This window comes from Acinonyx jubatus, chromosome B1 (assembly GCF_027475565.1).
Source record: "Acinonyx jubatus isolate Ajub_Pintada_27869175 chromosome B1, VMU_Ajub_asm_v1.0, whole genome shotgun sequence".
NCBI classification, from domain to species: domain Eukaryota; kingdom Metazoa; phylum Chordata; class Mammalia; order Carnivora; family Felidae; genus Acinonyx; species Acinonyx jubatus.
This window is the reverse complement of record NC_069382.1, coordinates 47,269,480-47,338,585: the sequence shown is the minus strand read 5'-3', so window position 1 is coordinate 47,338,585 and position 69,106 is coordinate 47,269,480. Positions and strand designations below refer to the sequence as shown.

At 45.8% G+C, this 69,106-nt stretch overlaps 2 protein-coding genes across 5 annotated transcripts; both read right to left on the bottom strand.

The window, feature by feature from the left end:
* Positions 1-25,271: 25,271 nt before the first annotated feature.
* On the bottom strand, positions 25,272-39,150 carry RNF122 (ring finger protein 122). 3 transcript variants are annotated; one of them, XM_053216631.1, is made up of 8 exons: positions 38,688-39,149; positions 37,793-37,866; positions 34,705-34,884; positions 33,776-33,932; positions 28,517-28,562; positions 27,959-28,000; positions 26,666-26,748; positions 25,272-26,390 (listed from the first exon to the last, which is right to left on the bottom strand). In XM_053216631.1, the coding sequence occupies exons 4-8, from the start codon at positions 33,883-33,885 to the stop codon at positions 26,276-26,278; spliced, it is 396 nt and encodes a 131-aa protein (XP_053072606.1). In that variant the 5' UTR covers positions 33,886-33,932; positions 34,705-34,884; positions 37,793-37,866; positions 38,688-39,149; the 3' UTR covers positions 25,272-26,275. The 3 variants fall into 3 exon arrangements, with proteins under 3 accessions (XP_053072606.1, XP_026926055.1, XP_026926053.1); XM_027070254.2 differs by lacking the exon at positions 34,705-34,884; XM_027070252.2 differs by lacking the exons at positions 34,705-34,884; positions 37,793-37,866 and having other exon boundaries at positions 38,688-39,150.
* A 12,654-nt stretch (positions 39,151-51,804) lies between these two features.
* Positions 51,805-57,479, bottom strand: DUSP26 (dual specificity phosphatase 26). 2 transcript variants are annotated; one of them, XM_027070267.2, is made up of 4 exons: positions 57,173-57,479; positions 54,833-55,130; positions 53,164-53,378; positions 51,805-52,662 (listed from the first exon to the last, which is right to left on the bottom strand). In XM_027070267.2, exons 2-4 carry the CDS (start codon positions 55,051-55,053, stop codon positions 52,463-52,465), a joined length of 636 nt encoding a protein of 211 aa, XP_026926068.1. In that variant the 5' UTR covers positions 55,054-55,130; positions 57,173-57,479; the 3' UTR covers positions 51,805-52,462. The 2 variants fall into 2 exon arrangements, with proteins under 2 accessions (XP_026926068.1, XP_026926079.1); XM_027070278.2 differs by having other exon boundaries at positions 54,833-55,127.
* Positions 57,480-69,106: the final 11,627 nt, after the last annotated feature.

Sequence of the window (69,106 nt, the reverse complement as noted above, 5' to 3'; positions counted from 1 at the left end):
GTGGTTTGCCCAAAGCTAGAGTCTCACGCATTTTCTCTTCCTCTCTTGACCTACCCTGTGTTCTGATTTCATCTAATCCCACGGTTTAAAAACCGTGTTTAGTTGGATGTCTTCTGAATCGTCTATATCGGGTCTTTCTAACTCCCCTGAGCTACAGACTCTAGACGGACACTGTTGCTCTTACTTAGATCTTACTGGACACCGCATCCTAGACGTATCCTCAAACCAGTTCTCAAGGCCGGTGGCCCTTTGCTTTCTTCCTGATTTCTCTGTAGCTCTCACAGAAAGACACAACAATGAGATTAAAGCCCAAGTCTTCATGGAAAGCCTTCCACGCCCTTCTCTGTGTCCTATGATCTGCGTGTGCTCCTGATGCCAGAGGTCCTGAACCAATGCCAGGATATGAAATATTACATATGATATGAAACATTATATAAAATATGAAATATTACAAATCATATAAAATATGACATATGATATTAAATAGTACATATGATATGAAATATTATAGATGATATGAAATATTACAGATGATATGAAATAATATAGATGATATGAAATATTACAGATGATATGAAATAATATAGATGATATAAAATATTACAGATGATATGAAATATTATATAAGATATGAAATATTACACATTATATGAAATATTACACATTATATGAAATATTATATATGAAGACATAACACATAAGTTATTCAGTTATATTTCTGTTGTATACCTATCCTTAGGTATACAAACAACAGCGACCACAAAATACGAGGAGACAATGTAGATGCATGTTTTCACAGACAGAGTGGTTTGCCCAAAGTTAGATTCTCACTCATTTTCTCTTCCTCTCTTTACCTACCCTGTGTTCGGTTTTCATCTAATCCCACCGTATTTAGTTGCATGTCTTCTGAATTTTCTATATCGGGTCCTTCTAACTCCCCTGAGCTACAGACTCTAGACGGACACTGTCACTCTTACTTAGATCTTACTGGACAGTGCATCCTAGACATAGCCTCACACCAATCCCCAAGGCCGGTGGCCCTTTTCTTTCCTCCTGATATCTCTGTAGCTCTCACAGAAAGAGATAACAATGAGATTAAAGCCCAAGTCTTCATGGAAAGCCTTCTACGCCCTTCTCTATATCCTATGACCTGCATGTGCTCCCGATGCCAGAGGTCCTGAACCAATGACAGGAAAGGAAATTGTATATATACTATGAAAAATATTATATATCATATGAAATATTATAGGTGATAGAAAATATTACAGAGGTTATGAAATATTATAGATGATATGAAATATTAGAGATGACATGAAACAATATAGATGATATGAAATATTGCAGATTATATGAAATATTGTAGATGATATGAGATATTACATATCATATGAAATATTACAGATGATATGAAATATTATATATGAAGATGTAACACATAAGTTATTCAGTTATATTTCAGTTGTATACGTCCTTAAGTATACAAACAACAGCGACCACAAAATAAGAGGAGACAATGTAGATGTATGTTTTCTCAGACAGGGTGTTTTACCCAAAGCTAGATTTTCACGCATTTTCCTTCCTCTCTTTACCTACCCTGTGTTCTGTTTTCATCTAATCCCACAGTTTAAAAACCGTATTTAGTTGTATGTCTTCTGAATTTTCTATATCGGGTCCTTCTAACTCCCCTGAGCTACAGACTCTAGACGGACACTGTTACTCTTACTTAGATCTTACTGGACACTGCATCCTAGACGTATCCTCAAACCAGTGCCCAAGGCCGGTGGCTCTTTGCTTTCCTCCTGATTTCTCTGTAGCTCTCACAGAAAGAGACGAGATTAAAGCCCAAAGCTTCATGGAGAGCTTTCAACGCCCTTCTCTGTATCCTATGACCTGATGCCAGAGGTCCTGAACCAATGCCAGGATATGAAATATTATATATCATGAAATATATATATATCATATGAAATATTATATATGAAATATTACATACATACATACATACAATATGACACATTATATATAATATGAAATATTACAGATAACATGATATAGTATGTATAATATGAAATATTACAGACAATATGAAATATTACTTATAATATGAAATATTATAGATACTATTAATATTACATATAGTGAAATATTACAGATGATATGAAATATTATATATGATATGAAATATTATATATGATATGAAATATTATGTGTAATATGAAGTAGTGTTTTTTTCTACCATAAAAAAATATATTACATTGATGGTAGTCCTACAATCTTTGTCATCATGAAATCCTAAGAATTAACCATGCATGAAAATGATAAAGGCAGTAGTCATAATAGGATGTTTTATTTCATGAGGAGCCCTCCTAACCTGAAAAGAATAAAGGACATAATGAGTGTTTAGTCTGGATTAAGGGTATTGAGTAAGGAAGTGGGCAGTCAGAAAAAAGTAGGCTTCCCCAGGAAGAACCTAACAAAGATTTGTCTTGTTGGAGTCAAAAACGGTATGTTTAAAATTTTTTGATATGTATTTATGTTTGAGACAGAGAGAGAGAGTGAGAGCAGGGGAGGGGCAGAAAGAGAGAGGGGGACAGTGGATCTGAAGCAGGCTCTGTGCTGACAGAGATCGTGATGCAGGGCTTGAACTCCTGAACCAAACCAGGAGATCACGACCTGACTCGAAGTCGGGTGCTCAACCAACAGAAACACCCAGGTGCCCCCAAAACAGTATGTTTAGCTTAACATCACAGAGAGCAGAAGAGGATGTAGGAGAGTCAAATGTACCAAGTTCAGTGACATCAAAGCTAAGTATTAAAATTGAAGTCACATAGTTAAGAATTCAGAAACTGAATTATTTAATACCAAGCAAAGCAAAACAAGAGGAACAGAGAGTGGGGTGTTTGAAGCCATGTTTTCAAATGCCAGTTAACATTTAAACTATTCCATGGATGTCCTCAGCAATAAGAAAGGGCTGGGCCAGTCCTAAATGGCTTACCTATGTTAGGGAGTAACCTCACGGGACCCCTCTTCTGACCCTTCCTAGCCCTTGCTGGTCCCCATGAGATATTTCTAAAGCATCCGCTCTGCTCTGTTTGGGAATTATTCTATATCTGTTTCCTGCCCTTTACACTCAAACCTCTCTCTGTTGGCAGCGGGTTTTACAATCTTCATCCTTTTTCTTGGGTAGAGACTAACCCTGCAAATTGACCACCTAGATAGGACTGCTTTCTTTTTTTCCCCTCCAAAAGTGTCTGCATGTGGGGTTAGCTTAGTATTTTTTAATCAAGATTTATTTAGTCAGACACATTGGTCTTATACACAGAGTAAATTCAACCCTTGGTATCAGAGATAAATGTTGAGTTCCAATTATCTCCAATTGTGGGACTTCATAGTAAAACCCTTACTCAAATTCACGTTATGGGTGTTTTTCCATGGCAACAAATGAAATACAAGTCTTATACTACCTAGAAAGTAAAGAAAAGGAAACAGTTTACTCATGAAATTTACTATCAAATAAATTACACTTCTAAAACACTATCTTAAGAATTAGAATTCTATCCAATTTCCATCTGAGTATGATCACTTGACTGTAGCAGCAAAACCAAATGAAAGACAATTCAAAATTACTTTAGAGGAGAAACAAAAAATTGGCAGTGTTTCTGGAACAACAGAAGAGATTTGTGAAGTAGCAATGACACGTCTAGACTCCCTAGAAATCAAATTAAGAGGAGATAATTTAGTAGCAGGATTCACATTTATATAAATGTACATTTATAAAACACTATCCTAAGATTTAGAATTCTTTCAGACTACTATTAGAGCTATTGTAGAGTCACTTTGAAAATAGCAATAAAACCAAAGGGGAAAAAGAAATCAAAATTACTGTACCAAGTCCAAGAAGAAAGACAAAAAAAAATTCTTTGGTCATTCTGGATTATTCAAATGGGTTTGTTAACAATAACAAAAACATTAAAACAAGAGCATACTTACAAATAGAATCAAAAGAAAGCAATTTATAAGATTGACATTTAAATCATCTACAATTAGAAAACATTACCCTAAAAATTATAATCCTACCAAGCTTCCAGTGAGCCAAAAGACAGCCTTCATTTTTGAATATGAATATTATATACAATATGAAATATTGTATATAATGTGAAATATTGTATATAATATGAAATTGGGGAAATTTGAACATAGACTCGTTATTAGGGTGTTCATATAAGTTGTCATATGAACAGGGCGTGTTGAAAATGAAAGGGTCCGAAGGTATAAACTGGGTCTGTCCGGCAGACTTGGTTGCTCTGGTATTACTCATTTGTGTGGAATTGTTGGTAATTTTTAGGCTGACCATGTTATTCTATTTATTTTTTTAAACTCTGTGCTAGAAAAGCAGTTCTTTTTTTTAAACTTGTTTTATTTTTTATTTTTAAAAATTTACATCCAAATTAATTAGCATATAGTGCAACAATGATTTCAGGAGTAGATTCCTTAGTGCCCCTTACCCATTTAGCCCATCCGCCCTGCCACAACCTCTCCAGTAACCCTCAGTTTGGTCTCCATATTTATGAGTCTCTTCTGTTTTGTCCCCATCCCGATTTTTATATATTTTTTGCTTCCCTTCCCTTATGTTCATCTGTTTTAGTCTCTTAAAGTCCTCATATGAGTGAAGTCATATGATTTTTGTCTTTCTCTGACTAATTTCACTTAGCATAATACCCTCCAGTTCCATCCACGTAGTTGCAAATTGTAGTTTCATTCTTTTTTTGACGGCCGAGTAATACTCCATTGTGTGTGTGTGTGTGTGTGTGTGTGTGTGTGTGTGTGTGTATCACATCTTCTTTATCCATTCATCCATCAATGGACATTTGGGCTCTTTCCATACTTTGGCTATTGTGGATAGTGCTGCTATAAACATGGGGGTGCATGTGTCCCTTCGAAACAGCACCCCTGTATCCCTTGGATAAATGCCTAGTAGTGCAATTGCTGGGTTGCAGGGCAGTTCTATTTTTAGTTTTTTGAGGAACCTCCATACAGTTTTCCAGAATGGCTGCACCAGCTTGCATTCCCAGCGAGAAAAGCAATTCTTAAAACTTTCAGTCTCGGGGCACCTGGGTGGCTCAGTCGGTTAAGTGTCTGACTTTGGCTCAGGTCATGATCTCACAGTTTGTGGGTTTGAGCCCCGCGTCGGGCTCTGTGCTGATGGCTTGGAGCCTGGAGCCTTCTTTGGATTCCGTGTCTTGCTCTCCACCCCTGCTTATGCTCTTTCTCTCTCTGTCTCAAAAATAAATAAAAAACATTAAAAAATTAAAAAAAATTTCAGTCTCGGGACTCTTTACACTTCTAAAAATGAGAGTCATACTCACAAAGATGTCTAGAATCAAGAACACTGGAAATAACAAATTTGGGGAAACCTGTGGAGAATTGGAACGCCTATACATTGGTGGTTGAAACGTAAAATGATGCAGCTGCTGTGGAAAGCAGTTTGACAGTTTTTCAGAAAGTTAAGTGTAGAGTTAACACAGAGTTCAACACATGACTCAGCAATCCTGTTCCTGGGTGTAGAGCCCGGAGAACTAACAACAAGGATTCTTACAAGAACTTGGACACAGATGTTCACGGTGGCATTATTATTCCTGATAGCCAGAAGAGGAAACAACCCCAAAGTCCATAAACTGATAAATAAATGAACAAAATGTGGTATATACGTGCAGCGGAATATTATTCAGGTATAAAAAGGAATGAGGTTCTCACCCATGCTACAATATGGATGAACCTTGAAGACATGCTAAGTGAAATTAGCCAGACACAAAAGATTCCATTTATATCAAATGTCTAGAAGAAACAAGTTGGAGTCAGAAAGGGGATGATGGGGAGAGGGGAGAATGGAGGCTCACTGGTAACAGTTGATGGAGTTTCTTTACAGCATGGTAAGAATGTCCTAGAATTAGCTAGTGGTGACCATTGCCTAACCTCATAAATACACCAAAACCTACTGAGTTATATACTTTAAAAAGGTGAATCTTTTGGTATGTGGATTAAATCTCAATTAAAACATTAAAAAAGTATTGAGGACCCCCCCGAGCTTTTCTTTATGTGAAATAGATGTTTCTCTATAGTAGAAATTAAAACTGAAAAGATTTTTAAATCACTTTTTTATGTTTACTTATTTTTGAGAGAGAGAGAGAGAGAGAGAGAGCACATGAGCAGGGAGAGGCAGAGAGAGGTTAGAGGATCCAAAACGGGCTCCGCGCTGACAGCAGAGAGCCCGATGTGGGGCTCAAACTCACGAACCGTGAGATCATGACCTGAGCCAAAATCAGACACTTAACTGACTGAGCCGCCCAGGTGCCCCCAAACTGACAAATTTTTAAAATATCCATTTGATTCTTTTAAGAAAGCAACAACATAAGCATACATGTTTAAATAAATATGTTTCCAAACTTATTTTTATAGAAAAGAAGTATATATTCAAAGACAAAAAAAATAGGGTGGCATTGTCTTATATTTTTATGAGCAGATTCATCAAAATTTGCAACTCTCTTTCATGTGGGTTTAGTTCAAGACAGCTGGCTTGTCAGATCTGCCACTGCGTTCAGTCTGTGTCAGAAAACTCCAATGTACCTTCGTGAGGAAACGAGAATGAAAAGACGAACGGCATATTCATATTATTATAATAATAGTTCTGACCTGGTAAGAAAACCCTCCTGATAAGAAAACCCTCAGGGGTCTCCAGATCACACTTGAAGAACTACTATTGGGAGGATACACAAATATTCGCAGTTGACACGATACGATATCTGGGATTCACTTTAACATTCACTCCCTGGAGGGGGTGGAGAGAATGAGTGATTGAGAGATGGACGGCCAAAGGTTATCATGGCCGTGGTGACAACGTTGAATTTTGGTGGTGGACCACGGGCATTCGTTCTGTGAGTCTTTCTACTTTGGCGTGAGCCCGTAATTCTCCATAGTAACAAATTGTCGTTGCTCTTACTTTTCATCAGTGCCGGTTCAACTGTGCAAAAGGCCTTGTGGTCATTGGTAGGAAGGAAAACCAAGGTAGGGGTTAGATATGTAAAGATGCAAAGGTGAGTCCGATACAATCCCTGCTTCAGGAGGCTTTCATCCGCGGGGGCACACATGGAGAGGGGGCTGCGGGGAAGGCATTTGAGAAACAGTGTCACCTACACCGAGCATCAGGCACTCTGCTCGGGGCCTTCTAGATGTTTCCTCCTCACAGCCACCCTCCGAGGCTGACACCATTATCTCCATTCTGCAGATGAGGGAACTAAAGCTGAGAAGTCGGGTAACTTGCCCAAGATCCCACAGTGGAAAGGGGTAAAGTGGGGACTTGAGGTGAGGTCGGTTTGACCCCCAAGCCTGTACTCTTCATGCTTCTGACCTTCCTTTCTAAACCCCCAGGTGCACAATCATGGAGGATCACTTTGCACACCTTGTGAATAGAGTCCCTCCACAGAGGCCCAGATGGTCACCTGGGGTGCCTCCAGTCTTTAGAAGAAGTAATAATAATATAAACTGAGTTGGTCATTACCCTGTACCTGTGCCCTCATTCAATCCACACAATTTATTTTATTTTATTTTATTTTATTTTATTTTACATCCAAGTTAGTTAGCAGATAGTGCAACAATGATTTCAGGGGTAGATTCCTTAATGCCCCTTCCCCATTTAGCCCATCCCCCCTCCCACAACCCCTCCAGTAACCCTCTGTTTGTTCTCCATATTTAAGAGTCTCCTGTTTTGTCCCCCTCCCTGTTTTTATATTATTTTTGCTCCCCTTCCCTTGTGTTCATCTGTTCTGTGTCTTAAAGTCTTCATGTGAGTGAAGTCATATGATATTTCTCTGTCTCTGACTAATTTCACTTAGCATAATACCCTCTAGTTCCATCCATGTAGTTGTCAATGGCAAGATTTCATTCTTTTTGACTGCCGAGTAATACTCCATTGTGTGTGTATACTACATCTTCTTTATCCATTCGTCCATCGATGGACATTTGGGCTCTTTCCATACTTTGGCTATTGTTGATAGTGCTGCTATAAACATTGGGGTGCATGAGTCCCTTTGAAACAGCACACCTGTATCCCGTGGATAAATGCCTAGTAGTGTAATTGCTGGGTCGTAGGGTAGTTCTATTTTTAATTTTTTGAGGAACCTCCATACTGTTTTCCAGAGTGGCTGTACCAGTTTGCATTCCCAACAGCAGTGCAAAAGAGATCCTCTTTCTCTGCGTCCTCACCAACATCAGTTGTTGCTTGAGTTGTTAATGTTAGCCATTCTGACAGGTGTGACGTGATATCTTATTGTGGTCTTGATTTGTATTTCCCTGATGATGAGTGATGTTGAGCATTTTTTTTTCATGTGTCGGTTGGACATCTGGATGTCTTCTTTGGAGAAGTGTCTATTCATGTCTTTTGCCCATTTCTTCACTGGATTATTTGTTTTTTGGGGTGAGTTTGATAAATTCTTTATAGATTTTGGATACGAGCCCTTTATCTGATATGTCGTTTGCAAATATCTTCTCCCATTCCATCAGTTGCCTTTTAGTTTTGCTGATTGTTTCCTTCACTGTGCACAAGCTTTTTGTTTTGATGAGGTCCCAACAATCCACACAATTTAAATTCACAGGGTAAGCATCTTGTCCACACTTGCTGTCCTCTCCTTGACTCTTCCTTCCTCTTCCAGTTTTCTGGAAAGCAATCTGGCAACACCTCTTAAAAGAATGAATGAGTAGGGGAACCTGGGTATCTCAATTAAGCATCTGACTTTGGCTTAGGTCATGATCTCACGTTTTGTGGGTTCGAGCCCCACGTCGGACTCTGTGCTGACAGCTTGGAGCCTGGAGCCTGCTTCAGATTCTGTGTCCCCCTCTCACTCTGCCCCTCCTTTGCTTATGTTTTCTCTCTCTCTCTCTCAAAAATAAATAAACATTAAAAGAAATTTAAAAAAAGAATGAATGAATTCATTGGTAGCTGGACTCCTGAGACCCTGTCAGGTACAGACATCCATATGTAAGGATATGGGTTCAAGACCACAAGGGTAAACAAGTAGGTTCATTGTGTGACTTCACAGGGCAAAAAGCTGAACCCAAAGTGAAGGCTCATCAGTGGCACCTCCGCACTGGGGAATTCTTCCACCATTTACTAAAAGAATGAAGTGGAGCTCAACCAGACTACTGGGAGGGTTCTCCATTAGGTGTTGTGCAGTGGTGATCACAGGATGCAAGAGAGATGCTATGACCACCGTTTTATAAAACAATGCTTTTAAAAATGCATGCTTCTGCAGGAAAAGACCTCTCTGACCTCAGCCGCAGCAATTTCTTACTTGACGCATCCCCAAAGGCAAGGGAATTAAAAGCAAAAATGAACTATTGGGACCTCATGAAGATAAAAAGCTTCTGCACAGCAAAGGAAACAATCAACAAAACTAAAAGGCAACTGATGTAATGGGAAAAGATATTTGCAAATGACATATCGGACAAAGGGCTAGTATCCAAAATCTATAAAGAGCTCACCAAACTCCACACCCGAAAAACAAATAATCCGGTGAAGAAATGGGCAGAAAACATGAATAGACACTTCTCTAAAGAAGACATCCAGATGGCCAACAGGCACATGAAAAGATGCTCAACGTCTCTCCTCATCAGTGAAATACGAATCAAAACCACACTCAGATATCACTTCACGCCAGTCAGAGTGGCCAAAATGAAAAATCAGGAGAGGATGTGGAGAAATGGGAGCCCTCTTGCACTGTTGGTGGGAATGCAAACTGGTGCAGCCACTCTGGAAAACAGTGTGGAGGTTCCTCAAAAAATTAAAAATAGACCTACCCTATGACCCAGCAGTAGCACTGCTAGGAATTTACCCAAGGGATACAGGAGTACTGATGCACAGGGGCACTTGTACCCCAATGTTTATAGCAGCACTCTCAACAATAGCCAAATTATGGAAAGAGCCTAAATGTCCATCAACTGATGAATGGATAAAGAAATTGTGGTTTATATACACAATGGAGTACTACGTGGCAATGAGAAAGAATGAAATATGGCCCTTTGTAGCAACGTGGATAGAACAGGAGAGTGTGAGGCTAAGTGAAATAAGCCATACAGAGAAAGACAGATACCATATGTTTTCACTTTTATGTGGATCCTGAGAAACTTAACAGAAACCCATGGGGGAGGGGAAGGAAAAAAAAAAGAGGTTAGAGTGGGAGAGAGCCAAAGCATAAGAGACTCTTAAAAAATGAGAACAAACTGAGGGTTGATGGGGGGTGGGAGGGAGGGGAGGGTAGGTGATGGGTATTGAAGAGGGCATCTTTTGGGATGAACACTGGGTGTTGTATGGAAACCAATTTGACAATAAATTTCATATATTAAAAAAAATAAAAAAGAAAAAAATAACACTGAGTATAACCTAAAAAAAAAAATGCATGCTTCTGTAAGTAAGATACATGAATATGTGTCAGGGTCGAAGAATACCCGGGTGAGAAAACACGGAAGGATACATCCCAGGTTCTCGGCACAGATGGCCTTGGATGTTCTGGTAGGGCAAAGGAGGAAGAGAGGAAGCTGCTAGAGCAACAGCAAACCAAAAACATGGAGAGGAAAGACTGGCCACACCGCTTCACAAGGCATATAGGTGACTTCCGGAAAATTACGTATGGATGGGGTTATATGTAAAGGGATTAAATTGTTAAATATTTCCTTTAAGGAGACATGGAAGAATGCAATAAATTCCAGAGATTTGGTGGCTGAACATTTAGCAGTGCCTCTCTGTTTCTCCAAGGCCATATAATTAACGATTTGAGGAGAAGACTTCTTCCTAAGGAGAAACAAATATGAGAGAAAGTCAAACAGACAAGGGTCCGCTCCCCTGCATGCTAGGAAGAGTAAAAGCTGATGTGTTCAGAGCGTGACAGCATTGCAGCTACGCCTCTCAGGGTTCCCGCGGTCTCAGCGTGGTTAATAATAGGGTTTGGAACACACTGAAGGTCATTACTGCTCGTGGCAGAGCCACTTTTCTGATTGCCGGCCAAATGGGAAAAGGAGAGGACGATTTACAGCCCTTGAATGCCTGTGGAGAGCGAGGCGGCCACTATATCGTTTTGCGTATGAGGCTACAAAATTTTTAACCTAATGAAGGCTGGTTTGGGCGAAAAGAGTATACGAATTATTTGGAAGGTTCACAGGTGCATAAGATTTGTAGGGTAAGCACCAAATGGCTTTTAATGAGCCAGAATTCTTTGAAACAGTGTCAAGAGAGCTATAAAACAAAAGAATCCCGTAAACACCGAATATCCACCAGAATAACAAAAGCCATACCTGTGTTGAAAATTTGACTACATGAGCCCGCTTTCGCTGTGCTATAAATCCACTGCCTCTCCACTATGCCTTTCTCCCTCCTAAACGCGAGGTTTGCTTAGCTCCTTTTTCAGATCTGTGCCATCAGCTTAATATTTCTACACGCGTTTCTTATTAAGGTAGCGTAGGCTTTAAGAACACCTTACCCAGGGGCTGCTCCTTCTACGGGGGCTGAGATCCTGCTCACTTGTGTTTCCTTGAGGACTTCATTCCAACGGCATTCCCTTCCTGTGTTCTAATCATTCCCCTTAGTGCCCCAAAGGACTCCCTCCATTCCACCGTTCAAATGTTCTTCCTGATGCCAAGCCCCTCTGCGGCTACCACCCTATTTGTCTGCTCAGCAAAACGTCTCAAAACAGAAAACAAAATAGCAAACCCACTCCCCATCTCTGTCATTCGCTTAGAAAAATTTTTTTTCGAATTTTTATTTATTCTGAGAGAGAGAAACACAGAGGGAGAGATTTAGAGCCAGAGCAGGGGAGGGGCAGAGAGAGAGGGAGAGAGAATCCCAAGCAGGCCCCACATTGTCAGTGCAGAGCCTGATGTGGGGCTTGAACCCACAAACCTGAGCTGAAACGAAGAGTCAGATGACCAACTGACTGAGCTACCCAGGCGCCCCTAGAATTTTTTTTATCATGGAAATTTTCCTCCTGGTTACCTCTCTTGAGTTTTGAAATCTGTATAATAGCTTCCCTATTTTTTAAAAAGTGCCATCGAAGGGGCGCCTGGGTGGCACCGTTGGGTTAGTATCAGACTATTGGTCCTAGCTCAGGTCATGGTGTCGCAGTACATGAGTTCGAGCCCCAAATCGGGCTCTGTGCTGATGGTGTCCAGCCTGCTTGGGATCCTGTCTCTCCTCTCTGCCCTTCTCTCTGAGAGAGTGCTTTCTCTCTCTCTCAAAATAAATAAATTTTTTAAACAATGCCATTGAAGAAGCAAGGCTATTTGTCTTGTGAAAGGACTGAAACTCTGGATTTAGCAGGTTGCTGCTTCTTGGTGTCATTGACTTTTCCCCTTTATCTCCCCCATTTCCTATAGAGTGATTGTTAGATCTAGAGGCACAATTAAATGCAGGGTCAGCCTCAGGGGCAGGGTTGTGTACTTCTGATTGTATCACTGGAGGCACGTGACTTCCCCTTTACATTGATGAGCGATCTATCTGGTATAAAGTTCCCCATCAACCTTTCCCTTGATATTTCAATACAGTTTGTACAGGAAAAGCATGGTAAATGCTTGGTTCTTCTCCTTTACTTACCAAGTTTAAGGATGAGTCCAGCGTCCTACCAGCCTTCAGTGAATACCTGATATTTTGCTGTTGTTAGTTTCATATGATCTTAAGGAATTTCATATATTTGATGAGTTTTATTCCATTGTCATTATTCTTTTCATACTCAAACTATCCTATCTCTTGCTAAAGGGAGTCTTGAAAATATCTTTAAAAATACAGTAATTTTTCGAGCAGTTTTAGATTCACACCAAAACGGAGGGAAATGTACAGATTTCCTGTATACTCCCCCACCCCCACCCCCACTCACACACACACACACACACACACACTTTTAAGGCCAATGGGAGTCTTTTCATGTTGGCTCCTGTGTCTTTTTGACATGACCAGAAATCTTGGATTTCTTCCTTGCTTTCTAGAATAGTAAGATTGAATTAACCATTCAGGAGCCCGGACTCCTTCTAAAAGGAAATGTTATTTAAAGGCTATAATCCAGGGTCTCCTGCATGGCTTAGTCAGTTGAGTGTCTGACTCTTGATTTCAGCTCAGGTCATATCTCCCAGTTTGTGAGATCGAGCCCTGCATCAGGCTCTGCACTGACAGCGCGGAACCTGCTTGGGATTCTTTCTCTCCCCCTCTCTCTCTGCCCCTCTCCCGCTTGCACACTCTCTTTCTACCTCAAAATAAATAAGCTTTAAAATAAATAAAGGCTATAATCCAAACAGTGGGATACCATTCCTCCTGAGTTTTTATTGATTTTAGGTTTCCAGGGGATGCCTGGGTGGCTCAGTCATATAAGTGTCTGACACTTATTTCAACTCAGGTTATGATCTCACGGTTAGTGAGTTCCAGCCCCACATCAGGCTCTGTGCCTACAGTGCAGAGCCTGCTTGGGATTCTCTCTCCCTCTCTCTTTTTCCCTCCCCTGCTCACTCTCTCTTTCTCTTTCTCAAAATAAAGAAGTAAACATTGACTTTAGGTTTCCAGCCTCAGCAGACACATCTAGGAAATATTTCAGCACGTCTGAAATATTTCTTCTCAGAAAAAGAAAATAAATCATGAATTCATACTGATATTCCCAATTCAAATTAAGGTATTAGGTTTATACTTTCGAAGTATAAGACATATTTCTCTTTCACTGAAAATCTTATTTTCTAAAAACATTAACAATTATTTGCTTTATCCTAAATATACACATAAAGATATTTAAAAAGTGTTATCACTAAACATAAGGTTATTGAACATGATTTAAGATTTCTTTGCTGTTCTTTTTTGTGTTTAGGATATGCCAGTGAATAATCACAATCAAATGTGTGTCAAGCCACCTGAAAAATGTTTTTCCTGTCTTTATGGCTCTGGGACCAACCTGATATACATGTACTCAATTCACTTACTTTTGTTTCTTTTCCGTTTTGTAGGAATGGCTTCTTTCTCCTCATTGACTTTTCGACACCCTCAACTCCACCTTCACTACCCATCCACCCCAAATCTAGAAAAACTGCTCTCGGGCCACCGATGGTCCCTTCGTTGCCAAAGCCAGCGGCCGCTTTCATACATCTCTTGCTTGATGGCTAAGGAACATTCGACTCTTGATTTTCTCTCTTTAAAGCCTTCTCTTCTCCAGCTTGTGCAGAGCTCACCTCTCCTGGTTCCCCTTCCCCTTCTGTCACTCCTCCTTTCCTGGATCCTCTGCCTCCTCCTGGTCTTGAAAGGCTGTAGTGCCTCAGGGCTTGTCACAGACCCCTTCCTCATTGCCAGCCTTCTCTCCTGAGGTGAGCCCATGCTTCCTGCAGCCTTCAGTCCCACCTGTAAGTTCAATCCCCACTGTGAACATGAAGCCCACTCTCGCCACTGAGCTTCGGAATTGTGCATTCAGGGGACACCTGGGGGGCTCAGTCAGTTAAGTGTCCGACTGATTTCGGCTCAGGTCATGATCTCACAGTTGTGAGATCAAGTCCCGAGTGGGGCCTGCTCGGGCTTCTCTCTCGTTTTCTCTCTCTCTGTCTCCCTCTCTCAAAATAAATAAATAAGCTTTAAAAAACAAACAAACAGGAGCTCCTCAGTGGTTCAGTCAGTTAAGCTTCCGACTTCAACTCAGGTCATGATTTCACGGTTTGTGAGTTCGAACCCCGTGTCGGGCTCTGTGTTGGGCTCTGTGCTGATAGCTCAGAGCCTGGAGCCTGCTTGAGATTCTGTGTCTCTTTGTCTCTCTGCCCCTGCTCACTCTCTCTCTCCAAAAAATAAACATTAAAAAAGACATAAACAAACAAACAAAATCATGCATTCAGATTCCTATCTAGCATTTCCATTGGTATGTCTCATGAGTAAATTTAATATTTCTAAACCGAAATTAGAATCTTCCCCTCGAAAACTTTTCTTTCTATATTCTCATTCTGATTGAATGACCCTTCCATTCACCAAGTCGTTTAGCCAGAAACCTGTCACCCTTCCTATTCCCTCCCTCCCCACATGCAATCTGTTGGCAATTCTGTTGATTTTATCTCCAAAAATGTACGTTGAATTCATCAATTTTTCTTTGGGGCTGCTAGCCCCATCTCAGTCCAGGTTTACTTCACCTGATCCATTTTGGTAGCCTTCCAGTTGGCCTCTTGCTTCCATTCTTGTCCACCATCCCATCTCCTTTAAAAACTCAACTCAGGGGCGCCTGGGTGGCTCAGTAGGTTGGGCGTCCGACTTCGGCTCAGGTCACGATCTCACGGTCTGTGGGTTCGAGCCCCGCGTCGGGCTCTGGGCTGACAGCTCAGAGCCTGGTGCCTGCTTCCAATTCTGTGTCTCCCTCTCTCTGACCCTCCCCCGTTCATGCTCTGTCTCTCTCTGTCTCAAAAATAAATAAACATTAAAAAAAAAATTTAAAAACTCAACTCAAATAATGTCACTTCTCTTTAAACCCTGTTATCATAACTTAAAACCCCTTCCTGTCGCTGCTTGGACCTACATGATGTGCCCCAGTGTCCCTTCAATCTCATCTCGTACCTCTCTTCTTCTCTTGCTGAGCTCCAACCACACTGGATTCGTTCCCCAATCATCCGGGCTCTGTCTTGCCACCACGTTCTCACGTACGCTCTCCTGTCTGGTCTTTCCTCAGTTTTTGTCATTCTTCCGGTTTCTGCTTAAATACCTCTTGCTCCAAGAGGTCTTTCCTGCCTGCGCTAACACCCACCCCATGTTTAATTTATGTGGGCGATGCATACTTTATCACGTTTGGCACATGTATACATTATATTTAGTATCTGTCTCTCCCATAAGACCATAAACATCTTGGGAGTAGGGGCCATTTGGTTTTTGTTTATCAGTTAATATATGTTGGCCGATGAATAAATTTAAGAGTTTCGAATACATATTCCTCAATATTTGGCTCTAAGTACAAGGACCCATATCAGACTTCTCTACAAACAGCATATTCATCGTCTATCAGCTATGCCCAGGCAAGTAAAGCAAATCCTGGGTGCAGCACCTGTGACATCGTAAACGCTTGATGAAGGACTACTGGACTGTTGGAGGAAATACACAAGCCTTCCTATTTCTTGCAGACTTTTCATTTAGTCCCCTTACTTGGGGGTCTAAATCCCTATTACTTTAGAAACAAAAATAGCTTATATTTGAATCTGACTTTGAGCCTGTGTTATACATTCTTTTATGTATTTTCTTAACCACAGTCTGGAGGCGGTATGATTATCTCCATCTTACAGAGGAGAAAAGTAACACTTAGCTTACTTAGATTAGCCAGGTCTCCCAGCTAATTAGAGACAGAGCTGGGTTTAAAACCCATTTTTTGTTCCACTACACAATGTATGTAGCCTCCTAATGAGAAGCAGCACAGAAGGTGCCCCTGATCTCCTAAAAAGCCACAGTTCATCGCTGTAAACCTTTTGCTTCTCCAATACTGAGCCCTTCCCCCACTGTAAAACTATAATGAACAAAAAGCATTCATTCAAAACTTTGCACTCTTCATTTGTGCTGACTTCATGCATTTCTCTTTGCAAACCAGACTTAAGGAAATTCTGTTGCATTCTATGGGTATCCCTTGCTTTAAGAAAACCTGATTTTACATGAACATTTTAGTGTTTCAAATTTCAGGAATTAAAAAGTGAAAAAGTCCTTAAACATCTTTTTAAAGACTTTTTTTAGTCCTCGGTAGACTCAAAGGTAGAATTCCCTTAAGTAATGAAACAGGCTTGACACATTCAAGGCAAATATTCATTCCCGTGGGCACCCTCACCAGAACATACAAGATGCCTGTCATGCATTGCCTTGTTCTGAGTCTGAATGTAGAAGCTTCTGCTCTTACAGACCTGTAATGAATTTGCTGGGGTTACTGTCTTTACTCTCTCTTCAGCATATAATAAAGGAATAATCTGCTGCTTTGCAGAATAGTTTGAGGACATTATATTCTAATTCTAACCACAAAGAAATGCAGATTTCCCCCTCTTTGGCATTTTTCTTTTCAAAAAGGTTGCTTAAAGTGGTACTTAAAAGATAATTCTAGCTTGCTAAATTTAGGGTGTGGAAAAAGTCCAAAATGAGAATATTCCGGGGGTAATTGTGCAAGAAATGTTAGTATGTGCAGTAAGAGGAGGATGTCCTACACTCTGGATGTATTTCTCCCCTCCCCTGCCCCTTCTTTTTTCCTCGACACCAGCATAACGTTGAGCAGGGTTAAAAGTTACCAGAGGCAGTGAAAAATTCTTTACTCACCCCATTTTAAATATAAAATGACCTGAGTCGTTTCTAAAACCACCCTGAAGTCAGAGCTTCCCTTCAAAATTTATCTGCAAGTTATCAAAAAGTGCATCTCTTCATATTCAAGGCAGATTTCTGGTCATTCTCCATTCAGCTGGAAACAGAGAAGCTAACTGTCAAGTGTAATATAAGAAGGGTACTGGAATCTGAAGTTTGCTTTCAAATGCATTGAAAACAATACATGGATTGTGGATAAATGGATAGATACGGGATAAAAACAAACATAACAAAATGTTGATTGTGGAATACAGGTGGTTCACGCTGTAATTCTTCAACCTGAAAAGGAAAATGGTGGCAGGTCCCAAGGTTAATGGGGGCTGGCACCTTAGCCTGAGATGGTGTCAGTGGAGGAAGTTGTGTGGGTTGGGCCCTTAACGCCTCAGCAGAGGCCTCTCAGACTGCAAACTGGGCACCGGGAATGATAGATATGGAGTCTCAGAGCCCAGAAAACAGACGGATCAGTGGTTTCATAGGGTGTACAGAGGATGGGGTTAGAGGGTTGATCTGCATAAGACTCTAAGACTCCTGAATAATTCGGGGAGGAAGACAAGCATGGTGTGTACGGAAAGATGAGGAGAAAGTTGGTGGCTCAGGGTCGAAGGCAATTTGAAGGGAAGAAAACAATGTATTTCCGGAGTGACTGAGTTTGTCATGGAGATTCATGCTTACAACATAATTTGGAAGACCACCATTAAGTTGCTTGCCCCTATGTCTTTACCCATGCAGATTTAAAATACGCCAGTTTCTTCCTCATGGGACTTTTTATAGCCTCTCTGTTTTTCCGCAGACATAAAAATCTGAATAAAATTATTCAATAGAGATTTGGTCAATACTGAAGAGCATTGAAGAAAGTGGAGAGGATGCTGAGTATAGACATGCTATTGCATTTTGGATTTATTGGGATTTGTACTAACTTATGCCCAACTTGACATCCACTGTGCTTCCAGATCAGTTTCTATCAGCTGAAGTAAACCTGTTGTTTCCTTCTTTTGGTTTTGGGTGTAGTGGCCCCTCTCATATTGCATCATGCCTTTATTTTTTTAATTCATTTTTTAAATTTATCTTTTTTATTTGAGAGAGAGAGAGAGAGAGAGAGAGAGAGAGAGAGAGAGAGGGGGCATGAGCAGGGGAGAGGGAGAGAGAGAATCTTAAGAGAGAGAATCTTAAGCCCCCTGATGTGGGGCTCAATCTCATGACCCTGGGATTATGACCTGAGCCAAAATCAAGAGTCAGATGCTCAACAGACTGAGCCACACACACACCCCTGTATCGTACATTTAAAGTCATCATAGATTCTCTTTGTGTCTTAGAGAATATCAGCCACTCAGCCACCTTCTTCTTCTTCTTCTTTTTTTTTTTTAAAGCAGGGAAAAAACCCTTCATTTCTATCAATTTAAAAAGTAGGAAACATTCTTCAAGCAAGATAATCAAAACAGTCATAACAATTAACAGGAGAGCATGTACAGATTAGACTACAGATTTAGATACTTTGCATTAAGCATGTATAACCAAATCAAGAGGGCTGACAACTTTTGCACTGAGGAAAAGCAGTGATTCATCATGAACACACAACTTCTGGGAAACTGGAGCTGACTTTTCACAGGACAGCAAACCAAAGAGACAAACTGTCACTTGCTTAGAGAACAGCTTTGAACATGAAACGGGTCACAGTGAAACATCATTGTAATGCACCAGTGTCCCCAGAGATCTGTTCATCTCTAAAACAGGGGTATATATGGGGCACCTGGGTAGCTCAGTTGGTTAAGCGTCCGACTTTGGCTCAGGTCGTGGTCTCACACCTTGTGAGTTTGAGCTCCGCATCAGGATCTCTGCTGAGAACCCACTTCAGATCCTCTGTTCCCCTCTCTCCCTGCCCCTCCTCCACTTGTTCTCTCCCTCAAAAATAAATTAATAAACTTAAAAGAAAATTAAAAAAATAATAAAACAGGGATATATGAAAATCAGTACTACAAATTCTCATAAAACTAGAAAAACCCTCTAAGCCCTAACACTTTGGAGATTACATAAAGACTGTTTTTTTTTTCCTTCCCTTTACTCTTCTCTAAATTAAATACAAAACAGGGGCACCTGGGCGGCTAAGTCAGTTAAGTATCCAGCTCTTGATTTCAGCTCAGATCATGATCTCATGGTTTGTGGGTTCGAGCCCGCGTCTGGTTCTCCACTGACAGTGTGGAGCCTGCTTAGGATTCTCTCTTCCTTTTCCTTTCTCTGCCCCTCCCCCACTCACACACTCTTTCTAACAATAAGTAAGCTTATGGGGTGCCTGGGTGGTTCGTTCGGTTAAGTGTCTGACTTCAGCTCAGGTCATGATCTTGCAGTTTGTGAGCTCAAGCCCCGTGTTGGGCTCTGTGCTGACAGCTCAGAGCCTGGAGCCTGTTTTGGATTCTGTGTCTTCCTGTCTCTCGGCCCCTCCCCTGCTCATGCTCTGTCTCTCAGTAATAAATAAATGTTAAAAAAAAATTTTTTTAAATAGGTAAACTTAAAAAAAATCTTCAAAAAAATAAAAAGCAAGGGGCACCTGGGTGGCTCAGGTCATGATCTCGCAGTTCATGAGCTCAAGCCCCACGTCAGGTTCTGTGCTGACAGCTCAGAGCCTGGAGCCTGTTTTGGATTCTGTGTCTCCCTCTCTCTCTGCCCCTCCCCTGTTCACACTCTGTCTCTCTCTCAAAAATAAATAAACATTTAAAAAATTAAAAAAACAAAATGAATAAATTAAATACAAAACTGTTTTTATTTAGTACATTTTTTTTTTAAGAGAGAGAGAGAGAGAGCAGGGGAGGGGGCAGAGGGAGTGAGAGAGAGGATCCCAATCCCAAGCAGGCTTCATGCTCAGCACAGAGCCCAACTTGGGACTCAGTCCCACAACCCCAGGATCATGACCTGAGCCCAAATCAAGGGTCAGATGCTCAACCAACTGAGACACCCAGGCACCCCAGTATATTTCTGACTTACAACCAAAGCTTTGAAATGAAGAAAGGTTTTATGAAATGGAAATAGACCCACATCAACTCTAGGGAGAATCTCAAGGATTGCTCCTTGGAAAAGTTTTAAAACAGGAAATTTTATTTCCATGATGACACTGTATTTCCTTGAATACCTAATTATTACCAGGAAGGAATGCATATCTATGCCATCCAAGGGCTCTCATTCTTTTGGAAATGTTTCACCATCTCTCCATCCCCCACCTACTCCCTCCCTACCTCTACTCCCAACACACAGACACATAGACAAACAGACACACACACACACACACACACACACACACACACTCATCAAATTGGGAGAATTCCCTGAAGCATACAGATAATGGCATTTATTTTGGCAAGAATTCTGCAATTTGTCAAAAGAAAGATAAAGTATGGCATTTATGAGCAATTGTAATTATAGTATTTCTCAACAGATGCAGGAAGTAGATTTTTCTTCATAGTTGAAATATGGCTTCATGGTTTTCTGCATCTGGGTCTTACAACTTTCCATCTAGAAACCAGACTAGATCAGTTATTTGTGGAAAGAGATGATAACTTATGACTGTATTTTTTAAAAAGTCACCATTGCTAGGTTCTTCTTTTGAGACACTAAATAGACAAGGGAGTTACTAAAAATGCAGGGGAATTGAAAAGAGCAATTCCTACTAAGAACATAACTTGGCCTTATGAATTGCCTCTCTGGCAAATTAACTGTGGCAAGAAAAGATACTGTCTTTTAAATGAAAAGTAATTAATGACATTCATCAGGTGGATACAAATGTCTCCAGAGATCCTATAACCCAGTAGAGTGCAGGTGAGATACATGCCTTCTGTATATATAGTGTGCAACTACCACCAGGACCACCTGAGTGCCCATTTCTTGCCTCAGCACCAGAGCACCAAAAGCAAAGAGTCCAGGTACAAGCAAATAACACTGTTTTACCTATTAATTAGAATGGGGAACTCAAAGAAGGAAAAGGTACAAAAAAGGCACTTTTGAATTTCCTGGTTGATCCCTATAGGGACACGAAAACACACGATTAAGTAAACAGGATGATTTCAGGGTTTTTTTTGTTGTTGTTTATTTATTTATTTTGAAAGAGAGAGAGAGAGAGAGAACGGCTGGGGAGGGACAGAAAGAGGGAGAGAGGGAGAGAAAATCTCAAGCAGGCTCCATGCCGTCGGCATGGCGCCCAATGCGGGGCTCAATCGCATGACCCTGGGATCACGACCTGAGCCAAAATCAAGAGTCAGATGCTTAACCGACTGAACTACCCCAGGTGCCTCTGATTTCAGTTTTTATACAAAGATATCAACTACCTTCCTGGGATTTAATGAGCATATATAAATATTAAACATTTAGAAATTCAGAGCTGGTCCCTGGGGGACCTCACACCATCATCTTGGTATAAATCCTTAGTAATTGGTGGTATCTTTTGAACCATTCATGACAATCATGGGCCATCAGGAGGGGTCTGCAGTGGCTTTGGTGTGCTCAGTAATATCAGAGAATAGGCTGGGATGAAGAGAAAAAGGAAGAGGGAGAAAAAAGGAATGAGAGAGGAGAGAAGAAGGATAAGAAAAATGGGCTGATGGATAGCAGTGGTGGAAAGTGACAAAGACTGAGAAGAACACCAGGAGCCACCAAAAACGTCTTCTTGTGCTCCTGGTGCTGGCAGCTTCCCTTTTGTCTACAGAGCACATGCCCTGGATCGTTGTTGAGGCTGTCACATAGAGATAAGAACAGAAGCTACTTCAAAGCACAAAGGTGACATTGGCCATATCCCCCTGTTTACATAGTATTGTCAGTTTATCAAAGGAAGAATTAAATGGGCATAATTTCTTAGAGTAGGACCAGTAGGAATCCAGTGCTGTTGATGGTCTTGGGTCTGGAGGACATTGGCTATATATCAGCCCACACGACTGGTCATCATTTGACCTTCCTGTCTCTAATTTGGTCACATAAGTTGCTCTGGATCTGTCCATATGGCTTTGACAGAAGATTCACCTGTAGTGAGTAAGTGGTGTGGTCAAGGGCATCCATGATGTTATTCTGACACCCAGAGACAGAAGAAGAGGGTAGAATGGAAGATACAGGCTGTTGGGGTGGGGGGGGGATGGTAAAAATGGGGAGGCAGAAAAGGCCCTAATGAGAATGGGCAAAGCCCCAGTGGGTAGAGGGTGACTTTGAGTTGGAATAGAAGACTTGAAGGGAGAGAAACAGGAACAGTAAGCCTCCATTCTTCAAGGCAGCCATTGTCCCAATCTGTCAAAGTCTGGGATGTTCAAATTCTGCTCTGAGTTTCTCTTTCCTATTTCAATTACCCATTTTGTGAATGGTGGATCGACGTATGATTCCTTAAAAGAAGTAATCTACCGTGGAGTTAAAAAAAAAATCCAGTCCTGGATAATGGTAATCACACAAATCACTTGACAGTAATCTGGGGTTTGTGTCTTCCATGAGGGCGTCCGCCCAGGAGCTCATAGCACCTGCTACTTTCAGAATCTTCACGGAGAGCAGTCTGCCTCCAAAGCTGTTGTTGGTCAGCAAATCCAACGTTGAACTTAGCTGTGCACAATCTGTGTAAGTATGAGTAGGCTACTTAGGTGCTTTTCTCAACACTCTTTTCCTAATCCCAAACTCAGAGGGGTATATACAGAAAGGAAAGCAAAATGTATTTTATAAAAGAACACACTGAGGGGTAAGTGCTTGTTATCTTTTGATTGATTGGTGTTTGCTTTGCCACAGATCATTGGAGTTGGGATCCTGGTATATATGATTATCGCTCAGCTTCCTTCAGTTTTTTACTTTGTTTTTTGTTTGTTTGGGTTTAAGTAATCCCTATGCCCAACGTGGGGCTCAAATTTATAACCCCAAAATCAAGAGTTGCATGCTCTATCAACTGAGTCAGCCAGGTTTTTAAAAACCCATGGTTTTTACTTTCTTTCTCTTCCTTCCTTCCTTTCCTTAGAGAGCGCAAGCCTGCTAAAATCAAGAGTCAGATGCTCAACCGACTGAGCCACCCAGGCACCCCTTTTTGCTCTTTGAAACACGTTTAAGATTCAAATTCTTTTTCAGCAGTGGGAGCAGTGCTATCTACACTGTAGTTGCCTGTGAACATTTTGTGCAAGGAAGAAAAGCATTGGCTTAGCTTCCAAATGGTGCTCTGATCTTTTAAAAGCCTGATCCAAGGAACTTTGGGATTCTTACTCTATCAAGTCTCAGGTTCCAGTGCCACCTGGGACTGTCTCTCTCCCAGCCTTTCCCCACCTCAGCTTCACACTGACTCGCGTGCACTCTCTGACCCCCACGAGGCTGGTTAATCCCTGGGGTGCTTTTATCCAGGATACTCCCTCAGGATTCAGCTCAGGTATCCCCTCCCCACGGGTGAGCTTGCTCACCCAAAAGACACTGTTGCTTTCCCAACGCAAGGAATGTCTTGCCTTCCAGCACGTGGCAGTGTCTAGCCCAGGTGATCTGGACACATTGCGCTGAGAAACAAGACCACACTAATGACCATGAATTTGGGGCTGGGACTGTGACTCGTTACTGCCATTCCCATCTGATCAGTGAGAACATAGTGCCTGTTCGCCGCTGCGCACCGTACCACCACCTACCTAGCTCCGAGGCATTTTTACCCCGTCATTTTGACGTCAGGACAATGCCATTCAAGTTTGTAAACACATTTTAGTCCCAACATTCTAATCAGAATATGCCAGCACTGGTAAATTCTCCCTAAGAGGAGGGGAGACGGCAAGGTAGGAGCATGTAGATGGTGAAGCCAACCTGTTAGACCACCTTTCCCCCCTCGTCCCAGACCTGCCTCCACCATAAGGCTGTAGCAGGAGCTAGAGGGACGGTCTGTTTTGCTAAGGAAATACATTTATTCTGCACACTGAAGCTGGCAGGACTCGAACAGGTGCCCGGTGAGGAAAAGACCAGACTTTGTAGGGTTGGCAACAGCAAGGAGGGGGCAGAGGCAGGGAGCAGGGGTTATGCCCAGTGTGGAGGAGGTCCTTGGGCAAAGGAGAGGTGCTGACAACCTCACGAGGACCGCCTCGGGTCTGTCAAGCACGAGCACCCGGTGTGCCGACAGCCTCCATGGCACAACTGCGGGGGAGGGAGGGGGTCACGCCTGCCCTTTAGGCCTGGCTCCTCTGGGTGCACGGGCGGCTCTTGCACATCCATGACCCACGGCTACAGTAGACTTCGCTCAACAAATATTCCTACTGTGCCCAGGGCCTGCTCCCCTGGGACGACCACTGGCCACTGCCGTGTTCCACCGACAAGGGTCAACCGCAGCCCACCAGCTCCATGCTGTGATGATGCCCAAGAACATTGTTCCCGGCCCTCATAATCCATTTCGCATATCCGTTATTGGTTCCACGCTCCCTTGAGACACTGAGAGCAAAGCTGGAGGGTGTGGGTACAAGATCTGAGCGCACAGAGGGGCATACATTCGTTAATGCCAACACTTCTAGATGTGGGTTCAGGGGGTAGCATGTGTCCATGATGGTCAGCAAGTAGGCAAGAGAAAAGCTTAATAAGGGAAAGAGATCAAGCCTCTATGGTAGCAACCTTGACCTTTAGTTGTGCTAAGAGCACAATTGCTTGAATTAAACATGGGACACTATTCATTTCAAGTCTTTGGAATTTCAGTATCCTGTCACACACTTGGGTGACATACATCAACTTTCTTTAAGCCCGCCTTTAGAATATTTTTAGTCTGGTCTTAAAGTACACTGATGTGAGCCCTATGTTATATGGGTAATAACCTGATATCAGTGTTTTTTTTTTTTTTTTTTTTGTTAAGAATTAGGAACCTTTGTGCGCATAGTGTGCCCCGAGTATGGAGAAGCGAGAGGCTGGTAGAGGGCAGAAAAGGGCCAAGAGACACAGGCCACAACCACAGGCAAAAAGAGAAACTTGTTATTAAATTTAATTTTCTTTAAATACATACCTTTCTCCCACCCTCACCTATTCTGCGGGGGGAGGAGGAGAGAGGAAACCCCACCCCCTCCATTCAGGGGATTCCATGTATAAAGCCTGAGATGGTGGGGATGAAGTATAAAAATACTATTTACAAAGGGGAAGAAGGTATCTGTTGCCACCTTAACCTTCAGACACCCCCATCCCCAGGCCCCTTTTGCTCCTTTAGAAAAAGCCCCTGGGAATTCGTTTGAGTGTAAAATAAGCCCTTCCTCTGGAGGGGTACTATAACCCCAAAACGGAATAGGACGCTCTGAGATCAGCTGAGGAAGACAGTGAATGGATAGCACCTCAGATCCTAGCAGAGGGAAGGCATCCGCCCCCCATTACCCTGTGGTCAGCAGGCCTACAGGCCAAGCCTTTATTTCCATAGGCCCCATGTAAACATTGACTTTCCTTTTTCCGTGTCCCTGTTCTTCCTGATTTCCTACAGAGCCTCCCTCGCTTGCACTGGAGGCACTTGGTTCCTTGATGGTTCCTTCCTCCCCTTCTCCCCTTCCTGTGGAAGGAGCGAAGAGGGGAGGCAGGTTACAGGTGGGGCAGGGCCCATCTCCTCCCTTCTTCTAGGTCAGGGCAGCCAGTCCTCCTAAGGGGTGAGCTCCAAGTTCTCGGCCAGATAGGGGTGGATTGCCTTCCCCAGCTTCCCCCACAGGGACAGGCAGGTAGACAGTCCGGTACCAGGATACAGCGTTCTTGATGGGTGACAACGCCAGTGCTGAGTAGCAGGTGCTGAGTAGCTGAAGAAGGCTTCAGGAGGCAGAAAGGTGGGGCGACTCAGGCCTCCCCCTGATGGTGGGAGCCCAGCCCTGCATTACTGCCCCTTCAGGTAAGCACGTCAGTCACCACCCACCAGTCTTGTTCACCCGTAGCTGTGCGGAGGGGCCAGGCACCCATGAGGCAAGCGGTCTTCTCCAGGCCTTGGTGTAGAGGCAGCATTCACACCAGCTCGTCCAATAGGATTCCAATGCTCTGAGTGGCCTCTGAGGGCCCAGCAATGGGCTTGTTACACATAGGGCAGACACAGCGTACTTCTAGCCACTTCACCAGACACCTGTGGGCGGAAGAAGACCAGTTTTCCCCTAAGACACCCAGACCGTTCTACGTGTCTCTCACTCAGAGAGCCCAGCTGCTTCTCCGAACAGCCACACCTCCATCCTTGCCCCGGTCCAACCCCTCTGGCTTGCCTGGTGTCCAGACAGGATGTCAGGCATCGCTGGCAAGGGGCAGATGGGAGGGGGTAGGGATTACAGGTTCTCGAAGACGCTCCCTACTTATTCCTTTCGAAAGGTATCCCCTGGACACACGTCCCCCACGGTGGATACTTACTTCCGGTGAAAGGCATGTTGGCATGGGAGCACACCTAGCTCGTCCTTCCCCTTGAAGTCTTCCAGACAGACTGCACAGGTCTGCTGTGGGAAGAAAGGGAAGATGTGAGAGGAGATTGGGGAAGAACCACATTCACCCATCGGCTCATCCCCATCCAAGAAAACAAAGCTCTAGCCCAGTTTCCTGATTAGCCACGGAAACTTGAGTCATAGGGTAGCCACTAACCACACCAGACTGTTCACAAGACCAAAGGAAGATGAAATTAAAGGTTTAGTTCCTCAGTTGCACTAGGTACATTTCAGCGGCTCGGTAACCACAATGTGGCCATGGTGGCTCCCATACTGGACAGGGCAGATATAGAACATTTCTATCATCACAGAAATTTCCATTGACCGTAAGTGTTCTAGAGGAGTATTTTTTAAACCTTTCTAGCCTAGTACATTTTGCAAGGAGGCATGCATCTATATCTAAAGGTAAAAATGGGGGTATAATGTTTAGTTCATATTCTTGGACTCTAGCTTTCTGTAATTCTGGACTAACTTCTTGATCACAGCTGAATTCTCCCTCTCAAGGAGGGCTCAGGGAACACTGAATTTGCTGAGATGTGATAGCACACATCAAAGAGGGATAAAATGAAGCATTCCTAGGCTGTCTCATGCCTCGCGATCCCCGTGGGTCCGCCCGGTGCCCAACCACCACAAACACCCTGTGCACAAGTGTCTGTGGTTATGGACAGAAGTCTTGAGAAAGTTAGATGATCTCATGGGCACAAGTAGGGAAGGAAGAGGCAACAGCCCACTCCTAAAAAGTCTGTGTTGATGGGACCCAAGGAGTGGCAGTATTGCTTGGGGTAGGGGACTGGAGAGCAAACAGGCGAGAATGGCAGGGCTAGATGCACTGGTCAGGTCCACAGTCTGCCAGGACAGAGTATATGTGTAAGGGTAAAAAGGGCCTTCTTTAGTGAAAAACCAAGACGGGAGACCTAGAAGCAGGGAAGGGTAGCTGGGATCTGGCGTGGAGAGGTAGACCCATCCTCCCCTTAAACATGATGCACAGCAGCCTTTCCGGGGCCACGTGTCCTCGCTCATTCCAACCCTTCCGCGATCCTGTTATGTTTTCTGCCTGCGCCGGTTCCAGACATAATGAATTCCATACACGGATTACCTACTGGAATGAGTCACATTTATTTGGCCCAAGGAGATAAGTTCCTGAAAGGCCCTGGCTGAGAGCTGGAGAGGGTGCTGTCTGCCTTGCCAGCCAGGGCCCTCCTGCACCCTGGCCGAGGACACTTACCCCATATAACTGCAACTTCTTGGCATCACCTTTAAGCACCACCTGAAAAGGAGAGAGGAGGCATGGCGTCAGAAGAAGCCAAGCACAGGGGCCAGGTGCTATCATCCAGCCAAGGGAGTCCCCAGCCCCGCACAGGCGTGTCTTCCTCTTCCTCTGGTGAAGGGGGAGGGCTTGGCCACTGCCTGGGCCGGGCCAGGCCAGACTCGAGGACGGTACAAAGCACTGGCCAGGGGGAGCCAGCAGGGAGGCCGAGGGGGTTCAGCTTGCTTGCTGCCTATCCTCTCTCTAGCAGGGCAGGTAGCAGAGAGGAAGTCTCACAGGAAGATGTAGCACTTGGGGCGCCTGGGTGGCTCAGTCGGTTAAGCGTCTGACTTCATCTCACGTCATAATCTCACGGTCCGTGGGTTCAAGCCCCGCGTTGGGCTCTATGCTGACAGCTGGGAGCCTGGAGCCTGCTTCGGATTGTGTCTCCCTCCCCCACTCACCCTCTGTCTCTGTCTCTCAAAAATAAACATTGAAAAAAATGTTTTTAAAAGAAAGAAAGATGTAGCACTTTACCTCTTTATAGCCGTATCGCTCACTCTGTGCCTGGTTCCGGAGTTTGCTAGGGGAGAGAGAAAGGAGAGGTTACCATGCCTTTGTACAAATTAGAGCCATTCAGAGTGAGAGAGGCAGGCAGGCTGCGTGGGCCCTCTTCTGGGGGCGGAGAGGCTGCTCCTCAGAGGGGCGTCTTGTCCCGGAGAAGCCATGGAGTATGGTGTAGTTGGACCTGTGCAGGTCGCCCAGAGTTGATTAAGGACTCAGACTCTTACTCAGCCACAACAGCCTCAAAACTTACCGTCAGGTCCCACAGATCGGGGAATTCTGGCAGAGCACATTCTGGCAGAATTATTCATTTGTACTCCCTGCTGTTTCCCAGAAAGTCAGTCTCCTCAGGCCCCCCAAGTCGAGAGGTCAACACTCCGCTTCCTGAGTATACAGAAGTTAGATATTCTTACAAGGGATCTTGCCATTAAGCCAGGGTAGCAGTGTAAGTGAGTCTCTGTTGACTCTGGGGGAATTTTCCACCCAGGGGAACACTAATATTCTGAACCAAAGCACACTCTCCCCTTCACGGCACCCAGGCAAACACCGAGGATGCCCTCTTTGTTTTCTTCTCTTCGGTTTCCAGCTGGTGGCCTGCACACAACCTAACTCAATAGCCAAAACCCAGTGTGTTGTTACTAACGGCAATAACGCAGCGGTTGTATCGAGGACTTGCTTGCCCCCATCCCTGTGTTACCATATTCACATACTTTGTGAGAAACCCTCCTTTTTACAGATGAGGAAAATGGAGTCCAAAGAAGTAACTTGCCCAAACCTCCCGGCTAGTCGGCAACAAGAGGCGGATTTGAATCAGTCTATCAGAGCATAGGGCCTGAGCGCTTTAACAGTGTGGCCTGTTTTCGCCTATTAGGTGGGACACACCATCGTCCTGAGAAGGAGACCAGATCCCTTGGGAAACACCCGATCTTCATCAACAAGCCTACAGCGAACGGCTAGGATCACGATTACGCAGTACTGCTGCTTCTTTATTTGCAGGGAGAGAAACTGTCCAAATCAAGCAGGTGGCTCTGTGTCCTCCTATAATTGGGAGCCACATGGGGCCTTCTCTCCACTGAACACTTCTGCCAGATCTGCGTTATTGGAAGGAAACATCAGAAACCCGTCAAGTTAGAATAGATGTGCCGGATGATGGCCTAAGGGCCACTTGTTCAATAGAGCCTATGAGCTAAGACTGATTTTTATTCTTAACTTTTAAAATGTTTATTTTTGAGAGAGAGAGAGAGAGAGAGAGAGTGCATGTGTGCACATGATAATAAATTAAATATTACATATTACCTGTGGCGGCTTTTGCACAGTAGGGTGGGGGTAATTAAGAAAGAGACTGTGTGACTTCCGAAGCCCCAAATGTTTGTCCTTTTGCAGAACAAGAAGGCTGACAGGAGTCAGAGGAAGAGAATCTCAAATCAGGAGCCTCAACGAGAAGGTAAGAAGGTGTCTGCTCCACAGGCACTGTGGAGAAGCTGACTAGAACAGCGGAAGGTGCGGAATGAGGGGCAGAGCAGAGCCATGCCCCAAGCACAGTCGGGGGGCAGATCTGGATCTGGCTCCCAGCTATCTCCACTGTTCCTAGCACAAGTCAGGGCCCTGGGAGGCCGGGTGCCTAGAGACTCTTAAGAACTCCAGTCCAGGGGCACCTGGCTGGCTCAGTGGTGGAGCATGTGACTCTTGATCTCAGGATTGGGAGTTTGAGCCCCATGTTGGATGTAGAGAGGACTTGAAAAAAATCTTAAGGGGCCTCTGGGTGGCTCAGTCCGTTAAGCATCTGACTCTTGGTTTCAGCTCAGGTCATGATCACGGTTTGGTTAGTTTGAGCCCCTCATTGGGCTCTGTGCTGACAGTGTGGAGCCTGCTTGGGATTCTCTCTCTCTCTCTCTCTCTCTCTCTCTCTCTGCCCCTCCCCCGCTCATGCTGTCTCTGTCTTCCTCAAAATAAATAAACTTAAAAAAAAATAATAAAATCTTAAAAAAGAACTCCAGTCCAGGTTGACTCCTGCACCATAGGGCTAAGTCCCAGGGCAGCACATCCACTGGAGGGTCTCTGGTCATTGGAGGGTTGGGCCAAAGACCTAGCCAGGACTCCCACTGTTCCGTCCTTTACTCAGAGAACGCCTCAGTCCGGGAAAGCTTTTCAGATGCATGCATCTCTGTGCCCGCTTCCAAACAAGACGGGCGGGGCAGGGTGCATGCAAGGCTTCAACGAACAACTGTCACCTGGCTGACACCGAATGAAGCTGGGGAAGCAAAAAAGTGTTCTCACAGTCAAAGCGCTCACAGCCGCATTCTCAGGCAATCACCGTCGCTGTCGCGGGGATGCCGAAGAGTAAATAAGGAAGTGGTGAGGGGCCTGCTTTTTAACCCCGAGAATGAGAGGATGCCACACATCCTTGGGGTCTCAACCACCTCACCTGCAACACGGCTCTACGCAGGTAGGGTGTGCCGTGCCTTTCTGCTCGCTGTGTCCTGGGATGCGCAGGGCGCCCCCTGCCCACCCTCACCCCCTGTGTCTGCCTGGTTCCATTTGATGGTTGCAGTCAAGGATCCTCCAGCAGCCTGGGTCTCAGAGCCCAGTACCACCAGAAGAGTGAAAGGCTGCAGACCCACCCCCTTCGCCCTGCATGCAGACTTTCCAGAACAGGAAGGTATACATTGTGATGAGACCCAAAAAGGTCGCAAGGGAAACAAAGCAGAAAAGCAAAGCCCCTGGGACATCCCAGCAGAGGAGGTAGTGCCGGCTACTTTGGACAGGTGGCCCTCTCAGCTGTTGAGTGAGCAAAGCTACTAAAAATACTCCGATTTCAATGAGACCATTTCTAGCCACTGCCAGCGGGCTCTCCCTCACTGCTTTTCCCTTTTGGAGCAAACAATGCCACCAGGTCCTGAAAATAATTGCTCCTTTCCTGCTTATTTGTACTTCACTGGCCCCTCCATCCTGTGTAGGGCAGAGGTCAGCTCCTGGGGAACAGGGAAGAACGGGTGAGGGGAGCAGGGGAGAGGAGGCTGGCGTTGGCCACTGAGCTCACCAGGTGGAGAGTAGGGGTCATGGGCCTATTTTGGCTATGGAGGAAACTGAGAAGCGGGGAGAGGAAGTGGCTTCTGTGCCTGTGTGTCTTTCTATATATAGACACCCACAGGCTGCCACACAGCAGCGAGACTCTGGAACCATGAAAGTCCGGGGTCAGCTGACTCTGGGCAGGCTGCAGGACAGAAGGTGGGGGTGACAGAAGGGGCAGATTACTGCGGAAGGGACAGGTGGCGCCAAGCGGCCCGCAGTCAGGAAAGCTTTTGGTATCATGTGGTTACGGCTCTGTTCTTCCACTCCAGCCAGACAAAAATAAATCAGCCCTATCTAGCTCCCCAGCCTGTCCTTCTGCAGGACCCCCATCTCCGGCCGTATGGGGGTGCTAAGGGATGCTGCAGCTGTTCCTTTTATTTCCATTCAAGGAATGGGAACCCGACAGGGAAGGTGAACATATGGAATCTGAAAGACTCTAGCTAATGACCACTGGGCTAGCCCACCCCTGGATCTTCCTCGATATAGGACCTTGGGCAAATTCTTAACTGCCAGAGCATGAATTTCCTCATTTACAACGTGGGCTAATATAGAAACTGGAGGGGTGTTTCACAAAATGCCAACTATAGTGTGGCAAAAGAAGGCACTTGGTAAAGAAGAACTAAAACCCAAGGTCGCACGTATTAGTGGCAGAGTTAGGAAATGAACCCTGGTCACCCACATCCTGGCCCAGAGTGATTTTCTAGATTTTTCTTCACTTGACTGCCTTTGCAGCTTGTGTGTGTGTGTGTGTGTGTGTGTGTGTGTGTGTGTGTACACCAGAGCTGCTTTTGCAGACCCCTCCCCCAGTATCATATATAAACCTTTGGTATTTGGTGTGTCTCCATCTTTAGTCCCTGGGGAACTGCATGAATTGCTCGGTATGGGGAGATGGGGGTGGCTGGTGGTCAGGAAGGCAGAATGTTTGAGGAAGAAAACGTAGGCTTGGGGAAAGGGGAAGGGGTGGGGAGATGCTAGAAAACTGCCCTCACTCCCACTTATGCAAATGTTAGGCTCGGTTGTACAAGAGGGAAAAAACACCACGATCTTCTCGGCATCAACTTTTAAGTGGAAAACTCCAGTCCCAGGAACTTTTTTAAAGTTCTGAGAAAGAAGAGGCCTAAAGTAGCTGACTGGGAGCACTGAGGGCCCTTCCCCTTTTTTAGAGGAAACTCTTGCTAGCCTTAGGAATAGAGACTGAGTGTCTGCCTCCCCCTTGCCCCTTCTCTGGGCAAAGCATTCAGACCCACCAAGACATCTCAGGAGGAAGCCAGAACTCCTCTGTCCCTCCTTTTAATTTAAACGATTTAAGACTCCAGCTGCTGGCTACCTAGGCATTTCGTAAGGTGTGGTGGGGGTAGGGGGTGGTTATCACAATGGCCCTAAAGACCATTAGCATGTTCAGGGATGCTCAACATTCCCCAGTGTGCAGGACAGTCCCATACAATGAGGAACTGGTGATCCCAACAGAATGCCCTTGCCAGAAACACTACTTTCATTTCCACTCTAAATGCCAGTCATGCCCTAAATTTTTGATAGAAAATGAGCCACCAATTCCCATGTCTTTCAACGGGAGGTGAAGAAACACCTCCCTGGCTAGCCCCGCCATGCTCAAGTCCTCCCCTGGATCTCCACGCAGTAAGAATAAGGGGCGTTTTTAGGGTTTTTCTCACTATCAAAAAAGAAGAGCTTACGAGGCAGACCAGGCAGCTCTCCAGACATCAGCTTGCTAATATTAGCATCTGGATGGCTGACGGCAGGATTTCCCAGGAGGGCAGAGGAACATGCCGTTGGTGTAACCGATGCCCACCTATCCCCGGCCACCCAGAGGTTACGCGTGGGGAGTGGAGACACGGTTAAGGGATGACCAATGATATCACTTGGTCAGATAGTAATTCTAGGCCACCCTAGAATAACTGGCCAAGAGATGCGATGTAGCCCAACCAATGGTGACCTTATATGCTCTGGGACAACTCCAGAGGCTGCTGAAAATAGAAACACCAGGCCTCAGGGGCCCAAGGAAGGACAGGCTGAGCCCTGTCCTCAAAGCAGGGGCCCCAGTGGGAAGTTAGGGACTGCTGTGCGAATCTCACTTGGCCCACCCTACTCCCTGGCCTCCTCCTCCTGGACTCCCTGCCCCAGGTCACCCAGGGTGCCACCCACCTGATAAAATAGCAGCAGAAGATGAGACTGAGCATGAAGACGAAGATGCCTGTGCCAAAGATGACCATGTAGATGTTGAGGGGAAGGTCTTGGAAACTGATGGGTGGCATTGAGCAGGACTTGTTGGTGCTAACCAGTCCCAGGCCACAAAAACACCCTGAAAAGAAAGGGAGAGGGAAAGCATTATAGTTGGAAATTGACCACTGGGGCTGATGGTACTCAGGTCAGGCAGGACGGAGAGAGAAATGGCAGGCTCCGGGGTCCTAAACCTCTCTGATGCCGACACTTAAGTTTATAACCCAGCTCTGATACTGACTAGCTACATTATTTTGGGTCACGCAGCGATCCGTGAAATGGGATACTACACACAGTACTTAAAACTGCATCCCCATCCAGGGGATCAAGGATTCAGCAAATGGGAAACTCGACTCCATCGCGTAGAAGCTCATTTAGTGCAGTAGCAGAATGAAGAGCCGTAGGTGAGAAAATGGGTACTTGGGTTCCAACACTGCCTCTCCCTAGAGAGGTGACCTTTAAAAACTTACTTATCTAAGCTTCACTTTGTCATTTAAAAACAAGCAAAATGCAGAGAGGACCCAAACTGGTGTGAGACATGTACTTTGTAAATTGCCGAGGTGCAGTTGCAAAGGTCATCTGTCATTATTAAGCCACCTGCTCCAGGAGACAGGCTGCACCAGGACCAGAATAGAAACTGTTCACCCTGAGGCTGGGCCAGTGTTCCAGAAAGAGATGGGGGGGGGGGGGTGTGTGCAGCTTACTTTGGGCACCCTTCCCTTTCCTACTCAAAGCAGTGCCATAGTAGTACTGGCAACCCCTGGAGCTTGTTAGAAATGCAAAATCTCCGGCCCACCCTGGACAGAATGAATCAGAATCTACATTTTAACAAGGTCCTCATCAGATTCCCATACCTGCAGCGGGGGAAGCACTGACCAGTCACCAGATGCTTCCCCTTGTCACGTGACTCAGAGGGTAAATCCTGATTGGCTGACCAAGCATCCTCAGAGGGTAAATCCTGATTGGCTTATCAATCATCGTTGTCACCTGCCTCTTGCCAGAGTTTGGTGTTGAGGTAAGTATGTGACAGGGTTCTGGCCAAGGAAACAAAGACAAGTTCTGCCGGAGCAGGAAAGATTGGAATGGTGGCAGCCAAGTTAGAGCTGGAAAGAAAGCAGTTCAATATAAAGCCAATGGCTGAGGGTGGCGGAAGGGAGAGGGAAAGAAATGATTTATGTCCGTGAAATTGCTGGATTAACCAGTCCTGGGGCCACTCTCTATTTTGGGAGTACTTGTTCTGAGAATTAGTACATGTTCTGTACTGTTTAACAGTAAGAAAAAAATATAGGATAGAAACAATAAGCTGGTGGAGTGTTTAGTCCTGCAACCAAGACAAAATATTATCGTGATCCAAAAGGCAAGAATAAAATTCTTAGATTTCAGAAAGTGAGGAGACGAGAAAACTAGAATCTTGCAATACCCCAAGCACATTCTCATGCTACCAATTTAATCTTTGTAATGCCACTGAGAAATTTACTTACCCCTTCTACAGGGAAAAAAAAAAAAAGACTCAATCATTAAATAAATTGTCTAACGTCAAACAGCTAAGAAGGCTTGTTTCCAAAGACCTCTGTACCCAAGTCTTCAACATGGGTTTTAAGTACCTGCCTGACAGCTTGGTTAGAAGCCAGGACCCATTAATATACTTGAGAATTCTAGATTAAAATTACCAGTGCTACAATTCAGCAGAAGACTGGCTGAAAGGACCGGAAGTCGATTTTGACATCCTACATCTCATGTAGGGACCAATGAGATGGTCAGTCATCTCCTAGATCAATCTAGTGACCATATAATGAGCCTCCCTTCAAACCTCTTTCAGATGTCGGGACCAGTTCTATTCCAAGTCCCCACCCCAGACCCTCACTGATGTCAAGTCCTTCCTCTACTTTAGCCCATGTGTGTGACATATCCTCCCACTCAGTTTCCATTATGTATTTCCCAGGCTCATGACTGGTTTTAAGTCCTGCTAAACATGCACGCACTGGGTCGCCTCAGCCTCCACTGCTCATAGTTTTCCAGCATCCCCCAACATAGACCAGTCTCCTATTTCTTGTCCAACCTGTCCTCACCTGCCTCCATACCTTTGTTCATGCAACTTTCCCTGCCTGAAACTCCCCCTCCCTTCTGGGCGCCCACCAAGCCTGGTCCTCATGATATTCCAGTGACCCCTCTCTTCCCTGAATTCTACAGTACTCACAGCCTCTACCACACATTCTGGCTCTTGAATACTTAGTATTGTGTTATGTTGCCCAAATATTCCAAGCATCAACTTAATTTAACTCGAACATCGATTATATGACAAGTACCATGATAGACACGTAAGATAAAAAAAATTAAAAAAGGAATCACGGGGTGATTTTACAGTGTAGGGATGAAGAGAACACAAAGGCTTCTGCCATACAAAGGGAGGCACGGCAATAGAGATAGAACTAGAATACTGGAATCAGAAATGAAAAAGTCCTAATAAGCTCGAATACTCCCAAGTCTCAGGACAGCAACTTGGACTTTTGTAGCTCCTCCAGTGCCTAGCCTGGTGTTTGGCTTGCTTTCACTTAATTAGTTAGCAGATAAGTAACTCCTGATTCTTCAAGACAACATGGTACCCTTGGCAAAAGCTCCCATCCCAAAGTAAGGAGAGTGATATTTGGGAAAGTTGCCCAGAAACTGCCCTCAGCTAATGAATGGCCAGCCAACCAACAAGTATTAATCGAGGGCTGATTTATGCACTGACCTAGACATTGTGGGAAAACAAAAAGGAGAAGTAGTTCTTGTCCTGAAAGACTCTGTTGAAAAGATTAAATAATTAGCTCCTACCCTTATTATTCTCAACAAGAAGCCCTTGCTTCTGGGCTCCCTACCTCACTAACAACTGATGCACTAAGAAGGTCTAACCTCCGATCTGTCTTCGCTCTCCATGCACCTTTTAGGAGATGAATCCTGGTTACCTTTAGGGTCCCAGAGAACCCCATTTGGTTCTGGGAAAATTCCCCATTTGTCCTGGGAAATTGTAGAGCACTGGCTATTATAGAGGATATGTATCTGCACTCTGGTCTCAAGTGGTCCTCTGATCAGTTTACCTTGACCATCTTACCTCTCCTAACAGACTTTCCCTGGGCTTCCAGGATGGAGTCAGTGAGCTTGGAACTTTATGTGAGAAAGAGCTGTAGGTGAGAAACACTTGTAAGGGCAGAATACCAACCCCAGAAAAGAGAGCCTCCAGATATTTTTCCACAAAGGGGCTGGGGGAAGGGATTGTTTCCTCACTGGAGTCAAAACAATCTATCAGCCACTTTAAGAAGTGAAAAGAAAAAGAGCAAGTCTTCTGCTGGTCTAAAAACCCGATATGAAAATAGGAGCGCCAGAATAAAGTGCCAGCCACCTTGGTTCTTGCGAAGTCTCTGTTCCATTGTCTCAGCTGACCTATGAAAGCCCTGACATCAGAATGTCTCATCTCGGTGGTGTGCACGCTGGGAGTTGGAATGACGTCAAGAGAAGGCTGGCCAAGGAAGATCGGTGGGTCTGGGAAATGCTTCCCCCTCCCAGCCGCCGGGAATCTTTCCCAGATGTCGGGATGCACCGTCCTTCCCCACCCCCCTGTCCCTCAATGCCCGCCTATCACACACAGCTTGGTTCATTTTCAGGAAATTAGATCCTACCAGCAAGAGGAAGAGGGGGTTGGGGGACGCTCATACACATGCTGTCCAAACCCTCCCTTAAGGGTTTTGTTTTAAAACAAAAGCCGCTTGAAATAATTAATCCAAGATCTGGCTGGGGTCTGCCCTCAAGAATGGATTTTTCTTTTTTCTTTTTGTAACTACCCAGCCTACCATACTCAGAGATAAGGCCCCCGGCCCCCACACACCTCCTCCAGAAACTCCAAGCCTTGGGACTTCGCAGTCAAAACACCAAAACCATTGGAACGTTAGTATCTAACATCAATACCTTTTAACTGAGTCGCTCAGAAAGACCCTCCTTTAAGATAGCTTGGGTGAGGAGTCAGAACCAACCTGTATCACCTGAAATACCAAAAAAAAAAAAAAAAAAAAAAAAAAAAAAAAAGAAGAAGAAGGAAAAAAAAGCCTCAGGTGAGATGAATTTAGCATCATTCCAGGGCGGGTGGGTAGGGAATGGGGTGGAGGGGTGACTTAGGTAAGGGGGTGAGGCCACCACCACAGATCATAAGCTAGTACCACAGTGTGGCCTTGGGGCCAGAGAGGGGGGCCTGCTGGCCTAACTCTGCACCCAAAGGTACCCGGGCGCTGAGACATCTGCAAGGCTTTATCAATCCAATAAAGGCACGCTCTTTAATCCGGCATCTTCCTCAAGCACAAAGCCCCCTAGCAGCCAGTGAGAAGCCAACAAAGGCACAGAGGAAGCCGCCTCCGCGCCCCGTCCCGCACGCTGCATTGTATACATATTTAAAATAGCCTGCAAAGTTCCAGGCCGGGAACTTGAGCTCCCTCTAGGAGATCCCAGCCCGAGCGCGGATTTAATTCTCCTCCGACAACCACAACAAAGACCAGAGTTTGAGCGCACAAAGGCAAGGGAAGGGGGTAGAAGAGCGAAGGCGCCACACAAAGGCCGCGAACCCCTCGGCTCCCACGCCCCCCGCACGTTCAGAGACGTTCCGGCCCTGGAATTAAACCTGATTTTTTTGTTTCAAATTCCGCGCTGTGCAGAGCCTCGTTGGGCGCCAGGACGCCTGCTCGCCCGTCCCATTTCATGACAAACTTAGCTGAAGAGGAAGAACGAGCCCTCCGTCTGATCTTAAGCCTTGCGCCCCTCCGCGTCTGCGGCCGGCCGGGCGTCCGCTCGCCCTCCCGCCCCGGGAACTCACCGTTACACCACTGGAATGGGTGCATCAATGAATTCTCGGCTGGCTTCCTCCGGCGTACGAACGCAGGCGGCCGGCGGGTAGGGCAGACGGGGTGGGCGCACCGGCTTTCGGGTCCGCAGGAGGGGCCAGTGCTGTCCGCGGCAGCCGCCTTTCTTCACAAGTCGAACGCCCTCCGGGGTGGTGGTGGGGGGGGGGGGGTTCGGCTTGAATGGTTTCGGAGCAACAAAGAGGGAAAAGGGGAAAACAAACAAACAGAAAGTCCCCAGGATCAACGCACCGCCGAGGAAATGCAGGAAGGGCCCCCGAGCTGGGGGAGATGCAGGGCGCTACAGAACAGGGTGGGGGGCCCGGTTCGCAGAGGAGGGAAAAGCTTCACCGGGAGCCTCGGCTCAGGATCCTTGGCGCGAAGGTGAGCCGCCAGGACTCCGAAACTGACACAGGCTGCGCACACCCCCCTCCCTTTTACTCCCCCCACCCCGCAAACTCCGCCCCCCGCCCGTCACCCGCCCTCGGGCCAATGAGAGCCTTCCTGCTGGCCCCGGGTATTATTTGCAGGCCCGCCCCCCTCCAAGGGGAGAGCATCTTTGCACAGTGGGCGCCTCCCCTTTCGCCTTCCCGGTCCTCGGGAAACTTAACTCTAAAGACAAGCAAGCTGCGCGGTGCGAAGCTTGGCGCAGGCGGGGGGCCAGCCTCCTCCGCCGGGACCTGGAGGAAACCGAAGGATTAGTACCACATTGTTTTCCGCCTCCAGAGCTGTTACTGTTTAGTATTTCTATAGCTCTTTGAGAAGCCAGTTCTAGGGAGGGGTTACATTTCTGCTCCGAGGTCCAGGACTCGGTCCTGGGTGGTGGCTAGCAGCACGTTCCTTCGCTCACTGCTAAAGGGGGAACTGAAGCAAGAGGGTAAAGCAGATGAATTGCAAAAATGAGATCTGGAAAGAGGTCAGGTTGTCCTCTCATGTTTGGTCAGCCCCTCATTTTACAAACAAGGAGCCAAAGAGTAAGCTTAAGGTAGATCTGTCAAGGCCTCCATGCTCCAGAGTAGCAGAATCAAATCCAGAAATCCACGTGGGCAATACCTTAAGGGCAGTATCTTCAGCATCTAGAACCACCTAGGTGTTGAATAGCACTTGGAAGAGAGACTGTTTTAATTCCCCGTCCAAAATAATTTCTTTTTATCTGACATTGCATCGCTTGTTTTTTTCCGTCTGTCATTCTGTCTTTCATTTATACAGAATGTGTTCACCGTGAACCTACTTCGTGCCCAGCGCTGTTTACAACGGAGACCCATCTAGGTCCCTGGCGACGGAAGGATTCTACTCTTCCTGAGATTCTTAGTGCCTGAGGAGACAGACAGTAAACACGCAAGCAAACAAATAAGAATGACTCAATCTCATCTTCCAATTAAGCTTAATCTGTTAATTGAAGGTGATAAACACTTTCCCTAACGCTTGGGAATTTGTGACACTCAAATAAGATTATGCATATGAGTGCTTTGTCATTTAAAAGCATGATGGTTAAGGTATTAAATAACTTGGCTGAGATCACACAGCAGTATGCAACAAACAGTTTAGCACTTAATTACGTAATTGTCTTATAACAATTGTTTTTCTTTAAGAGCTGGTCTGGGGGATCGGAATCATGTACCGATCCAACTCATTTCATCTCTTAATTGGGCAATTGCAAAAGCTTCCTAACTGACCTCTTTGACTCCAGTCTCTACCCCAGACTTTAGAGCCCACAGGAATCACTTATGTTACAGATGTTACATATACAGACTCCCAGACCTGGAGCCCAGAGATTCTGATTCAGTAGTTAAAGGGTGGGCTCCAGAATGCTTTGTCTCCACCTTCCCCCACCCCTCCTCAGCCAAATTCTCAAGCAATTATGCTGAAAGAAATAATGCTCTGATCTCACTCTCAAATCTGTCCTCTCTGCTGGGCCCAGAGTTATCTTCCTAAAATGTAAATCTGCTCCTTTACTTCTCTTGCTCGATAACCTTTATTGGTTCCCATTACTTGCTGGGTAAAGTCAAATTGTAGAGTATGGCATTCAGATGGTTTCAGTCCGGCCTTTGCCTGTCTTCCTAATGCCAAATACTCTCTTGCTCACATGCTATTCATCAGCCACAAAGCTATTGCTGTTGTCCCCTAAACATAGGACATTCTTTCTTGACTGTGATTTCGTACACGGCATCACTTATGTTTGAATGCCCTTTTTCTTTCTGTGCCTGACATTTTGTAAGATTCAGCTGAAAATACATCTCTTCGGTGGCTCACCACTGTCATTGTCCCTCTCTGCATTTCTTTCACCTCATGTAAAATGTGGTCTATTGTGGGATTATCGGGATAATTCCAGTGATTTCCTAAATTTGAGCCCTTCACGGGAGCCCTCCTTGAAAGAGATTTTTCTTTTTTTTTTAAATTTTTTTTAACGTTTATTTATTTTTGAGACAGAGAGAGACAGAGCATGAACGGGGGAGGTGCAGAGAGAGAGGGAGACACAGAATCGGAAGCAGGCTCCAGGCTCTGAGCCATCAGCCCAGAGCCCGACGCGGGGCTCGAACTCACGGACTGTGAGATCGTGACCTGAGCCGAAGTCGGACGCTTAACCGACTGAGCCACCCAGGCGCCCCGAAAGAGATTTTTCAAGGGCAGGAACCACTTTTGTAGGACCAGTGTCTGGTTCACTAAGTACTTTTGGAATAGATGTATGTGCGAGCATGTGTATCAATTACCATACAATTTAAGCTATGTTCCAGACAGTGTTGATGATTTAAAAATGTGTGTAATTATTATGCAAGAATTCTTTCTATACATTGGCTCAAGGGGAAGGCGTCAATAGGTGAGCCTGATTGCATTAAGTTCCTGCTATGTGTTGGTCCCTGTAGGGCATAGATTTTCCAACTTTGACGGAAAAATTGACAAGAAGTGAGGAATGTCTCCTCTCCCCACCCTTCTTAAAGAGCCCCAAAGTGGGAAGACACCTTGAAGGTAGGAACAGCACAAGTTCTCATGGGGAAAGACCTGGTCTATCAGGACAGTGACCATCTGAGGTCACACCTATGAGGGCCATGATTACAGTCATCAGAATGTTCTATAACAACTTATGTTTTAAGCCTGATATTTTAAGCATTCAGTAAGATCTCCTGAGGCACTAAAGGACTCTAATTTGGGAAGCCCAATGCATCCCTTCCCAGTCTCCTGTCACCCTCACCCCTCCTGGGGATGGCCAGGAGGGCTGTGCCTCGGATGATGGCTTAGATTGAGAGATACAGGTTGAAAGGCTTTGGTCTTACACATCCTTGAAAAGATTAGTTCAGTCTCCCAGCATTTTCTAGACTGAAGGTCTTACCAAAGACAAGCTGATTTCCCACATCATGTGAATACAATTTAGGTAACTTACCCCCGCTTCCCCATCCAGAGCGTTCAGACCCCTAGCCTGTTGTGAATCAGGAAGATATATCTGGTTACTTTATGGAGGAAGACACTGAAACAGTAAAGAAGATGATGGATTATATATTCAAAGTTACTTGAGAAAGCTGAAGTAGAATTATGTTTCTAAATCTCCCGTGGAAAGAGGGAAGGGTAATACTAAGCCTCCAGGAAAACGTTTAAGGAGCCGGAGATTCTCTTCATCCCTACCTCCCTACCCCAGCATCCTCTTAGACACCCCATGTGCCCCTATTTTAAGGCCTTGCAAGCATTAGAGAACCACTTTGGGGGGAGAGACAGCTCATTCTGTGGAGGAGCATGGGGCCAGAAAACTTGACCGTCCCATTTCGCCTTCAGTAAGGGAGTCTCTCTTCTGTGGTCCTCCTGATCCAGCCCTGAGGTCTGGAAGAGAACACTAACCATGCTGATAATTAAAAAGTGATCATTGGGTCACCTGTGTGGCTCGGTGGGTTGGGCACCTGACTCTTGATTTCGGCTCAGGTCGTGATCTCTCAGTTCATGAGATTGAGCCCTGTGTCAGGCTCTGCACTGACGATGCAAAGCCTGCTTGAGATTTTCTCTCTCCGTCTCTCTCTGCCCCTCCCCTGTGCTCTCACTCACTCTCTTTCTCTCTCAAAATACATAAATAAATAAAAATTTAAAAAGTGATAATTCAGCCCAAATGAACATAACGTACTTCAAAATTAGACAAATTTAGACATTTCCCCCAATTTTTCTTTTCTTGAGAGACAGTGGGAGAGAGAGGGAGAGGGAGAGAGAGAATCCTAAGCAGCCTCCATGCCTAGCTCAGAGCCTGACTCAGGGCCCCAGGCAGGGCTCCATCCCACAACTGTGAGATTATGACCTGAGTGAAAATTAAGAGTTTGTTGCTCAACCGATTGAGCCACCCAGGCACCCCACATTTCCCCAAACTTTTATTTCTTTTAAAAAATTTTGTTTAATGTTGGGGCGCCTGGGTGGCTCAGTTGGTTAAGCGCCCGACTTCGGCTCAGGTCATGATCTCGAGGTTTGGGAGTTCGAGCCCTATGTCGGGCTCTGTGCTGACAGCTCAGAGCCTGGAGCCTGCTTCGGATTCTGTGTCCCCCTCTCTCTCTGCCCTTCCCATGCTCATGCTCTGTCTCTCTCTGTCTCTCAATAATAAACGTTAAAAAAATTAAAAAAAATTTTAATGTTTATTGTTGAGAGAGAGAGAGGGAGAGAGAGAGAGAGCAGGTTTAGCTCTCACCTCAGTTCCTCACCTCAGTTCCTCACCTTGTAGCAGAATCTACCATAGAGGGTCACATGAGGAACAACATTCGATAAATGCTTGGCATATGACAGAACAAAATAACTCCAGAGACTAGCAGGGAGAGGCCTCTCCCCTCATTTCTCAAGCCCCCGGTAAATGCTCATTCTTATCACCACCAAACTACATCATGAAGTATCATGGCTGAGGAGCAGCATTGGACCAAACAGCCAGTACGTCTCGTGTATTAATTAGGACGCACGCTGGGTCTTTGTGGTGGTTTCGAAAGTATGTCCCCAAATTCTTGAATGCTCCTCCCCGGAAGAGGTGGGGCCTGGTTACCACTCTCTTGAGACGGCGCTGGGCTTCTAACAAGTAGAATGAAGCACAAGTGACCACCCTTGACTTTGGAGATTGGGTCGTAAAAGTGTACTGCAGTTTCCTTCAAAGACACTCAGGGACGGGGCGCCTGAGTGGCTCAGTCGGTTGAGCGTCCGACTTCAGCTCAGGTCATGATCTCACGGTTCGTGAGTTCGAGCCCCGCGTCAGGCTCAGGGCTGATGGCTCAGAGCCTGGAGCCTGCTTCTGATTCTGTGTCTCCCTCTCTCTCTCTGCCCCTCCCCCATTCATGCTCTGTCTCTCTCTGTCTCAAAAATAAATAAATACTGAAAAAAAAAAGACACTCAGGGCGCCTGGGTGGCCCGGTCGGTTAAGTGTCCCACTTGGGCTCAGGTCATGATCTCACGGTTTGTGAGTTTGAGCCCCGCGTCTGACAGCGCAGAGTCTGCTTGGGATTCTCTCTCTTTTCCCCCCACCCCACACTCTCTCTCAAAATAAATAAACTAAAACAAACAAACAAAAAGACAGTCACCTATGCAAAAGCGGTGTGGTAAGGAATGAAGGTCTCTGATAACAGCCATGGGAATGAACTTGGAAGGAGATATTTTTGCTTTAGTTAAACGTCAAGTGACTGCAGAGCTTGCCAGCACACTGGCTGCAAACCGCAGGAGAGACCCTGGGACAAAACCACACAGTTAAACTGCTCCTGAATTCCTTACCCGCAGAAATGATGAGACAACAAACGTTTGTTGTTTGAAGCCACTGAGTTTGGGGAAGGTAACGTGCTATTTAACAAAAGATAAATCAGGCAGCTATTGTAACAATGAGACATAAAAATGCAGAGCCTCAAAAGACTCTAGTTTATTTCTGTCTTGTAAATATTCCAAGAAAAGGAGGTACAAGGCAAGGAGGTAGTTCTGCTTCACAAAGCCATCCAGAGACTCAAGCTCTTTTCTCTTGCTACTTGGCTCATCCTAAGATGTGTTCCTTGTTCATACATTAGAGGCTGGCTTGCCAGCTACGTGTCTTATGTTTCAACCCCAAGGGAAGGTATGAAAGAGTGGGGGGACGGCATCTTCTCTGTAAGAAATGGAGCATTACTCTTGTTCCCATTCCATTGGTGAGAACTTAGTCACATGGTTCCAGCTATCTGCAAAGGATGTTGGGAAATGGAGTCTCTAGATGGACGGTCATGAGTCCTGCTGAAGCTCAGGATGGTTCTGTTAATAACAGGAAGAGGTGGAGGATGGTCTGTGAATAGTCTCTCCCTACCCAAGTCCTGGTGTTTGTGTCCTCTCTGAGACTTTGGTTAGTTACCTCACCAGGGCTGCTTTCTCCTTTATAAAATGAAGAATCAGTTGGTTAAGCATCTGACTTTGACTCAGATCATGATCTCCTGGTTTGTGAATCTGAGCCTGGGGTCAGGGTCTGTGCTGACAGCTCAGAGCCTGGAGCCTGGAGCCTGGAGCCTGGAGCCTGCTTTGGATTCTGTGTCTCCCTCTCCCTCTGCCCCTCCCCTGCTTGCACTCTGTCTCTCAAAAATAACTAGACATCAAAAAATAAAAACACAAAATAAAGTGATTGGTGGATTACAAACCTTTTTTTTGAGCAGAATCTTTTTATTACATATATATGTGTGTGTGTATATATACATATATATTTTTTTTTTCAAGAGAGAGAGAGAGAGAGATCATGAAAGCAGGGAAGAGGAGCAGAGAGAGAATCTTAAGCAGGCTTCATGCTCAGCATGGAGCCCCATGCAGGGCTAGATCCCGTCATCTTGGGGTCATGACCCAAGCAGAAATCAAGAGTCGGACATTCAACTGATGGAGCCACCCAGACAGCCCTATTAAATAGTATTTAAAAATGGAAACTGCATACATAAGGAAATAAAAACAGATCTGCTCTGTTTGAATCACCATAGGGTTTCTCTTCCTGTACCTGTTCCCCATTGGTGGCCCCATGAAAACTATTTGAAATGCTAGGGCTCTGTGACGCAGGGTCAGAAAAGTCACTGAATGAGAGATTCTCCTGTATTCCCGCCACTTCTGGTATTTTTTGAGGTTGTGATCATTCACCTGTGTGTCCTGAGCTGGGCCGGATCGCACAGCCTTGTCTTGTTTGGCAGCCGGGAGTTTGCTATACATGCATGTGTTCTTGGCAGAGGTTCCCTGAGCCTTTGCTCCAGGTGTCCGGCCTCTCCTCACTTCCTTTTAACCCTTTCCTGATCTCGTGGCGCATCTCTCCTTTCTCCTAATGCGAGTGAGCGTCCTCCCATCCCTGGGCCGGGGGCCAAGGTGCTGTGCAGCTGGGAAGGAGTGCTCTAAGTTGCCAGTACACCTTACCCTTGTGTTCAGTCCCACAGGTGGGGATGTGGAAATTCTTGAAGCTGACCCTGTCTTCCTCCCAGGTTAATATTTCCACCACCCCTCTCGCCTCGGCCTTTTTTGGGCTATTTTTGGCTTCAACTGGGATTAAGAACTCAGGCTCTGCCAAGGTCATAGGTGGTGAATGTGGACTTGCCCAGCCCCGACCGAGTTTGTGAGGGAACTCCAGAGACTAGCAGGGAGAGGCCTCTCCCCTCAATTCTCAACTGTACAAACTGCCTCCAGGAAAGTCGCCTAGGGGGACGAGAATCCTTTTCTTTTAGTCTGCAGACCATCAGAACGTGGCTGATAAACATTCCTCTCCTTGCTTCCCGAGGTCACTTTCCAGTTCTCCCCACTGGCTTCCAAGGGATCTTCCTGAGGGATGGGCTGTACTAGCCACGTTCTCCCAGGCTGCTTCCAGACGCTTAAATGAGACTTTGGCAGAGGACTTAAATGTCTGCCAAATCAAGGGAACAATCCTAGGCCATTTCGCAGGCTAGTGACCACTGCCCATGAGCAGAACAGTCCAAGAATGGCAGGGGTTGAGGTGGAGATTGGGAAAAAATGAGGCAAAATGGACTTCTCTGGGCTTCTTAGGATAAGGAATATCTTACATTTCTTGGTAAGATGTTAAGACACCGTGATAGGGTTGATTTACCACAGGGACTGTAGGCAAATGATCTTTTTTTAAAAAAAAAATATGATTTATTATCAAGTTAGCTAACGTGCTCTTGGCGTTAGGAGTAGATTCCCATGATTCATTGCTTACACACAACAGCCGGTGCCCATCCCAACAAGTGCCCTCCTCAATGCCCATCACCCATTTTCTTCTCTCCCCCACCTGCCCCCATCAACGCTCAGTTTGTTCTCTGTATAACAGTCCCTTATGGGTTGCCTCCCTCTCTGTTTGAAACTATTTTTTCCCCTTCCCTTCCCCCATGGTCTTCTGTTAAGTTTCTCAAATTCCACATATGAGTGAAAACATATGATATCTGTGTTTCTCTGACTGACTTATTTCGCTTGGCATAATATCCTCCAGTTCCATCCACGTTGTTGCAAATGGCCAAGATTTCATTCTTTTTGATTGCCGAGTAATATACCACTTCTTCTTTATCCATTCCTCAGTTGATGGACATTTGGGCTCTTTCCATAATTTGGTTATTGTTGAAAGCGCTGCTCTAAATATTGGGGGTGCATGTGTGTAGGCAAATGATCTTGAATGAAGCAGGCTCAGTGTAAGAACATAGTGATGGGGAGTGAGGACCTGGAGAGCAGGTATTACTTCATCCCAACGGGACAGCCCCTACTCACCATTGTCATGTGAAAATGTAGGCTCACTGTTCCTTTCAAAAGTTTAGGAGGAACTAGAAATCCACATCTTGTGGGACATTTCCCAGGCGTGGAACCATTGCACAGATCATGAGATACCCTCTGCTGGTAAATTTAGGTGTCAGGCAGCCAGTTTGCTACCCCTGATGTAAAGCCCTTCCCAAATGAATCTTTCTCCCCCTACAGTGTGTTACCAGCTCTCAGTTGAAACAAAACAAAACAACAACAAAAAAACATGCTGGAGATTAGTCTCAGCATTTGAAACCAGTGGTTAGATGCTCACGTGGAAAGGTCTTCATGGAGAATCGAGGGGCTGATATTCGTTTCTCATTGCTGTTGTAACAAATCACCACAAAGTGAATGGCTTAACCAACGCGAATTTATTATCTTACAGTTTTGTAGTTCAGAAGTCTGACATGGGTCTCGCTGGGCTAAAATCAAGCCCTGTCAGCAGGGCAGTGTTCTCTTCTGGAGGATCAGGGGAGAATCTGTTTTCTTGCCTTTTCCCACTTCTAGAAGCCAGCTGCCTTCCTTTGTTCACAGCCTCCTTCCTTGTCTTCTAAGCCAGCAATGAAGATTCAGCCCCCATGTCAAATCTCTCACTACAGTGTGAAGAGGTTCTCTGATTTTCAGGGTTCATGGGGCCCACCAGACAGTCCAGTGTTATTTCCCCATGCAAGGTTATAGTTTAAAGTTTTGGGTTTTTTTTTTTAATTTATTTAAGTAATTTCTACACCCGACATGGGGATCAAACTCACCACCCCAAGAGCAAGAGTTGCGTCCTCCATCAACTGAACCAGGCACCCCCAAAGTTGTATTTTAATCACCTCTGCAAAATCCCTTTTGCCACGAGGTAACATTTTCATAGGATCCAGGGATTAGGGTATGAACACGGCTCTTCCCTAAACATTTGGATCTTTGCTCCATCTTCAAAAAAAGCTCTAGGGAGAGGAATCTATGATGAACTGGATCCCTCCTTCCTTCCTTCTTTCCTTTCTTCCTTCCTTCCTTCCTTCCTTCCTTCCTCCTTCCTTTCCTCTCTCTTTCTCCCTTCCTTCCCTTTTGTTTTATTTATTTATTATTTATTTATGTATTTATTTATTTCTAAAACAATCTTTTTTAATTCCAGTATAGTTTACAGTGTTGTATTAGTTTCAGGTATGCAGTATAGTGATTCAGCAATTGCACACATCACCCGGTGCTCATCACAAGTGTACTCTTAACTCTTAATCTCCTTCACCTGTTTCACCAATCCCCCTCCCCCCCGCCTGCCTCCCCCCTGGTAACCACCAGTTAGGGCTTATCTTTCTTCTTCTTTTTTTTAAAATGTTTATTTATTTATTTATTATTATTTTTTTTTTACCGTTTATTCAATTTTGAGAGAGAGAGAGAGACAGAGCATGAGCAGGAGAGGGGCAGAGAGAGAGGGACAACACAGAATCCGATGCAGGCTCCAGGCTCTGAGCTGTCAGCACAAAGCCCAACACGGGGCTCGAACCCACAAACTGTGAGATCATGACCTGAGCCGAAGTCGGACGCTTAAGGGACTGAGCCACCCAGGTGCCTTGGGTTTGTCTTTCTTCGCAACCAGATTCGTTCTCCCCGGCCAGGCTTCCTTCTATGTAAGACACTGTTCTGGCGGAGGCCTTTCTGCGCAGCCAGCCAGGCCCAGCCCTCTCCATGCGGCAGACACAGTTCTCAGCCGCCTGTCTGGTTGCAGATCCATCTGCTACGTCGGGGCTCAGAGCAGCCGTTCTCTCTTAGCTCCTCTCCCTGTGGAGCTTCTCAGCTGGGATTAGTTACAGGGGTGATGGACTGGGCAAACATTCCTCCTTCTCTCCAGAGGCAGCCCAGGCTCTGGGGCTCGCCACAAGGGCTTGAGTCAACATCGCACAGGCCAAGGCTGGAGGCGGCAAGAGCAGGAGCGCAGCAGGATTACACGATTGACTGGGGCCGCAGCTCCCGAGGGGCGAGGCCCAGCCGGCTGGAAGCACAGGCTGAATCTAACAAGGGCTCACTTATTCCTGTGCATTTCCCCTTTGCTTGGGTTCAAATGGTCAACTTCTTCCAAGAAGAGGATTAGGGAGACTGGACGTTCAACGTCGGTTCCGGCAGGTGGCACATGACCCAGCTGTGACAGCAGACATCGCCAGCCCCTTGGGAAGAGAGCACTGATTCTATCTGTGTAACAGCCAGGCTGTGGCCAGTTTCTTCTCTCCCTGCAACCTTATAGGCCCACAACACACACACACACACACACACACACACACACACACACACAACCTTAAATGGTGGAGTTAGGGACCAAAGGCGTAGAAGCAGGATGATCACACACACAGCTTCTGGGGCCAGAGTGCCAGATTTGAATCCTAACGCTTACATTTACTACTTGTGTGCCCTTGGGAACAGTATTTCACCTCAATTTCCCTGTTCTTCAGCAATGCCAATGACACCTTTCGCAGGGGTTTTAAGGGGATTAAATGAGCTAGTGTCTTAATATCTGCAAAGGCGGAAGACTCCCTAAGCAAAGCAAAGCATGGCTTTGTTAAATGATAAAAATATGCCACCTCCTCTGTGAGGATCATCTTTGGTCAAATACGCTTTAGTAACTATCCTTTCCTACCAGAAGTTAGAAATAAATTCTCAAGTTGTTCAGCTTGAAAAAATTCCAGGGGATTTACGGGAGGCAGATTCAGCCTGCAGGAATACAGCCGAGGCTGCGGTTACCTCAAGAGTAATCTATCTACTAGACTAAAACGGTGGGGGGGGGGGTCCCAGCTCTACCGTACTTTGTACTGGTCAGGTCACACTAACAGTCCTTCTGAGAGCCTGTGTTACTTCTGGGTTATTTGTACTTACTCTTGAGTCCTCCTGCCCCTAGTTCTGACAGGGAATCGATGCATTTGGATTAGAATCCACATTCCTAAGGAAGACCTCACTCTGCCCCTTAGAATAATTTGACCCTCAACAGTAATAGAAATTTGAGGTCCCAGCTACTAGGTCCTGCTGGTCTCCTGTCGTCTAGGTGTAGCTTCACGCACAGAGACCAGTGCTGGTTGCTACAATCAGATGCCTCCGGCGGCAAGGCTGGGGAGGAAAGTCATGACAAATGCACTCTTGGAAACAATCAGAGCTGCTAGGCGGAAAGTAAGAGGACACAGGAGAGCCAGAGAGCTGGCTTCAAATCGCGGGGAGGGACAGAGCAAGAGAAAGAACACTTATTAAATGCTGACAGGGCTCCAAGCTTTGTATTGCATATCTAATCAAATGCCCGGAGCAACTCCGTGGAAGCAGACAGAACTATGGCATGTGAGTAGGTGGGGAAGAGACAAAGCGACTTGCCCAAAGGCCCTACGAGCCACAGAGCCCAGGCTGCCAGATCTTTTGGCTTCATCTCACTACCACTGTAGCAGGACTGTGTGATGCAGGCACAGTATCAGAGCCTTTTCATGTCGAGAGCTAGTAAAATGGGGTGGAAGCTATCAAAGGTGTCCAAAGTGTCTAAGCGAGTGCCTGATGATGATCACGAAAGACTTTAAACAGGCGATTTATTTATGTCTTGTTGGAGGCTGGAAATGGAGTATTTAGGAAGGTATCTTCCAGCTTTGAGATTCTGTTTCTATACTTTGGGGTAAGATATGCTCTTCAGGCATATTGAGCGATTTCTCTTCCCTGTATTTTTCACTTTCTCTTCTGTCTCCTTCTACTCCTGCAGATATTCTGCTCTGGGACCTTGTCTTTTTTAAAAGGAGGGACGTGGGAGCTGGCAGTTTGGCAGCTGGGAGAACAGAAAGACCATACTATTCTCTCTGGTGGGTGAGTCTAAATTTTTATCAGTTTACTAAGGAGACGTTGTTACACTCTAATGAGGCAAACCTGGAAAGATTACAAGAAGAAGCAATCACATCAAGCCTCCTTCCCTCTCCTCCAACTCGTTGGTAACCAGGCAAAACCCGAACCCCTGAATATAGGATTTAAGGTTGGGGTTGATTTAACATGGATATTCGATCCCATCACGATGGGGACTTGATAGAAAAATGAGAAATGTTTGAAAACGAAGGTATTATTTCCTACACCCCTGAGTTTGGGAATAGAGACCTATGTTAAGCTTGGCAGACGGAGGAGGGCATGCCCGGCCAGCAGCTACACCAACTGGTCGCAAGCCTGAAGTTTTTGGTCCTCTGCTGCCCCTGTGTGGACATGGAGGGAAATAACAATTCAAGATTTCGCTTGTGGCCCACGTAAAATGGGACTTGAGAGAAAAGAAACCATCCCTAAGAACTACTGGGGGTTTATGACCACTGTGAGGGAGTCAGGAACTGTGGCTATCTCCAGCAAGACGGGGGTTCCCAGAAGGGAGGTGGGGAACACCTACGAGCTGTCAATGACTTCACAAGGCTCTTCTCTTGTCCACCGTCTTTATTTCTCCTGGAGACACCTGCAGCCAGCAAGTGAGCGACCCTCTAAAGACTCCCAGCCATGCCCTTCTGCAGCTTCTGGCCGCAGCCAGCGCCCACGGGCACAGCGCCAATCCTCCCACACTTCCTCTTCCTGTGCTTGGAGTAACACATCTGTGGGTTTCTCCCTCTGGTCTCACAGCTTTTCACACCCTCTCTGCACCGTCTGTCTCTACACCACCATCTACACACAAGGGGACACCATCACGTTCGTGCCTGCGGCATCCCCGATTCCCTGCGCAGGCATGGGGCAGAGATGGCACTTTTGTTTCGATAAGGGAGTGAGGGGGGACACTTGGGCACAATGGGGGGAAGGGGCTCTGGGTCACTGCGAGCAGCCTGGCTGGAATCCAGGGTGTCTGAATCCCAGGACTGCCGTCTACCTACACCATAGCTGCTTCCTTCCCTGGTCAGCTCCCTCCTGGGCACCCAGCACATCACCCGACCTCACTCCCCATCCCCTCCCAGCAAATAGCAGCAGTGGTGGCAGCCTCAGCCCTGTCGCTCTCCCGCCTACGGGAGACGGTGGGACATCTGGGCCTCCTCCCTCCAGCCGGAAGCCAGGGACCCATGCACCTGGCCTGACTTCCTTTCCTCTCCCCTCATGCCTCCAGACCCTGCCGCAGCCTGCGGTCCAGGGCCAGGAGCTGCCTCAAGAAGCCCCGGTTGGGGATGATGCCTCGGTGGTCCTTGACTTTCTTGATGGCCTCCACGAGGGTCAGGTGGTGGTACAGCATGAGGTAGGCCAGGACCAGTGTGGCGGACCGGCTCACGCCCACGGCACAGTGCACCAGGATCCTCCCTGTGAGGACAGACACACGAGGCAGCTGTGGGGCTGTTGGTGGGGGGTGGAGAAGGCTAGGGAGAGAGCTGTAGGGACAGGTGAGGAGGAAGACAGGTAAGGAGGGGTGCGGGGAGACGGGGTGGGGTGCAGACTAGCGGTGGGAAGAACGAAGACCCCCCGGGAGGCCCAGACAGAATAAGATGGACAACACAGCAGCTCAGCTCAGCAACTCACAGGGAGACACTCATCACCGACAGAAGCCTGGGTCTAGCCCAGAATGGGGACCCAGGGGATATTTCCCGAGTGCGTTATCATCGCCACTCTGTTAACATTTTGGATTATCTCCTTCCTTCCTTTTCATGCATTGCCTTTTGCAAACAGTTGAGGGCATTTTTCTTTCCTTGATACTATACGCGGAGCATTTGGTCATGTCATTGAAATCTCTTCCATACTTGAACCCTCGGGCTTTCCCCTAACTTAACGTCCATTGTTTCTTTCCTCCCTTCTCTTCCCTCCTACCTCCCGGCTGGTTCAGTGCCCGGTGGATGAAATCGGCAGCCGTCTGGAAGTGGATGCTCATGTCAAAGGCTGGCGAGTCGTGGGCCTCGACACCCAGGTAGCGGATGCCCAGCCCCTCGTAGGCCTCCGGCGTCCCTCGCCACCTGCTGTGCGAGGCATTGAGGACGTGGGTGATGCCCAGGCGGCGGAGCTCCCGGCGGTTGTTAGCTATGTCCCTGCATTGGGTAGAGGTTAAAGGGAGGGTGGGGAAGCGAGGCTCTGGGGCGAGGAGCCCTCGTCTCCCCCCTGGCTGCTGCCTAGCTAATGTCATTGGCTCCATGCGTCTGCCTTACTTACTGATGACCCAGAGCGGGGACCCAAGATGGGCAATGACCCGGAGTCTCGTCCTTGAGCAAGGGTTGAGAGCACTGGGGAGGTTCTGCCTGGGGAAGAGAAAACTACGGGGTGGGTGAACAACAAACATGATAACATATTGAGCGCTCTGAGGCGGCGGGGTTTGACTTGATCTATGGGAAGAATTCACCGGATCTGTACTTTGTGTAAGGAAGTCTGTCCCAGCCATGGAATCACGCTGAAGAAAGATTGAATGGTTTTCAATCATTGGCAGAGAATGATTTTCCTGCCACCGGGGTATTCAAGCAGAGGGAGGAGGTCAGTGTGGAGGCATGGATGTGGCAGAGGGAATTTGGACATCAGGTGGGCTGTTGGGCCAGCTCACATTTAACCTCCCTGGTAACCTTGAGGTGCTGTGATTCTGGCCCTTGCTCCCACACCTAGCTCCCCTGTTACCTTACGCTCTCTTTGACACCCAGAACCTTCTCATGTTTCACCAGTTACTCCACGCCCACATTTACCGTTTTATGATGTCACCTTCAGGTGTCTGTCTGGCCCACACCCCTCAGCTCAGTGGTAGACACCTCTCAGGCACCATGGCCATATCTCAGGGCAAATGCCCTGTCCAGTGCAAACTCCTCAAGTAGAAAGAGCACTGAACTTGAACCTGCAAGTCCTGGCTCTGCTACTTACGCCCCGTGTGACCTTGGGCCAGTCACCACTTCTCTGAGCTTCAGTTTCCTCATCTGTAACCTGGGGATAGTGGTACCTACCTCACAAGGCTGTTGTGAAGATCAAGAGAGAAAATGCATGTGAAAAACTCCTTGTACACTGTAACGCCCTTGAGAGAGAGAGGGGAGGACTACTCTTCCCGTGATGCTCTTCTCTCCATGGCCCCCATCTTCCAGAACCTCTGCACACATCGTGGCTTTGCCTGGTCAACCCTTCAGCTTACTACCCACTTCCTGGCTCCCACTGCCTGCCTTTTTTTTGCCCCCCAGAATCACAGCACAATAGATGGAAGGTCAGAGAAGTCATCTATTATGTCCGGTTTGTAGCACTGGCACTCAATAATTAATTTTGCTAAATCAATGACATTATTACGTGAACAGAGACTTTCTGTCCAGAGTTGGGTATCTTCATAATCCTCCACTCTCTGTCCATGCACCCCTACCCCTCAGTCCTCAACCTGAAACCCACAACATGAGTCAGTGCCTCCCCTCCACCCCTCTCCTTCCTTCTTGCATGCATATGCGCGCGCGCGCACACACACACACACACACACACACACACACACACACGCTCGGCAGTGACCCCGGGGCTGCCAGGTACATACTGGTCTCCGAGGTAGAGGCCTGGCCAGACCTCATCGGCATGGTTACAGGCTGTCTTGCCTGTGTAGAGGAGCCTCTCCAACTCAAAGACATTGAGGAAGGGATGTTGAACAGCCGGCATCTCTTCCAGGACCCCTCTAGTGCGAACAGGAGACCTTGAGCTACTCCGGGAGAAGCGGGCCATAAAAGTCATAGACGCCCAGAGCCAGTTACCGGGGCACATCTTAGAGGTGGCGGAAACCGTGCGGCAGCTGCAGGGGCGGCTGCCCTGAGGATGCGTCCGTCTCCAGGTGGCTGCTGCTGGAGGAGGAACGGATGGGAGGCACACCTGAGTGAGCCTAGGGCAGAGGCTCCCCTTCTTGCCAACTGGGCTGGGCCCCAGGGAGAGGATCCTCAGGGAGGGAAGGGAAGCCTGGCCCTAGCAGGGGGACCTCCACAATTATTCTCTCCTTCAAGCTGCCGCAGCTCCTTTCTGCTCTTTGGCTCAGCCGCGCAAGGAGGTGGGAGAGTCACATGTCCTTGTTTACGGGGAAAGGGAGATGCCCAGCTGCTGGCTTTCTGCTCCGCCACTCCACCCCCACGCCTGACACACGTACACACACACACACACACACACACACCACACACACACACACATTTGATATTTGGGTGGCCGTGCCCACTGCTGGAGCTCCTGCCAGCCTGAATCTGGGTCTCATCTGCCTGGGGCCACAGGCAGAGAGCTTAGGGAGCTGGGATGGGAATGAGGGGTGGCTTTGGACCCACCCAGAGAGAATTAGCAGGAAGACAGCAGCAGCTGGGGCCATGACATATGCCAAGCCTGTCTCCTCAGCGCCAGAGAGATGGGCTGCTTTAACCCACTGCTGCCCTATCACTGCCTCAGAGCTAACTAAGCGTGCTATGGGAAGTGTCTGTTGGGGGACGGGGTGAGTGGGGATTAGCAAAGAAGAGGAAGTGTACATTTTTGAAAAACACTTGCTGGATGCATGCGCTAATGGAAGAAGGCGCCGATCTATGTGCACGACAGACAAACCACCCTCCTTCCATCGGCGTACAGAAATTATTGATTAAACCTCATCTCTAATGTGAGGATTTCTGAGTCAAGCGAGGCTGGAGTAGTGTGTCTGGGTGTGTTGGGGAGAGGTGGAGGCTGGGGGGTTGACGAAGGGGGAGGCAGGGAAAGGATGAGGGATCCTGCCAGGCCCAGGAGCTCAGAGGCTGCAGTGACCATCTGTGTTGCTGTTAGAGTCAAGTGACCCCTAGGAAGGGCATGGGATTGGCAGTGAGGGGCTTAGCATGTGTGCCTCGGGCTCTGTCCCTTCTGAAAGGGCCCTTCTGGCCAGCTGGCCCTTCTGAAAGGGGAAGCCTGCGCAGCGTGGGGGAGAGAGCCAGCCTTGGAGACTCTTCCTGGGCCCTTCAGGCAGAGAGACCACTTGGCAAAACCCCCTGTCTCCTCTTCCTCCTCCTTCTCTCCCACTGTGATGGAGGGCTGGTCCCAAGGGTTCCCCTTCCTGATCTTCTGCCCCCTACACCTCAACCAAAAGTCTGGTAGGGAGAGGCCATCTTTGACCTGCACACACTCTGGGAACCCATCCTTCATGGCCAGCCAGCCCCCCCCCCCCCCCCAGCTCTCCTTTCCCCCAGGCCACAGGAGACCATGTACCTACAGGCCTTAGGAAGCAGGGGCATTAGGATCACGACCGCTGAGGGGAGGCTGGATCTTAGGGTGTTCAGGGAGAGAGAATTTTGCAATGGCTGGGGCTGAAGAAGCACAGAAATACGGGACTATAGCCACAACCACCGCCACCACCATCATCATCATCTGCCTTGTCTCCTTAGGCCTAAAGACCCCATCAATTTATTCCCAAACCACGGTTTCTCGGTTTCTCCAAACAGGTTCTGCTGCCTGTGTGATGCTGAATGGCAAAAAGGAAGCGGGAAGGAGACCAGGTGTAGGCAAGAGCTGGGTGGGACTCGAATTCTCCCCGGGGCTGGAGAAGCCCCGTTCCGTCCCGGGAAGGGGGGGACGCCCCTCGGCCTTCTCCAATCCCATCAGTTGCTTCCAAGGGCCCTCGCCCGCGGCACCCCTCCCCCCACGTCCGCTGTGGCTGTTGTAACAGGTTCATGGCTGTCGCCCGAGCCCCGGCCAGCCCAGACAGCCAGGCGCTGAGGGAGCAGGGAGGCAGCCCGGGGTAGGGGGGTGGGGGTGGGGGGGCGCTTAGCCAGCTCGGCTCCCTCGTCCCCTGCCTGGGCGCTCCCTGCCCCGCACCCCGCCCCCAGCCTCGAGCCGTTAGCCTCTCGGCGCCCGCCGGGGAGGCGACCACCCCCCCGCAGTCCGGTACCTCGGTGCGAGCGCGGCGCGGGGTCTCAGTCCCGGAGGCAGATCGCAGGCGCAGCCAGCCCCACGGCCATGACTCTCCCGCCGCCGCCGCCGCCGCCGCCGCCCCCGCCGCCGCTGCGAGACCGGCTGACGGATTAGCCTCTATTTTTAAGCCATGACACGCACGTCGAAGCAGGGGTCATATCAGCGTGTGTGTGTGTGTGTCGGTGACACGCAGAGACACAGCCTCACACCCAGCGGTCCGAGTGGACGCGCAGCGTGGGCTCGCCCGCGGGTGTTTGCAGACCAGACACGGACCACAGCCCCGCCCGGTGTGCACGCCCCAGCAGACGTGTATTTTCGGAGCTGCGCCAATTACAAGGCATTTTGCTTGAAGATGACATTATACAAGTCGTCCCAGACAGCGCCTGAAACACACCCGCTCCTCCCCTGGCAGCATTAACTAATTACACAGACATGATGGTGCACCTCGCTCGTCCATTTCGTATCAAGAGCACCATGTCATAAATGACACCGATCCGTAGCCCTTATTAGCATTTACTATAGACCTCGTGTTTCACGTAACTCCGTTTGTCCTCACCACCGGTCTGTGAGATACAGAGTATTAACAGGGTCCCCATGCTAGAGAAGAGGAGACTGAGGCTCCGGGAGGCCAAGTAATTTGCCCAGGCCACATGCTAGTTATGGGCTGAGCTGAGCTTCAAATCCTGGCAGTGGCACTCAAAGGTCATGTCCTTAACTGTTCTAGATAGTGACCCCACACCAGGGAGAAGGGCACGGTGGATTTCTATCAGCTAGCCACTCCCACCAGCTCAGCTGCTGGCCGGCTCCACTTTCCCCCTGACTCTGGAAGAAATTGACGCCCAAACCGCTTCATTTGTGCTTTTAGTGAGGTTTACCTCGGCTTGCTTTTCTACTCTAATCACCTCATCAGTTACAAGATTGTCAACACGTGGAAGGCAAGGGCGGTGTTGGGGTCCCCAGTCTCTAGTTCACTGTGTGATGGCGGAGGTGGGGGAGGTAATGAATGGCATCAGATTATGCTGTTGAAAACCAGGTAGATGGCAGACTCCAGGAGAGCTGTCTGCAGGAGGGAGGCAGGAAGTAGATAAGATTACTCTGGACCTGGTTTCAGATGAGAAGACATTAGCAACTGTAGCTGAAATCAAGATTGACTGTGTTCCCTGTGGGGGTGGGAGATGAGGCTTTGATCTCTGGGTTAGGTCAGTTCTGTGCTAAAGGGGAAGTTCCAGCACAGACCAATTTCAGTCTTCTTGGCCTTTTCCTTCTGGAGAAGCAAACTCAATTCCTTTCCATGCCTTCTTGGCTCTGGAGTTTACATGAAGAAATGAAATCCTCATCATTTAAAACAAAGGCTTGGCCTGGGAGCGTTGAAAATGTACTCTGTCGTTCCAGGAAAAAATCAGTAAAAAATTGCCATAAGTCAAATTGTGAAAGACCACATATTACTGGACAAATCTCATTTTAAATGAGAGTCTTTAGGGTTGGTAGGTTGAGAAGATGTCGTAGATGAACTTGATTTCAACCTTTGGCAAGGCCTTCATTTCAACCCTGCATTTCACTTTTCTCAAAAAGCTGGAAAAATATGTTTTAAAGCATGCTATAGACCTCATGGGCAGATGTTTATGGGCTATTATAGAGATTGTCCATGGATCAACATCTTCATGAAAACCATTAAATTACTAGGAATCAACCCATAACTCAAGGGGCTTTATGTTTTTCTTTGTAACTAGGAGGTTTATTATGTTTCCAGATGACACCAAACTAAGGACAAGAGGGGGAGGGAGGCTGGAAGAAAGAGTTAATGGGGAGAAGGTAATGGAGAAGGTAGGACAGGAGAGGGGACGAAACTAATAGACGCAGCATGTATTGATAATTTATTATCTGTCAATTCCTTGGGCTTTCACATTTATCAGCTCATTTAATCCCACCCAATTTTTAGGTGGGTGTTATTACCTTCACTGAATACATGAGGAGACTGACGCTTGGCTAGATGAGTTTACTCACCCACAGCTAGTAAATGGCAGAGCACAGGTGGAAACCCAAGGCTATCTCATTCCAAACATGTATATTTCAAGATGAGGCTGATGAATCACATCCTTTAAAAAGCCTTCTAGATTCACTCTCTTTTTGTCTGTTTCCTTCTTTGTGGTGATACAGACATCTATCAAAGGACCTATGAACTATATTTTACTTCTATATTTCTTTAAATCTCTGCTCTCAGTACTAGAAGTCATGAATGGACACACTATATGGGGATGAACTAAGACGGAAAAATGAGGCTACTAAAAAATAGGAATAGGTCTCCAAACGGTCTCAAAAGAAATGCCTCCCTCGCCCAAAAATATTTAAATAAGTGAGAGAGGGAGAAGAAGGAGAGTGGGGGGTGGGGAAGGAAGGAATACCAACAACCGTGTGTTAAATGGTAATTCCAACTGCTACCATTAACTGTGAGCTGGGCACTACGCTAAGTGCTCTACATAGATTAGCTAATTTAATCCCATGAAGTGGATATTATTAATTCCATTTTACGGTTGAGGAAATGGGTTTAGAGTTGTGGTAAATCTACCCTGCAGCAGCCAAGTAGCTAATACGTGGGATTTGAGCATGGATTTAAACCCATGACTGTTTTAAACCAAAGCCTGTGCCTCAAATCACTGTAGCAAGTACGCATACCTAAAGAAAAAGAATAGCAATGGCTAAAACGTACCAAACCCTACTGCGTGTCAGGCACGTAGTGTAAGTTACATGAAGGAAGGCATTCTCAAGCCTTGAGCCCTGGCCCCTTAGGGGGCGTGGCTCCCACCCGCAGGATCCGCCAGGTGCGCGCGCGCCGAAGGCTGGCGCGGTTGGGGACGCCGGCTCCTGCACCGCGTGGCTTTCGGCTACACAGGACAAAGCAGAAGCGGCACTTGGCTTCCCGCCAACCACGCCCAAAGTGCCGCCACGCCCACCGCTCCTGGGCTCTTCCACAGGGCTCTGCTGCCAGTTTAGATGGCCTTTTCACCCGAAGGCTGCGGTAGCAAGCAGAGGACAGACAGTGGCGACTTTATTTAGCGGTGGGCGTGTGGTGTGGTGAGGGGAGGCGGGGCAGACGACTCGAGGCGCCCCGTGTTGATTCTGACTTACTCTTCCTAGTTCTCCATTCTCCCAATTCTCCCAGTGCCCGTCCTTCGGCTTCTTCCTGGGCCCCTAGTTAGCACCTTCTCTCCCCCCAGGTCCCCAGCCGGGTGTTCGGATTTCCTCTGCCGGGCTCCTGCTGGGTCTGAATTGGGGGTAACGGGGAGGTACGCAGTCCTTTTGGTAGAGTGACAGTCTGGTTTTTGCTTCAACTCTAACTTCATCCTTATCCACCTGTCCATCCAATGCATTCTGTAGCCCCTTTCCTTCTGGTTTACCTCAAGGTGAGCACATGTGACCACTGTGAATATTCACTCTCTTCTAAGAGCCACACGTTACAGCAATTAGCCTGACTTTGGAATGAAAATAAACTCTAAAGAGGCTAGAGCTCTTCTAGCAGAAATGAACCAGGACATTATTCGCAAATAAAGCAAGAATCAAAAGGGAAAATGCAGCAAATGTCCCTATTTAAAAAAGAAGAAAATAAAAAGAAGAGCAGCTATAAATACACATTTTGAAGAAGACTGAGAGGAAATACGCCGAATATTAAAAGAGGTAATCTCTAGCCAGAGGGGAATGACAGATAATTTTTATCTTGTGCTTTAAAAACATCAACATTTCTCAATTTTTCAGCAGTCCATATGAATTAATTTTCAATGTCCGTTCTATGAAATTGGTTGAGATTTTCTTTTTAGTGGCTTCCTGTGTGGCCAATTTTAGCAAATGTCCTGCACATGCTTGCAGAGAATAGTTAATCTCTGTTTTGGAATGGAAATTTCTATTTTTATTTTCATCCTATATAACGTTTTAAAATAGTCTATATCCTTATTTCTTTAATCTTGATTTATCAGCTTTTGAGAGATGGATTAAAATCTCCCAGGTTTGGGGCGCCTGGGTGGCTCGGTTGGTTGAGCGTCCGACTTCGGCTCAGGTCATGATCTCTTGGTGGTGGGTTCAAGCCCTGTGTAGGACTTGGTGCTGACAGCTCAGAGCCTGGAGCCTGCTTCAGATTCTGTTGTCTCCCTCTCTCTCTGCCCCTCTCATGCTCTGTCTCTGTCTCTCAAAAACAAGTAAATATTTAAAAAAATTTTTTTTCCCAGGTTTATGGATTTGTTAATCCCTTGGTCTAATTCTGCCCTTTTTTGTGGTCCTAGATACATAACATTCACAGGTTTACAAAAAAAATGATTATTTATAACTTAAAAAATGTTTATTTTGAGAGAGAAAGAGAGAGAGCATGCCAGGGAGGGTCAGAGAGAGAGAGAGAGAGAGAGAACCCCAAGAAGGCTCTGTGCTGTCCGAGCAGAGCCCAACTCGGGGCTCTATCTCATGAACTGTGAGATCATGACCTGAGTGGAAATCGAGGTCTGCTCGGTCCACTTAACCGACTGAACCACCCAGGCTCCCCTATAACTTTTTTTAGTTGGTGAGTCGTCTAAAACTTTTAAAAAAAATCTTTGGAATACATGTATATACACTTCATTTTAAGTGTAACTCGTATAAACTATTTATAACTAGGTTTAAAAAATCGCTATTTTAATAGTGATTCTCGTATTTATTGTGATTACTGATGTATTGAAAGTAATTTCTGCCATCTTATTTTGTGTCTTTTTCAATTTATCATGCTTTCTCTCTCTCTCTCTCACACTCTTTTTTCCCTCCTTTCTTTGGTTGGGTTTACCTAGGTTTTTTGTTCTCTGTCAATTTTTAAGTTAAACAAAGTCTACGTCTAATTGGTACTTTCACTCTCTATGTGAAGATTTTTATTTTAATTTCCTTCAGAAATACTTTTTCTCCCATCTTTTTTGTCATTATTATCCAGTACTTTGAGTCCAGCCTTAGAAAAATTTCTTTGGCAGTAGCTTGGTTGGTTGAACACCCGACTTTTGATTTTGGCTCAGGTCATGATCCTAGGGGTCCTGGGAGACCTGCTTAAGATTCTCTCTCTCTCCCCCACTTACCCTCTCCCCTGCTCATGCTCTCTCTCTCAAAAAAAAAATTCTTTGTTTTCATGGTCATCAGTCCCGTAACACGCATAAAGATTGATGTTCTCTGCAGGGGCGCCTAGGGGGCTCAGTCAGTTGAACATCCGACTTCGGCTCAGGTCATGATCTCACGGTTTGTGGTTTCAAGCCCCGCCTCGGGCTCTGTGCTGCCAGCTCACAGCCTGGAGCCTCCTTCAGATTCTGTGTCTCCCTCTTTCTCTGCCTCTCCCCCACTCATGCTCTGTCTCTGTCTCTCAAAAATAAATAAACGTTAAAAAAATTAAAAGAAAAAAATCTATGTTTTCTGCAATACTTGTAAAACAATAGCAACCCTCTGCTTACAGCTCTCCATCTGGGTCTTCCCCCTTCGTCCTTGCGAAGAAGCAAACTTCGCCCTACTGCCTAGAAGCAAACATATTGAAAAACGCCAGGTATTTCTTTAATCTTATCTCTCTCAATAATATGTTTATATTGCTGTTTTTTGAGTTTTCAGTTTTAGACATTCCCTACTGATTTCTCACTATGAACATTGAGGGTTTTTTTCTCTTTATTCCGCCCCCCACCAAAATATAGACAAACATCCCTCTCTTTACATTTGTCTTTTTTTTTTAATTAATTTATTTATTTTGGGGGAGGGAGGGGCAGAGGGAGAGGGAGAGGGAGAGGGAGAGGGAGAGAAACCCAAGCAGGGTCTGCGCTATCAGCACGAGCCCAGTGCAGGGCTTGAATGCACAAACCGTGAGATCATGACCTGAGCTGAAATCAAGAGTCAGATTCAGGGCAGCTGGGTGGCTCAGTCAGTTAAGCGTCCTACTCTGGGTTTTGGCTCAGGTCCGGATCGATCTCACAGTTTTGGGAGTTTGAGCCTCGCATCGGGCTCTGTGCTGGCAGTGCGGAATCTGCTTGGGATTCTCTCTCCCTCCCTCTCTCTCCTTCCCCCACTCATGCAGTCTCTGTCTCTCTCAAAATAAATAATAAATAAATAAACTTAAAAAAAAAAAAGAGTCAGATGCTTAACCAACTGAGCCACCCAGGTGCCCTCTACGCATTTGCCTTCAACAGTTATATCATAATTTTGTTTGTAAGTAGCCAGTGTGAATATAATTGTTATTCACAGTTGAACCATGTTGTTTGCTATTACTTTTCCTCTCTTGCATAACTTTGTTTTCCGTTCAGTTAAGAATTATTGTTTGTTTAATTTCCAGCAGATGTCTCACTAATTCAGCCTCACACTTTCCCCTAATTGCCTAATCTCCTCTTGGCAAATACATCAATTACTTTCTCAGTGTCATTTGTTTTTTTGTTTTTTGTTTTTTTTCCCATAAGTCTTTTCTGGACCTTTCTGACCTATCCTCATCTCTACGCTAGTGTAGAGCCGTTGCCCTGGGATCTCCTCTTATTCTTATTCTGGGAATTCCTTTGGCTTCTGGAAGCCCGGTTTCCTGGGCATCCTCCTGTTTTTAGTAGGATACCAGCGTGCTCAAACACCCCTGATATTCCCCTCGTCAAGAGACCCTCTCTTTTATTCTTCAGAGAGTGAGTCTCCAGTTTCATGCTGGGGGAGGGGAAGAGCAGATGCCTGATGTGCAGTGATAGATCTGTCGAGTTCACCTTGAAAGATGCCCAGTGCAGTCTGTGGGTTTCGTCTGTCTTCCGCTCACCTCTGCTGACAGCTAGCGTTGCCAGTTGCCTGGCCTTTTGGGTGCTCTGTCCTGTAAATCAGATCGATCTCCAATATTCCCCAACTGACTTGCCTCCTGCTTTTCGGCATCCAGCATTTTGTTGCTGCTGAAATGCTTCCTGTTCTTTTCATTCTGGTGGGTTTTATGTTTGAAAAAAAAAATCTGTTGATTGTCATTTTTTGTGGGGTTTCAGGAAGAAGCAGAATCAAATGGTAGCTTTTAATATGCTATCTTTAACTGGGAGTGCCAGCTGGTTTTTGAAAACACACACAAAATGATTGATATTGTAATTTTTTTCACATTCAGTATTTATTTAGACTTACCAGCATATTTTAACAATTCTTCTGCATACTCTTGCTTCTTTGTCCTTTTCATCCCTTCTAGGTTCATTTTTTCTTATTTAGTATTTCTTTTTGTGAGGGTCTATTAGTAGTAATTTCTAAGTGCTTAAGTGTCAAAAAATTTCTCATTTGCCTCGACTTGTAAATGATATTTTGCCTCACTTTAGAAATTTTGGTTCCAATTTTGTTTCCTCAGCACATCAAAGATATTACTTCTTTGTCTTCCAGCATTTATTTTTGCTGATGAAAAGTCTTTTTTTTTTTTTTTTTTCAGTATTCTTGCCATGACTTTATTGTAATCTGCCTTTTTCCTTTGTTGGCTACAGAGTTTTTTCTTTGTCCTTGTAGAATGCTGGCTTCCCAAATCGTACCCACATAACCTCTTGGTAGCAAAAAAACTGTGTTTATTGCTTATTAGAGGAAGGGAGAATGACAACTCCACAGATAGTGTCTCCACAAGACCCGACTGACTGGGATGTTGAACTGTGGTTTAAGGCAGGCCTTTCAACTCAGGGACTTGGTTGCAACGAGGTAATTATCATGATATAAGAGTTTGGGATTTGCGGCAATAGCAAGGTGAGGGTTTTGAGACAAGGCATTCAAAGAGTCTTGGAATGTGAACTCTGTGTTGATGCTTTCTTGAATCACTGGGTCTTATGATGAGTTCCTATGATGAGCTACAAAGTTATTTGCAACTTTTCCTTTCTTGGATACGAATCACCTGGGATAGCAAAATTATGCTACTGACGGCCGTGGAATGGGAAGGGGCGGTGGAATGGGAAGGGGCCATGGAATAGGAAGGGCGTGTTAAAGCAGACACCAAACGATGTGGGTGTAGATAGTTTTCGTTTTCATTGTTCTCCCTTGGGGCCACTTTCAGCCTGAGCTAGAGGAGAATGGGCTGCTAGTATAGGTCTTCGCTGCTCTTTGAAGTCTCACAATCTGGTACCAGTTTCTGGGAATGTTTAGTTCAACCTCCAAGGTTCTGAGCATGTTTGTTTCAACCTCCGTCAGCATCAGATTTCTTGCTCGTTTTGCTGGACGAGTATTTGCTCCCAGCTCTTGACTTTACACCATGTCTCTGGAGGACCTGGTGCACCTGTGGGGCCAACTCTTGCTTTGCTCATTGAAAACTCAGCCCCCCTCTTTGCCTGGTCTTCACCCCGCTGCGGGACCCGTGGGTTTGTCCCTCTCTTAGCACTCCTCCCGTTTCTGGTGTGTAGAGGTTTTTCTTTCTATTGCTATGTATTTTTCTCATCAACATTTTATGCTAAAGAACCCCAGTCTTAAAGAGAATTTAAAAATATAGTGAAATGAATATTCTGTCATCCTCTAGATTTAACAGTTGTTAATGTTTTGTCACATTTGCTCTATTTGTGTATGTATAAACATGTTTATATAAATATGTATGTGACTTATTTCTAATTTCTTGCTGAGATATATCTATATCTATCTATCTATATACATACACACATAATTTTCTGCTGTTTTATAAATATAAATTTATAATTAATTTCTGGACCCCCAACATCCTTTTATCTCAAATACGTTAGCATGTACTTACTAAAAATAAGCACATTCTCATATATACCCCCAGTGCCATTATGAAACCTAAGGAAATTGATAGTAATTCTTCTATGTATTTTAAGAGGTATACTCAATTTTCTCCAATTGAGGATATATATTTTTAAGTTTATTTATTTATTTTTGAGAGAGACAGAGACAGAGAGAGAGAGAGAGAAGGTAAGGGGCAGAGAGAGAGAGAGAGAGAGAGGGGAGCAGAGAATACGAAGCAGGCTCTATGCTGACAGCAGAGAACCCCATGAAGGGCTTGAACTCGCAAACCATGAGATCATGAGCCAATGTCGGAAGCTCAACCGACTGAGCCACCCAGGCGCACCCTGAGGAGAAATTTCTGTAGCGTATTTTTTTCAACAACGACCCAATCGATGTTTACGAATTACATTTGGTTGTTAGGCCTTTGAACTAAGAATACAATCCCTCCACCATGTTTCCCCTCATTACATTGGCTTATTAGACATACCAGCCCATTGCCTTAAAGGATGTCCCACATACTGGACTTATTTGACTGTTTCTTCATAGTTCAATTAAAATTTTCTTCTACTCCTGTATTTCTTGTACACTTAGAGTTATGTCAACAGCTGTGATTAGTCTTGGGGTAATCAAGTCGGCTCAAGTCAATGGAGCATGTGATGCTTGATCTTGGGCTGTTATTTGAGCCCCATGTTGAGTGTAGAGATTATTTCATAGGTGGTACTGTGCACTTCATATTATAACACATTAAAAATGGCTATATACTTCTAAAGTATAATTTTACATTAAACGTATTTATGTGTTTTGAGCTGAGTAGGAATGGCAACAATTCAGTATGTGCTCAAATAATCATTTATGGTAGCAATACAGTTTTCATTTGTTTGTTTGTTTTTTAAGATTTTATTTGTAAGTAATCTCTGTACCCAACATGGGGCTCAAACTCACAACTCCAAGATCAAGAGTTGCATGCTCTTCCGACTGAGCCAGCCAGGTGCCTCTGCTCCTTTTTTTTTTTTTTTTGGCTTTTTCTTAAGAGAACAGATACCCTACAATATAAATGTTGAATGAGTGACTAAATGCAAATTTAAGGAGTATGTCCAGTTCTGGGTTGCACGAAGGGGAGCGTGGTCTAGAGAGACCATGAGGAAGATCATCTTGACATTTTTTTCACCAATGGTCAAAACCTACTGGTATTTAATTTAGCATTAATTCAGCATTTAATTCAAATCAGCGTGGTGTTTAATTCAACACTAGCTTAAGCACTGAAAGTCTCTACCGTGTGCAGGACATAGTCCTTACCTGTCAATCTTTTAAAATTCATTTTAGCAACACAGATTCCAGAGATTAGAAAATATGATCATTTGTAAAAAACAAAACAAAACAAAACAAAACACCAAAAAACTTTTACTGATGAGTAATTTGGCTGCAGAAGGGAGGACTGGAGAGAAATTAAAAGACTGTTTTTTAGTTTATAAAGTATTCTTCATCCTTGATGAAGTCAGATGTGCTTCCACATTAGAGGCCAAGAATAGATAAATAGGACTTCTGACAGTGTTAGATCTGTTACAGAATGTTCCTAGCAGGGCACCTGGGTGGCTCAGTCGGTTAAGCGTCCAACTTCGGCTCAGGTCGTGATCTCGCCACTCCCGAGTTCAAGCCCTGGGTCTGTCTCTGTGCTGTCAGCTCAGCCTGGAGCCTGCTTGGATTCTGTGTCTTCCTCTCTCTCTCTGCCCCTCCCCCACTCACACTCTGTCTTTCTCTCTCAAAAATAAACATTGAAAAACAAACCAAAACCACCCCAAAATGTTCCTAGCAATAAATATGTGTAATGAATAAATATATAGTACAGCCAGAAGCTGGGATTAATTTTCTTCAATCTGAAATGGCTTAAGTTAACTTCTACAGTTCATCGGGTCAGTGGTCTCAATGATGTCTCTAGGGATTTCCATACTTCTGATTTCAGGTTGAAAATAGGTAGCAAAAATTAATTTAGCTGATTCTTAGTCATTCATGGTGGGAGGAAAAATTAGGAGATTAAATGTATGCAGACTAAACAGTTCTTTTTTTTAATTTTAATTTTAATTAACTTATTTGTTTTTAATATAATTTATTGTCAAATTGGCTAATGTGCAGTGTGTAAAGTGTGCTCTTGGCTTTTGGGGTAGATTCCTGTGGTTCATTGCTTACATATAGCACGCAGTGCTCATCCCAACAAGTGTCCTCCTCAATACCCATCACCCACTTTCCCCTCTCCCCCACCCCCCATCCACCCCCGGTTTGTCCTCAGTATTTAAGAGTCTGTTATGGTTTGCCTCCCTCCCTCTCCGTTTGTAACTGTTTTTTTTTTCTACTTCCTTTCCCCCATGGTCTTCTGTTAAGTTTCTCAAGATCACATATGAGTGAAAACATATAATATCTGTCCTTTTCTGACTGACTTGTTTCACTTAGCGTAATATCCTCCAGTTCCATCCATGTTGCTACAAAGGGCCATATTTTATTCTTCCTCATTGCCAAGTAGTATTCCATTGTATATATAAATCACGTCTTCTTTATCCATTCATCAGCTGATGGGCATTTGGGCTCTTTCCATAATTTGGCTATTGTTCAAAGCACTGCTGTAAACATTGGGGTACAAGTGCCCCTATGCATCAGTACCCCTGTATCCCTTGGGTAAATTCCTAGCAGTGCTATTGCTGGGTCCTAGGGTAGTTCTATTTTTAATTTTTTGAGGAACCTCCAGACTGTTTTCCAGATTGCCTGCACCAGTTTGCATTCCCACCAACAGTGCAAGAGGGTTCCCCTTTTTCTACATCCTTGCCAACATCTGTTGTTTCTTGAGTTGTTCATTCTAGCCACTCTGCCCAGTGTGAGGAGGTATCTCAGTGTGGCTTTGATTTGTATTTCCCTGATGCTGAGTGATATTGAGCATCTTTTCATGTGTTCGTTGGCCATCTTCCTTGGAGAAGTGTCTATTCATGTCTTCTGCCCGTTTCTTCACTGGACTATTTGTTTTTCAGGTGTTGAGTTTGGTAAGTTCTTTATAGATGAGACTAAACATCCTACAATGGTGACATTCTTTACTAGTGATCCTGAGGAATTATACCTCATGAACTCACTGAGATACTTCTGCCCAGAGTTAGTGAAAGGTTGGTGAAAAGTGTATGGAAGTTCCTTGTACTGTTCTTGCAACTTTTCTGTAAATTGGAAATTATTTCAACATAAAGAGTTAAAA

Excerpts from the sequence above, each read along its gene's own strand:
- DUSP26 (XM_027070267.2), bottom strand. The coding sequence starts at position 55,053 with ATGTGCCCCGGTAACTGGCTCTGGGCGTCTATGACTTTTATGGCCCGC. Across the intron at positions 53,379-54,832 it reads GGCCTCTACCTCGGAGACCA|GGACATAGCTAACAACCGCC; the intron begins GTATGTACCTGG and ends TACCCAATGCAG. Across the intron at positions 52,663-53,163 it reads GGCACTGAACCAGCCGGGAG|GGAGGATCCTGGTGCACTGT; the intron begins GTAGGAGGGAAG and ends CTGTCCTCACAG.
- RNF122 (XM_027070252.2), bottom strand. The coding sequence starts at position 38,712 with ATGCACCCATTCCAGTGGTGTAACG. Across the intron at positions 33,933-38,687 it reads CCCATTCCAGTGGTGTAACG|GGTGTTTTTGTGGCCTGGGA; the intron begins GTGAGTTCCCGG and ends CTTTCTTTTCAG. Across the intron at positions 28,563-33,775 it reads TTCTGCTGCTATTTTATCAG|CAAACTCCGGAACCAGGCAC; the intron begins GTGGGTGGCACC and ends TCTCTCCCCTAG.